Raw genomic sequence first — 72,089 nt, forward strand, 5'->3', positions numbered from 1 at the left:
TCAGATATGTGAACAGATGAAGTCAGATGTTGAGACAGAAGAAATGTATTACAAATGAATAAAATTATTGATGAACTTAATTTTTTTTAAATCTTTTGATACTACCGTTGATATAAAAAAATACTAGTGCATATCTATATAATAATACAATTATATGGAAAATCATCAAGTCATTCATCAAGTGTAGACGTCAGTCTCTCTTTTTCACTGTGTCCAAAGTATTTGACCTTAGCTGTCCCTCTGATACACATTTCTAACTGAGTCCCTCTTGTTCACTCCCCCCCAAAACCCTTAGCATCTTTAACTCTGTAACCTTCAGTTTTTGGGGGAGGGGAGGCAGTAGGGGAGCTGTAAGTGCTAGACTTCTCATGGAGATTAAATTAAAGCGGCACAGTCAGAAAGCACCAGTGTGGCATCGACTGTAAATATGAATATCAATAATCAGTGTGTGTCAGTGAATGCATCATGTGTGCTTCACAGCTCCATCTAGTAGACTGATAGTAGAAGTAGAGCAGCTGATGGCAGCTTCCTCTGCCTCACACTGCTGTCTGACTGCATTCAGCTGACACTGAGATGAAGCAGGAAAGAAGCAGCTGATATTTGGACAGCACACATGATGGAAAGGAGGATTTCAGTTGATGTGCACATGAATAATTTGTGTTTCCTCTGCAGGCGAAGGTAGAAAGTGTGTGTGAGCTGATGTGAATTGAGCAGCATGGATCAGTGTGAGGACAGAGAGGAGGGAGTCCCTCCCTCTAAAAGCGCTCTGTGTGGGGAACATGAGAGCCAGACCAAAGCTCAGAGGTGAGATGACCATCTCTAACTGTCCATGACTCTTCTCCATGTCACAGCTCAGCACTCACATCACTGCTCCATCATTATTCACAGGAGCCCACCTGGACCATGTCATGGAATTTTCTATTAGTATTTATTACTGCACACAGGAAAACGGACACACATATCAAAAAAATCACAGGTTCATAGTAATGAGCTTTCTAACCCTTGGGCATCACAGCGCCCCTGTTACAACAGGTTTCTGTCCCAAAGGCTGTTGCTGGGCAAAGAACAACTCCCACTATCTTTACCCAGGAAGCTCCAGGCACTGGTCAACAGTTAGCACATGCCATAGTGAAACATTGTTAAGCAAAACTAAGCAGTTTTTTTCTACCAGGTTATCCTGACATATACACATACTTCATCTAAGCATACAAAGGATATACAAAAATCATACAGTGAAGTTCTATCCATCTAAATCTAAATTTGAGGGTTAACTAGAATTTCCCCATTACAACTAATTTAATTTAACTTAACTGCTCGATGTTGTTGGATGCCTGTGTTCATGTTTTCTTCCATCAGTCATGGTGTGCTGTATGTTGTAGGAAGAGTATTATTATTTAAATCTAAAAGAGTGGAAACTTTTGAAGCTTCATTTTCACACATTTGACACTGTAACCCAAAGTACCTGACATAGATGTTCATGTTTTGCTTCTTTTTTTTTTATTCACAATGTTTTGTCGCTTTTCACTGTGGTCTCTGCACTTCAGCACTTTGCAGTGCTCACAGCTCCTGCTCTGCAGCTGGCTCTCTGCTACAGCAGCTCACTCCTCCTCTCTCGCCTGGCCGCTACTTAAACCAAGTCTATATCTCCCTGTTTCTGCATACAACTGAGTTTGTCCCAACAGTTAAAGTTTGTTGCAGTCAACCTAACCTAATGCAAACTCCACTTTTCAGGTAACGAGTAAAGTAAGGGATTACTATTGCAAAAACGGTAATTAGATTATTTACCATATTAGATGGTTTAATATGGTTTCATACGGAGGTCGGTGATGGCAGTGAACTGAGTACATCATACTCAGAGCTGTAGCTAATATACTGTCCATTTCTTGTTTTTGTGTTTTGTTGTTGGAAGGTCTTGCTTTTCAGACTCAGCTTGTTAGCTCAGGTATCTCTGATATGAATCTGGATACCTGGTTTCTAGGTTACATGACAGGTCAGAGGTCAGCGATAGTAACTCAGTTACTTCTGTTAATGTGAACTGTTTGTGGTTTACCTCTCAGACTCACTGAAGTCCTCAAGCAGATGATGATGGAGGAAGAGGAGGACAGAGTAGAGTCTACAGGATCCAGCTTTCCATCTGTGACCACTGACCGGTCCAAAGGTCAACCTCCAGACTTCAGTGATGAGCCAACGAGGTCAGAGAATTGTAATGAGCTCCCTTATGTTTATGTTTTCTTGGGTAAAAATGGGTAAAAATGGCCTGAAAATGTTTACAAAGAAACAATGAAAAAACAAAGATAAATATTAGACAGTCATTTTAATTTTAAGGACAGTGATGCTGTCCTGAAAAAGAAATTTGTCTTTATTCTGTCTTCCTTCTCTCACCCCAACCGGTCGCAGCAGATGGCCGCCCCTCCCTGAGCCTGGTTCTGCTTGAGGTTTCTTCCTGTTAAAAGGGAGTTTTTCCTTCCCACTGTCGCCAAAATGCTTGCTCATAGGGGGTCATATGATTGTTGGGTTTTTCTCTATTGTACGATCTACTGTACAATATAAAGCGCCTTGAGGCGACTGTTGTTGTGATTTGGCGCTATATAAATAAAACTGATTTGAATTGAAATTGATGGGGAATACTGCAATGAATGATCAAGTCAAATATTTTTGATTTAATTTTCTATTTTGTTTTGATAGACTTCCTGAATATGAATAAGTATATTATTGACCATCCATCACTGTTAGCTGTTTGTTTTGGGGTTTTTTTTTAACTGTGATGATTTTGAGTCCACCAGATCCCATTCAGTCTGATTCTGTACGAAATAGAGAGGGCACGATACCACTTTTTTATGTCCGATACTGATACCGATATCATAAATTTGGATATCTGCCGATACCGATATTAATCCGATATAGTGTGTTTTTTAATCATTAAAACTGTTTTTTTAATATCTTGCTGCATTTTGTATAAGTTCATACTCACGTTTAAGTAAACAACAACACTAAAGCTATTCTGTTATACCTGTATGTAAAAAATACACTGCACCCAAAATATTTCATAGTTCAGCAACACTGATCAATCTAATAAACTTAAACCTACTCCATCCTCCCTATTCTGGTATTTTAAAGAGTACTTAGCAGAAATATTAAGCAACCTAACTAATAGGGTTGCAAACTCCCAGCAAAAAAAAAATATGGAACCACCCCCCCCCACCCTCCTCCTCAGGATGCTTAATCGATGTAATCAACTTTAATTTGATGGAGTGTGAAAAAAAACTGCACAGAAATAAATTATTTTTCAAGAATAATTAAATAGATTCAACATCTTTCTTCTACAGAATTGCAGACTGCACAAATGGTACTTTCCCAAAGGAAAAAGTACTATAGCTTACTAGGGTATGTTAGACTTAATAGTTACTATATACAGTAATGGACTTCTATACATTTTACATCAGATTAAAACTCTGGGTGTAAGATTCAGATAATTATTTATTAAAAGCTAGATATTTTAAATGAGAATAAGAAAGAAAAGTATGTCTTTGTGCCCCCTTTTCCCTGTTCATGCCCTATCGGCCCCCCTGGCTAAACTTTGCTAGATCCGCCCCTGCACAGTTAACAGCCCTCAGCTGCGTAGAAAAGGATCCTGGTCTAGAAAGTAATATTAAATAAATTCTAACGACAGCTTATCAAGCTTAAACGTGCTGCTGTTGTTCCGCCGCTGGTTTCCTCTTTCTGGTGCAAAGTGGGCCAAAAACAAAGAAGAGAGATGGACTCGCGACAGAAAAGCCGATCAGCTGATCATTGATCAGTTTCACGATTGAAGTAGCAGGGAGAGAGAGAGAGGAGCACTTGCTCCATATATCGGTTGTTAAGCTTAACATGGGAACGCTTTACAAACATTCAGAGATGAACTTACACACTTGCTTTACCTCTCTCTGGGATAACTTCCTCGGAGATGAAATGCTGGTTTGCTAGCGAGGCCACAAATACACACAGCCGCTCTATCACGTGATTAGTGATGGTAAATTTGATTCTTTTTACTGAATCGAGTTTTAATGAGTGGGGATAGGTTAATTGGATAATCCAAATTGCCACTAGGTGTAAATGTGCGAGTGAATGTGAGTGCGAATGGTTGTCTGTCCCTGTGTGTTAGCCCTGCGACAGACTGGCGACCTGTCCAGGGCGTACCCCGCCTCTCGCCCTATGACAGCTGGGATAGGCTCCAGCGCCCCCCGCGACCCTGAAAAGGATAAGCAGAAGCGAATGGATGGATGGATGGAGTTTTAATGAGTCACTCACCAAAGTGAATCGGGTTTTTTGAGTCATTTGAGTCACTGAGTCAGTTGACCAGAGAGTGCAAAAAATGTACATTTTCACTCAAACTTAATTTGTTTTTCTTTTAATGTAAATCCTACTGCTAAGATGAGTGATTCTTAAAGAAAACAACTATTTTATATAGCAAAAAAGAGCAAAAGAATTTCTAAAGGGAACATTTATTTTGTTTATTTTTATTTTATTAGTATTTTCCTTACATGTGTCAAATACATATTTTCTCATCTAAATGTCCACTGAGCTGTGAGCCAGGGGGCGGTAGTGCGCCTTAACATTGGTTGCCAACCAAGAAGAAGAAGAAGTAGCTGCGAGCCAGGAGGGAGGGGGTGAGTGAGTCATGAGTGATTCGCGCGCTTTATGATTCAGCACAGGAGGGAGGGGGTGAGCGAGTCATGAGTGATTTGCTTACGCTATGATTCAGCACAGGAAGGGAGGGGGTGAGTAAGTCCTGAGTGATTTGCTTACGCTATGATTCAGCACAGGAGGGAGGGGGTTAGTGAGTCCTGAGTGATTTGCTTCCCCTACGATTCAGCGCAGGAAGGGAGGGGGTGAGTAGCTCAAATGTGCTGTTAGCATGTTAGCAGAGCGATGCTACTGTGAACCGAGGAGCTATTGTCTTGATGTGAGCTTCTACTCAGGGTTTTTTCTTCCAGTTCAGAGCAGAAATGTTTTTGTTAAGATACTGGATGTTGTGTTTTTCTTCACAATTTGAATTATAAGCTAGATATATTTCTACTAATGAAATTAGTTTGCTAACAGCAACAGGGATGAGTCAGTTGCGCTTGTGAATCATGATTCACGAGTCAGTAAAGGGATTCTCGAGTATTGAACGATTCGTTCATGATTCGCGCATCACTACACGTGATGCATGCTGCTCCGACCTGCTACAGTTATGAGGCGAGTTACGCCATGTCGCAAGTTTTGTGAGGTGCTTTTTTGATATTTAATGGATCGGATTACATTTTTTATTTCTCTCCGATATCCGATCCAGTAATTTACGTCAGTATCGGACCGATACCGATACCTAATATCGGATCGGTCCATCTCTAGTACGAAATAAATCTTAATCAATAAGTGAACCTTTCAAAGCAGGGAGATGTGATAGTGGGGAGCTGATACAGTCAGTCCAGCATCCACTTTTTTTTCTTGGTTGCACTTTTTATTTGGGCTCATTAATAAACAACAAATAACAGGTTACGTGAAACAAGAATGCAACTATGTTGTTATAACCACTTAATACATGATAGTTTTTGTGTAATAACCAGGAAACAGAGCTGCAAAATTTAAAACTGGGTGCTTCTATTCAATAGCATATGAATAACCATGTTAATAACATTTTAAAACAAACTTAAAGAATAGTCATACGTTTAAAAGAATATTACATATGAACACATTAGAATCACATATGAGTGTTGAGGATCATTTTTCACAGCATAGTTTATATCTAGATAACATTACATGATATGGTAAAAATCGGGTAGGAAAGAAAGTGTTAATGTAAGACATATTTAAAATATCCAGTCAAATCTAAAAGAGAACAACAATTAGAGCACAGGATTCCACAATAAAACACAGTTCTGGAGGACAACCAGGAGGTTGGCAGCACAGGCAAAATAGTTCATGAGGCCAACCCCGGGACCGACGGTGGCAACGGAGCACGTCTGACCCTCCAGTTGACACAGGGAAGTGCTAGCTAGGCTCTCCACTTCAAGTGTGATGTGGTAGTGGGCTCCTCATCCTCCAACTATAAGCCTGCCAGAAAGGTGATGGGTGACAAACAAGTAGGCTGAAGTGCCACACCACCACCACTCTGTATTTGTGGGCACAGCAACAGCTGAGGAAGAAATCCTGCACCAATGACTGTCAAGGCTGGATGGCTGGTGCGTGGAGTGGAACCAAGCATAGACAAAAATCAGGTATGAGAAAAAAAATTTATTTAAACCAAAAGAGAGCAGCTTTTTTAGGTCTGAAAAGAACACAGAAATGAAAAGACAAGAGGGAACTAAACTATAACAGTACTGGGAAAAACTAAACTAAACAATGAAAATAAATAAATAAATAAATAAATTAAACACAAGGAGGAGAGCACGTAAACTGGTTACTAGTTTGAAGTCTGCGTTTAATCACAAGTTGAAACACATCTTGTTGCTGTGTCATTTTAAATTGGTCATGTTAGTTTTGATGCGCCAGTGTGTCCGTTGGCCCGGGAGGGTTAAGAATTAAAAAGGTATTTACTTCTCTTGCAGTGCTACAGCAGTAGGTGGAATTTTGGTTTATTTTTTAAATGTATTTTTATAATCCATTGGTTTTTAGTCATGGATCTATGAGGCAAGCCAAAGAGGCAAATAGTTAGCCTTTGGCGCACTACTTCTTCTTTGTCCTTGATATGTTGTTAAATAGAAACAAGCAGTTGCATTTGCATTTTTCAGCTCTGTTTCCTTCTTTTTACACAAAAACTACTACAGGTAATTGAGTGGTAATTGCTTAGAAATTACCACATAATTATCTTCTTGTTTCTCATTGGAACCCTACTATTACCACTCTATTACCAAGCTGTAGCAACCCCCCCCCCCCCCCACAAAAAAAAACAAACAAAAAAACCCACCAAAAAACAAACAAAGGCTCTGGTGGACTCACTATCATGTTTCATCTTTCAGACTGCTTAGCTCAGAGCTGATTTAACAGGTTACCCCCCTTTTAATATCATTGTTTTCTTGTTTTCTTGCTAACCTGTGAATACTGAAGTTTGGAGGGTGTTTTCAGAAGTTTGCCCCCTGAAAAAAAAAAAAACCCCGATGGATGGTAGACATCATGTCATGAACTGGCTGTGAATCAGGCAGGATAGGACCCAGATGCAGACTTGCAGACAGGGCTTAAACTCAAAATACAGCTTCATTACTGAGATGGCAGAAATACAAAACTAACCTAAACTAAACACAGCCATGAGGGAGCTCAGGGTGCTGGACACAGGAAACAGAGTGCTTAAATACACAAGGAATGACAAGGGAACAGAAAACACATGGGGAAACAAAGCTAAGGCAAATTAGACATAGCGAGACAGAAGAAGCAAAACTAAACACACTGAACATGTGACACAAGACACAATAAAACAGGAAAAGATGGAATGCAAGACTGGCACATGAGCTTGACACTGGAGTGGAAGAAAGGGAGAAAGGTAACGACAGAGAGAGGGAACGAGACAGACATCACGGGCTGGGGAAACATGAATAAATATGATAGACACAAGGAGGGGAATTTGGAAACCGAAGAGGGAAACAAGACACAAGGATGCACACAAATACACAGAGAGGGACACAGAGGACAGAGACACAAAGGGAACCCAAAGGTCAAGAAATTAAAGTGATCACAAGTTAACTCAGAGACATAATAAAAATGAACTTACAACTAACCAGTTAAACTTAATATATAACAGACAACAAAACACAGAAGGTCAAAATGCTGGGTCAGCTGACCCAGAACCATGGCTTTCATGTCCAGCCTCCTGAGAAAGCAGGAAAAGTATCTTTCATGATTTATTTTTTAATTTTATTTTTATAATGTGTCTTCCAGCATAAGGTAGAGAAACCCACACTTCCATGTTCAGTTTGCTTCTTTTCTCTAGTCTTTGGATTATTTTCTCTTTTAAGCTGAAGTTTTTTTTCTTCTTCCAAGTCTTGTATTAGTTTAACTTTATTTTTTGTGATTAGGTAATCAAAAAACCCTTTTTGTACACCTTCTTGTTGTCTTCCCTTTCTGTTCCCGAAGAAGAGAAATTATGTGATATACAGTGAATAATCTAAATTATGGATATCATTTGATAAACTGATGCTGTGTCATTCCTCCAGCTACAAATATCTTTCAATGTGTTTATAGATTAAACATGGCAACGTACACAGATGACATAGATTGTAACAAGGTGAGTCACCATATAATTCTCATATCTGTTAACTGAGCTCTTGTCCTCAGCTTTTTGCAGTTAATATTAAATTAAAGCTAATTAAGGGCTATTTGTAACTGACTGCATTACAAAACAAAAATAAAATAAAGTTTGTTAAAGTGATCTGAAGACTTTCCTTTAAATTATATTTTCTTTCAGATTTACCCTGTGACTGAACATTCCATATCAAATCGCATCGCACTGCTGATCAATATTAGACATTTTTATGATCTGAAATCAAACCGACACGGTGCTGAGTATGACGCACAAGCCATGCTCAACCTGCTCTATAATCTGGGCTATGCAGTGGTATATTATCAAGACCTGACTGCACAGGTAAATTCTACAGACAGAAAGCATTATTTCACTTCCACTTAGCCGATTTTCAAACTGAGTAAAATATCAAATTTATGTTCAACTTTTCTGTTTACAGGAGATTGATGAGGCTCTAATTCGTTTCTCCAAGCATCGAAAGCTCTTTAACACAGACAGTGTGTTTGTGGTTCTCATGTCTCATGGCGACTTGGGAACTATCCGAGGATCTGACCTGAAGAACTTTGAAATTGATAAAATTTATGAGCGCTTAAACACGAAGAACTGCCCTGCACTAATGAACAAACCAAAGGTCATAATCATTCAGGCCTGTAGAGGAGGTGATTATCATCTAGCCTGACATGCACCAAAAAGATGCTGAACATTACTGTTACACATGTTTTTATTATTATTACCAGTTGTATTTGTAGTAGTGATGTTATGAAATAGTTAGTTTAGTTTGTCTCATTTAGGTCAGTGTCTCTTTTTAAAGAAACAAGAAAACCATGAGCAAAATTAATTACAGGCAAAGAAAATCCAAAACTTTTGAAATCTTTAAAAGAAATTGGAGAATGTAATGAAACTAATGGTTTACTAGATGTGATGATGTTAAATACACATGATGTAGTTTTTCTCACTTTTAGTATGACAACAGAGCACCTGAAGATGAACAAGTATAGTTGTTTGCACACATCTGTCTTGTTTCAGAGAATGAAGGAGTAGTTACAGTAGATGCAAGCAAACAATCCATGGGGACAGAAAACACTGGCCCTCCATCAAAAAACATTGCCAAAGTTGGAAAAGTACACATAGAAAAGGATTTCATTGGTTTTCATTCGAGCACACCTCGTAAGTTCTCCTGCTTCTTTTAACTATTATAATAATAGTGTATAATAACAAACACCATTAAATGCAGCAAATCATGTTTCTCTTTGTTTGTAGACACCTATTCATATAGAAACCCAGAATATGGTTCTAATTTTTTCCATTACATTTGTGATGTGATCCTCACGGGGTGTTGTCAAGATGATATTGAAGAACTATTCAAAAAGGTAAGTTTGCGAGTATTTTATCTCGTCATTAACCTGAATTTATTCCTAATTCTTTCTCTGCATGTTTAACTTTTCCAAATGTTTTGGCATTTTCCTTCTGGCTACTATTACTAGTCCATTTCATACCATATTGATCTCCCATGCTCGGAGTTGGCAATGGGGCTAGAATTCTGTAATGCCCTTTATTTGTTGTGACCTGAAACAAGGGAAAACAAGAGATGATCCTCCTGTCTCTAAACATGATGGAAACAATGTCTCCATGTATCTCTCTATGACTGCAATATATATTTTCTGTAATATGAGCTGCTGTGTCAGACATCACTCGAACTTTATTTCAATCTCAAAGGTCATGCAACAGTTTGAAGATTTCCCCTCTGAACAGAGGCAGATGCCAACCAAAGAGAGAGACACTCTGACAAAACACTTCTACCTATTTCCAGGTACGTACCACTGTTGGGTCTGTGCTTCGACAGGCCCGCGAATTCAGACTTACTCCCGTGAAGACAGCAAGTCCACAACTCAAAAGGTTTTTACATGCTAGCAAGGGGAGGATCTCAGAGTAGCATCTCTGCCCTCGCTCTCAGACCACTCCAAAAAACCAGCTTCCCCTGCAACCTTTCATTCTGTGACATACAGTTTACACAAATACTCATTGTAAACCCCCCCGCCTATGGTCCATCATAAAACTCAGGCACTGAGTGTGTATGTACCTGACGAGGAAGGATCACTAAGCTAGAGAGAGTCGGCTGTAAAGGAAGCAGTGGACTGTCTTATGAACTGTGTGCACAACAGAGATGGGCAGTAATGCGTTACTTGTAACGCGTTACTGTAATCTGATTACTTTTTTCAAGTAACGAGTAATGTAAGGGATTACCATTGCAAAAACGGTAATTAGATTACCGTTACTTTCCCGTAGGAACGCTGCGTTACTGCGTTACTAAAACCGTGATTTTTTGCCAGAATGTCTCATGACAGTGACGTAAGTGAGTGCGACGTTAGTGACAACAGCTGTCTGCAGATCAACAATGGATAATATATCGAGTGCGGGAGAGAGTATGAGCATGCAGCGTTTAAAGCGTGGAAGTACTGACCTTATTTTGAGTTTGATTCCATAAAAAGTGACAAAAACATTACTGTCCATTGTGCGTGGGAAGAAAACTTCTTTTTACAGCGAAAAAAACCCCTAAACTTCCAAGCAAGCAGCGAGTGCGCTACGACTGTAATGGGAAATTCACAGAGAAACTCGTGGATTCTTCCACTGACCGCTGTGGCACACCTGCACCAGGGTAAACCTTCGCCTAACCCAGTCCTGCTTTACAGGTGAAAATAGAGCAACAGGGCCGCTGAGTCTTTGATTTTATTTATTTTCTGCTGTGTTTTACTTGCATCTATTTGAAAGAGTGAGTGTAAACACAAAAAAATATTTTATTTTATGTGCTGGAATGTGCAGAAAATAGGTTTAAATGTTAAACAAATTTCTTCCAGTCAGAGAATGTTGCATATAATTAAGTTTTTGCTTGATGCATGAAGTTAAAAGATTTAACGTTTTAAAAAGAGACATTTCCATTTGATTACATTTTATATGATGGATTATGCAGAAAAAGTAGAATTGGGCTGAAAGATCTATCGCTTTATCACCTATTCAGGTTGTAAATTGTGTTTTTAAAAAGTAACTAAGTAACTAAGTAACTAAGTAATTAATTACTTTTGAAAATAAGTAATCAGTAAAGTAACGGGATTACTTTTTGGGGGAGGTAATCAGTAATTAGTAACTGATTACTTTTTTCAAGTAACTTGACCAACACTGGTGCACAAATAAAAAACGTGCACATGCAGGAAAAGCTGTGTGCTGGTCTGGGTCCTTCCTACGGTGGTAAAACCCGAAGTCAAGTCGTGACGGATACGCTGTCGTTCAGTAAGAAGAAGTGCTAGCCCGAATGGTGGCTGAACTGGCGGCCATGGACCAGAAGGCATGGGCACAGCGCCATATGCTAGATCAGCTGCAGGACCAGTCCAAATGTCTAACAAGGGTAATAGAATGTCTGGTTGCTCAGGCTGACTCCTTATGAAGCTGCCGGAACTCCCACCAGCCCCAGAGATGATGCTCCAGTGGATGAAGGAGAGGAAGGAACACTAGGCCTTCCTGTAAGTTTTTCATGCCACAGCAGAGCCATGCCAGTGGTCTGAGGAAGAATGGTTGCCGCTGTATCTGCTTCTGTTAGCCAGGGAGACTCAAAAGGCAGTGCTTAGCCTTCGAGTGACCCTGGACCGTCTGGAGCTCTCACCCAAACATCACCACCATTGATTCTGGGATGGGTGAATGGGGCTGAAGGATTGACCATTTGCTTGCATGAAGAGATCCCATGATGTGGCAGCAGCGGTGTGAAGAAGGTGGTATTTTGGACCCAAAATGCAGACTCTCTGACACAGAAACAGACACTGAATACACAAGGGAATAAGAACAAAGAGGAAGGAGAAGTTTAGGTCAGGAGACTATGGAGGGCAGGCTGTCTGGCGTAGCTCTCCATCACTCTCCTTTTTTGTTCAGATAGTCCTTACACAGCCTAGAGGTACGTTTGGGGTCATTGTCCTGTTGAAAAATAAATGACGGTCCAACTAAACGCAAACTACACGGCAGGTTGCTGCAGGATGCTGTGGTAGCCATGCGGGTTCAGTGTGCCTTCAATTTTAAATAAATCCCCAACAGTGTCATCAGCAAAGCACCACCACATCATCACACCTCTCACTTCATACACCAGATTTGTAGATATGAGAGCTGCTTCATCCCAAGTGGGATGGATGCCGTCTCTCCTAAAAAGACTAGATTTGTTCCCAGAAAGTTTCATAATTATCTGTGAAGTCTACCTCATTCTTTTTGGACACCACTCAGACAGCCAGCAATTTAAAAAAAAAGACCGTTTCCAATTGGGGAAGACACCAGAGAAAATTTCAGAGTCTAGTATTGTTTTAACAAAGTTACAAGTCAATCCAAATTAATTTTCATGACCTCCAATTGATGTAACCATATCTCATTACTAGTGACATGATTTTAATTTTACTTTTTTTGTAATTGCATTTAGCCTTAGTCAGCACTTTTAGATTTCCCTCAATGTCGACTCCTGGGGTCCCTGGAAGATAAATCATTATGGCTGCTAGGTTTCTAGCGTCACATGTTTCAAATTAGAATCCCCAATAACCAGAGTTTGTTCCTTGGTGAGTTTGTCACAGAGTGTGGAACTTCAATAATTACTCCATCCCAACCATCAACATGTTTTTTTTAGACCCCATTCCTACAAGACTGCTCAACGAAGTCCTACAATTAATTAATGCTTTATTTTTAAATATGACAAATCTATCCTTATTACTAAGATATGTGGCACAGGTGTTTAAAGTAAGTTTAAAGTGAAAGCGATTAAACAATTACTTAAAAAGCCATCACTTGACCCAGCCATCTTAGACGAATATAGACCAATCTCCAACCTTTGTTTTTATCTCAAAAACTAGAGTAAAAGAGTCCTTTAGTGTCATTTTACATGTATAACAAAGTTATGGCCATTTTTAAAGGGCAGCCATAAAACAACTAACTAATCAGCTGTAGAAGAATTATTCATTTAAAGAGTTTCAGTCTACTTTCAGAGCTCAACAGTGGACTGTGTTTGTCCTGTTAGGCCTAAGCGACTACAGCATGCTCAGCTGCTCAGCTCAGCTAGGTACTACAGGTACTACACTCCAATGATATGAATTTGATCTATCCAGGAGATTCCAATTTGGTCATCTACATGGGGAGCTTTACACACTACAAAGACTCTTTTGTCATCCCTCCCTCCCCTCACCCCGGCAAGCAAATGGCTACAAACCTTTTTTAAGGTTTCTACCTTATGAAAGGGAGTTTTTCCCTTCCACTGTCGACAGGTTTTCTCATATTGGGTCGTCTGATTGACAGGGTTAATTTTTTAGAATGAAACTGGATGACTAACTCGTGTTAGTAATATGTAGTCATGATGATGGCCAACACAATGATAGTCATTTGACAAAACAAAAATCACAGATAGAATTAGGTTAAGACTGCAACTGGCTAAAAAAAAAAGCAATGCTTGTGGGGGACCAGAGCCCTCATGCTGCTAAAGTAAAATGAGAAATTCACTTCCAAGTATTTGCAGCTGTTTGTCATGGTCCCTGGATTTGGGCACTCATTGTAACCATCTTTATTAAATACTGAAAAGGACAGACAGAAAAAGGGTATTTCTCCCTCTTTGGTGCAAATTCTGTCTTTTTTATACACTTGGTGGCCTTGCTACTATTTTTACACAATCAGTGTTTCAGGACAAATACCTTTGATTTGCTAGTTAGAACATTGTCCAATGTTCAATGGACCAATTATGATTTAAGATGCATTTGCAGGAATTAAGCACCGGTTCCCCGAAGAGAAGCAACTACACAAGAGACTGGAAGCTCTCAGGTATGCAAAAACCTCCTAAAAAAGGAGAAATTGTTAAAAACATTTCCTCTCTCCTTAACTTAGCCTTTTTGTTGATTCATGCAGAATATGAGTTCCATATCAAGATTTAGACATCCTGTGATATCTGGAGAAACACACAAACAGTATATGACAAGCAAACAGTTTAAATGTGGCTTAAAGATGTGTGCAACATGTGATGCCAGAAAAAGTTATGACAGGACCAGCAAGTTTATACTTAAAATTGTTCAGATGGTGTTCCTGGAAAGAACTGTTGAGGATAATAGATTTCTTACTGCACATCGGAGTACAGAAGACTGGAGTTTGGGATTGCTTGCAACGTTATAATATGGCAGTTGCCATATGTGCAGTGTGTTGGTATAGTTTTACACTGGCGTCCACAAAACAAACAGACTGGTTGGGCAAACTTCCATGCGCCCTCAAGTATCCGCAGTATCAAGAAAACCGCATTGTTTCTCCTGTATCCGAGGTTTGACTAACAGACAGACTCTCCTTTCTCGCACATTGGCATAGACTTTCCCAGGGAGGCTGAGGAGTGTGATCCCCTGTAGTTGGAACACATCCTCTGGTCTCCCTTCTTAAAAATGGGGACCACCGCCCTGGTCTGCCAGTCCAGGGGTTCTGCCCCTGATCTCCATGCAACATTGCAGAGGCGTGTCAGGCAGGACAGCCCTACAACATCCAGAGCCTCACCTCAGCCACACCAGCGGCTCTGCCACCAAGGAGTTGTTTAACTGCCTCTGTGACCTCATGCCCGGAGGTTGGGGGGTCATCCCCAGACTCTGCTTCCTCCACGGAAGACATGCCAGTGGAATTAAGGACGTCCTTGAAGTATCCCTTCCACCACCCGACAATTTTCTCAGTCGAAGTCAGCAGCAGTCCACCTATACACAGTGCAGGTAGAGCACTGATTTCCACTCCTGAGTCACTTGACGGTTTGCCAGAATCTTTTTGAAGCAGTCTGAAGGTCTTTTTCCATGGCCTCTCTGAGCTCCTCCCACATCCGTGTTTTTGTTTGAGCCACTGCTCACACCGCGTTCTGCTTGGCTTGTCATTACCTGGCAGTCGCCTCTGAAGTCCCACAGGCCAACCAAGCCTGAATGGACTCCTTCTTCACCTCTGGTGTCCACCATTTGGTTGGGGGGTTACCACCACGACAGGTGCCAAGCACCTGGCCGCAACTCAGTTCAGCAGCTTTGGCAATGGAGATGCTGACCATGGTCCATTTGGAGTATGGTAACTTGGGGATATAGTTCTTATCTTCCTACTTTCCTCCACACAAGTGGACAAGGCTGAAGCTGTACCATGTCCGAAAACACAAAATTCAGATATTAGCACAGGCCATTTTACTACTCAAACATTTCTCATGATGTTCAAACTTATCATTTAATTTATATTTCATTAAGAATGAAAAGGCTTTTTTATTAGGGTTACGGAAAACCACTTTTTTGGGACTTTAATCCTTTTTAATAACATAAGGCTTAACATTAAGACATATATTAAGACATTTTATCCCTTCACTTCGATCTCTCTTTATCCCAGTCACACAAATGTAGACAGATAGTTGATAATAGTTTCTAATGTGCTGATTGGAATATCATGACAGAGGCAGAAATTTCTCTGTGTGCATGTGGACAAATACAGCATGCACAGGTTTCAGGTAGTATTACAGTTTTTCTCAGTTGCTTTGGTGCATTTCTCACAACAGAATTGATCTCTGCACCACTACTAAGGCTTTTCTCAAAACAATTAGTGCAAACTGCAAAACATGGTGGATAACTTGCAAAAGTGAGTCACTTCATCAAAAAGAAAAGTCAGTTGTTCAAAAGCAAGTCAGTTGCTCAAAATAAGTAGTCAATGCTTCAAAAGCAAGTCCCTTAATCAAAACAGATAATATATTCATCAAAAGCAAGTACTTATATCAATCAAAGTGTCAGGGCTGTCACAATTACAAGTCAGTACACCAGCACCTTTGGTCACAAAATCAAATGGTTTGAACATGTTCTCATTGTGACGGATTTCTTTGTAGGTGCTTCCCAATGACATGTCAAGTCTGAAAACCATAAATTGTAAAGGAAACTCAAGACACTTCATATGCACTCTTGATAATATTCAATTGAAACTGTGCACAGCATTGTGCAACTGGGGAAATACAGTAAATCAAACATTTTACAGCAAACATAAACTCACTTAGACAGTAAACCTTACTGCAGTAGTTATGAAACAAAAAAACCCTGAAAAACAGACACTGCTGCATATCAATCATTGATATCTAGACGCTCCCGTCTGTCTGCCCACATATTTGCATCAACATCACAGCGAATGTCAGCTCTATCGATGCATCGGGGAAAGTATCGTCTGGAGTGTCGAATCCACCCTCTGCAGGACTCTGCTGTGATGTCATCACAAGCTTTTGTAGATTCAGTATGCACCTCATGCCAATCCTGTCTGTTGGTTTACATTATATATATACTTGTAGAGTAGGGGATACTGTAACGCGATTCACCTATGATTGGGTAGAAGAGGCTTTTCATTGGTTGCAAGTAAGAGTAACACACACCAATTTTCATTAGTGTGAGATAAGGTTCACCTGAGAAAAGTAATTTATGGAGATTTTCATGGAAACTCCTTAAAAATAGGGTTTTCAAAATGGGTGTACAAATTGTTTGACAAGATGTTCAACAATTTTGAGTGCACTGACACAAGCAATGAAATGAACACTATTAGTTGTATGGACAATGACTATTCAGCCGGTACAAGTATAAATAATTGTGACATTCATGATGAAAGCAAGGAGATAGTGACCATTCTTTAGATATTTGTACTTACTCAACTGCTTCATGTCCAAAGGCATTTGACTTTGGACGAAATGAACATGAAACCGCCACAAGGTTGTGCCAAAACGACTACATGTTGTGGAGGTTGAACTAACTGTTGTGCAAAGTGTAATTCTGTTGTGAGAAATGCACCAAAGCAACTGAGAAAAACTGTAAAACACATTAAAATGCTGCACTCACTCAAAGGTCAGAAGTCATCTACAGTAACCACACTGACACCAAGAGGAGAAAACAGCTGGCAGCAAAGGCAGGGAGGTGTCCTTTTCAGCTTAACAGAAAAGGAATATAAAGATAATGAAAATGTAGGACTGTTCCTTTATCAGTGTCTAAAAGTATATGTATGAGAGCGATGCAATGTCCATGTGTGCATGCTGAAAGAGGCTGTGCTGGTCTGACCCCCCTCCTCCTTTCAGGGTGGAGCCTGCTGGGGGGCAATGGTTGAGACCAGGTCTGAGGAAGTGTAAGTGTGTTTTTAATGTGATTCATGAAAACAAAGCAGCACACATTCAACCATCTTCAATCTGTCACATCACTCATTCACATCTCTGATGTCAAGAGTCATCATCAAAGTGTCAATCAATGAACAGATGATGGATCAATAACTGCAGCTGGATTGTGTTTGTTCTCTCCATCAGATTCCTGTCAACTCACAATTGACACAAACACAGTACACACAAACCTCCAACTGTCTGACAACAGCAGGAAGATGACATATGTGAAGGAGGTTCAGTCATATCCTGATCATCCAGAGAGATTTGATTTTTATCCTCAGCTGCTTTGTAGAAATGGTCTGACTGGCATCTGTTACTGGGAGGTCGAGTGGAGAGGACACATTTTTATATCAGTGAGTTACAGAAGAATCAGAAGGAAAGGAGGCAGTAAAGACTGTAGGTTTGGATGCAATGATCAGTCCTGGAGTCTGAGCTGCTCTGATGATGGTCCTCGTTCTGTCTGGTATAATGGAAAAAGAACATCCATCTCCTCCTCCTCCTCCTCTGTCTCTAACAGAGTAGCAGTGTATGTGGACTGTCCTGCTGGCACTCTGTCCTTCTACAGAGTCTCCTCTGACACTCTGATCCACCTCCACACCTTTAACACCACATTCACTGAAACTCTTTATCCTGGGTTTACACTCTGGCCTGATAGTCCTTGTTCCTCAGTGTCTCTGTGCTGAATTGAGTGTAAAAGTGTCCTCCTGTTAGAGAAACACTCTGACTGTTGAACAGATAGTTCAGTCTGTACATGTCTGTCTCTTTCACTCACAAACACGTTTTCAGATTCATGGATTCAATCAGTTGATGTTTTAAACTCTTCTAAATGATTCCTTGTAAACCTCTTCCTCTTCAGTCCTTTAAAGATGGAAGCTCCCATTATTCCAGGATCCACATGTTGTTTTTCTGTCTTTTTCCACTCAAAGCTTCACAGAAACAAAAGATCTTTCAAAAAAGGTACGACTTTGGTAAGCTATGAAGATGCACACCTTGATGAATTGTCGGAGCATTATGGCTACCGTAGTCAGGAGTCTCGAGGATCAATCCGGGTCCAAACTCTGCTTCCGGTCCTTAAGTTGAAAAAACACTGCAGCATCAATGAGAGTTCAAAACTGTCTAAATTCTTTCATGTTTAATAAAATGATCAGCGTCTCTGCTTTACCAGGTGCAACAACTAAGTTTAACTATCAGGCTGCCCCTCCCTCGGCCTGATACTGTTTTTTTCTGTTAAAAGAAAGTTTTTCCTTTTCACTGTCACCAAAGTGCTTGCTCATAGGGGGTAAAATGATTGTTGGGTTTTTCTTTACATGTATTATTGTAAGTCCTACTTTACAATTTGAAGTGACTGTTGTTGTGATTTGGCGCTGTATAGTTAAAATAAAATGAAATAAAATAAAATTGAATTAAAGACTGTTGTATTAATCATGCTTTTCAGTTTTAATGTAATAAACATGAGACTGTTTTATGTATTTGCAACTCTTTATTACAATTCTTTTCATATAAACACTAGACATTTGAAAACTCGTTAAACTATAACTGTGAATAACTGTTGTCCATTTTTTTCTAATCTATAATTGCCCGTTTTTCTAAAGATTCTCAACAATACACACACACACAAAAAAAATCTTTCTCTCACTATTCACACTATTTTCTATAATTTTTGTGTCACATTTTTGTGTCAACATAGAGACTTTCTCCACTTTCCAGGAGTACCTCCAGTTTGATGGACATGTCAGTAGTGGCCACACAGTACTGATATGGACCTGGGCCCTGTCCTCCTCTTTTGTCTGTCGATACATGACAAGTAATTATTTAGCCTTATAAGCGTTACTTTTTTCATCCACAAACAAGAAAAATATGTTAATCACGTTTTCCCACAATCACCTAGTCACAAATATGAAGACATTACATTATGTTATGTTATGTTATGTGCGTGTAACATTATATAATATATACAATATCATGACATATTGTCACCTAAAGTAACAGAGCATCTCTTTACATTTCAAATCGTACAATTCTAAATATTTAGTTAATCTCACATTTCTATTGCAGGTTGGCACCAACCAATGTTCCCTCTAATTTTTCATGTGTCTGAGCGAACACACAAACTCTCTGAGCGTCCCTTGGACCACTGTGAGCAACAGCAGACGTGTGCACTGTGGTCACGCCAGCATCGAATCCATACACGTTACATGGTTTATTAAAATAATCAAATTACACAATTTACATTTATGTTAGACTACTTTTAATTAACTGCTTTAGCCCACTTACAATGAAAAAAAAAATCTTGTTCATGACCTGTGTAGTATGTTAACACTATTGGAAGTAAAAACAACTTGAACTCCAATTTTGAAAACATAATTTTGTAAAAAAAAAATTTATAAAGCTCTGACTTGTATTATGAGTCTGTGGTCTGGGAGAGAGTCCTGTAACTCTGTCTGCAAAATACAGTGAATAATGACCAATGTTGGGCAATTAATTATATAGTTACTTCTTCAAAAAGTTTACTGAGTTTTGCAGACAACAAAGTTTTACGCAGCTGTTTACCTAAAATGCAGCCAAGGCATTTTTTTAAAACAAACATTTCAAACTATTTACAGAACAATCAGCTGTTCTGCATCAAATCTGATGCCACACAAATTATTTGTGCCACTCCAAAAAATAATTTCTGTCCACTATGAGATAAAGGAGAACAACAGCCTGATACCTGCAGGCCTGACAACAGGAGATGTATCACTCCTGTAACACCTGTAACATTCAGCAGTCGCCTCATTGTTCTGACACACACAACAAAACTATTGACTACACTACACACTAACTACACAAGATTTGCGCTAAACGTCGCAAATCTCTCACATCTCAAAACACCACCGTCACTCATAAAACTTCCCCCCGTTTCTTATCAACTAAATGCCTTTTTGCCATATAATTTTTTGGTTGGTTGACATGGTACATTTTTTGACCAATAGGAAAGAGTGGGTTTTTTTGTTTTTTTGTTTTTGCTCACAGCCGGAGAGTGCTTTCAAGCGTTTTCCTTATAAAACGCTGTTTTTACTGTTTCTTCCCGCAGTAAATATAAACAAGAATATCATTCAGGAAGAAAACCAAACATTGCACATATTTTTATCATAACTCTGGTCTTATGTGGCCTATCAACACAATTTAAAAACTGGTATAAACTCCACACTTTTCCCGTCAATTGTTCCGTCTGTCCTGCTCACATCTCCAATGGTTGTACACGTTGTCATTAATGTAGCTTCACTCCACATCATCCACACCGCTTTTCTAGCGGTGTCGGGACATTAGGACGCTGTCATAACGTTGACAGGCTATATACGAATGTGAATTGCATTATTGGCTGGACTATGGGATAAGTTGGCATCGTTCTAAGTGCCTTCTTTATACCTCAGTCTTTGTGAATGATGTCATGTGCAGCTGTAAGCAGAGTGATTCAGCTTCACATGGGAGACCTTTATGTGGTCTCCCATGTGAAAGTGGTGAATGGCTGCCTCCCTCCACAGGGACACTGCCATGGTTTAATCATCCTGAAATCACAAACATGATGAAAGATTTATTCATCAAGTAAAGCCACTCAATACCAAAATACAGCCCAGAACCTAATACAATGTGCTCCTCTACCACCAACCTTTAAATATACAAATGAATTTTACCACTTTCAGTATCCTACTACAGTTGCACCATTTCCTGCGTTAGCTGCAGATTTGTTATGGAAATTTCTTGTTTCCTTGACATCACCTTTCTAACTGCTGAACACCAAAAAGTCCATTAAAATATAAAGGGATTGTATACATCTGTCACAGGTCTTTCTTTCTTCACTCTGTTTATATTCTGTTGTTATTGGGTTTTTTTTTTTATGTATAATATATATATATATATCAGAATCTAGAGCTTGTATCAAAAATTTTAGACCTAGGTCCTTCCATTTCAGAATTATCACAGGTTTACTCATATGCTCACTGATCTACTAGGTGTGGAAGGATATTGGCAGTAGCAAACTCTGTATGAGTAAATAAGACCTCTGCCCACACAACACACAGGACCACAGATGTATGAAACAGAAAATTGGCTTTATGTAAATATTTTGTTCAGTACCATTTATTTTTGGTTTAAGTTAGGAGTACCTTAAAGTAAAATAAATATCTCAAGTATACCACAAAAATAATTGAAACTACCAAAATGGATATAAACAACGAAAAACAAAATATTTCGACACCCCCAAAGAAAAGGAAAAATAAGGAAATGTGGTACCCCTGCACTTTTTTACTGGTTGTCAACCTTCAATTCCTTATGACATCAGATTTACTAAGTTATCAGGTTATCTTGGTCCAAGAACAAAGAACAAGTCTCAGTTGGAGAAATGTACCAAAGCAATTAATAAGGTGGCTCTCAGGTGGACTTTTGTTTTTTGCTCCTACCGCCCTTCTGGTATAGTAAACATCCACATGTTGACGTCCTGACATGCAGAAGGCATCCTGGCACACGATGAGGCAGTTCCTCACATGGCACAGACAGAATTGTACCTCAACACCCCCCACCCTGGAAAAAAACAAAAACAGACAAACCAGTATAAAAAAACCCCAGTCTGCACACAAGTATGTAGAACATTAGACTTCCACAACTCTTAAACGTCTTTTTTTCTTAATGCCCTTGTTTCTCTTTAAATGATATAAAGTAGTATAATATAAACTAGTTGGCCGCATCACTTGCAGTTGCAGTTACAGCAACAGCCACTTAGTTGCCCGTAGCTGAATTAGCAGGCCGGGAAGAAACAACAAAGGGCTAAACACTCATAACAGCCAATATAAAATAGTGACATCATCGCAATACTATGAAAACACATCACAAGCATTATTGAACAACATTTTCAGACTATTCTGACTGGTTGTTTATTTTTCCAGTGCATCGAACTGCAATGATAGTCCTAATTGAGCTAAGCTAACTCACCAGAATAGTTGGAAAAGTTTGAGGTAGGTACTCGTTTCTGGTTCACCGTTATCGGTGTTAACATCTCTCACAAATATTCGTGGAAAACTCTCTTTTTCAGCAGACGCTTTACCGGTCCATCATGGTGAAGATGGAGCAAAGAGTAAAAGCAAAGCTCTCAATTTACCGGTCGATCGACATCCCTACCATCACCTATGGTCACAAGCTCTGACTTCTCTGTTTACGCTGCTGCCCCCATGACCCAGCCCTGGATAAGCAGCAGAAGATGGATTGATGGATACTGGCAGTGCCTCCAGCTTGCACCACTGTTGGCGCTATCTTTCAGACCACTTAGCTAGTTAGATCAAATTCAAATGCAATACATAATTCAATCAAATCATTTATAGAAACTAGAAGTTTTTCATTTAGTTAAGTTAAATCTAATTAGTCAGAATTTTCATAGATGCTGATCAATGCACAGATTTTACTGTGTAAAAACAGGTATTTGTTCTTTTAAATTTATTTGTTTGTGTGTTTGACTTTAAATGCTCCCTGTGCCTCCCCGGCCAGCCCAGTGTGGCTACAAGTGTTTGTTGTTTTGCTCTCTATGCTCTCCTCACCTTGCTCTCTCTCTCGCTTGCCTATCTGCCTCGGCGGAGCTCAGATTGGGCTCCCACCCTTGGCCTACTTACCTGCAGCTGATCACCGATGATTTGCAGTTGATCTCTGGGTCTTCTTAAGGCAGGGGCTCTGAGCTACTCGTTGCTGGAATATTGAGTAACTCTCGTTAGTATTGCCTGGCTCTATAACGATTCTGTTGTTCCGGTGCTTGCATTCGACTAACCCTCATCTCTGTAAATAGGTTTATCTGGATCTGCCCTTTTTGTGACTCCTGGACCCCGTGAGTGAAAGTGAGCTGCTTGTGTGGAGATTGATTGGACGAGGAGCGGAGCGAGTACAAAGACGTGTTTTCCCAACCTGTTGACCCCCGGGACCCTGGTGTTTCCCCCCCTTCACGTGTATATAGCGCACCAGTGTGATTAATAAAGAACTGTTTGAACCATGCTTTTCATTCCACCGCCATGACAGGTTTAGAGTAAAGTTCACTTTTTTACATGAAACATTAGCTGTGATGTGAACAGACTCATCCCAGCTCAGCTCTGACAAACCCAGACTGCTTGCTTTGTTTGGAGTAAGAACAATGCAAACATTCAAAGTCAGCATGTTTCTCTGTTTCCGGTCTATATATCCAGTCACACTTTCTACCTTCACCTGTGCAGTAAAGACTGAAAGCAGAGCTGAAACCAACCATCCAATCAGTGAGCAGCATCAACACCTGAACTTCATTCAAATGTGGTAAAAGCTGCAGGGGCAGTTTGCTCTCAGAGTAAACTGTCTAAGGGTGATGAACCTTTCCCAGCATGCTATCACTATAAAGCCTCACACACATCTTGCCAAAGCATCTCTGGTTGAAAGTATTGTGGACTTTTTGGACAACATGCAGGGCAGTCCTCATGTCAGCGGATGCAGAGTGTCTTGCTTAATAGAAAAATAGATTAATAGAAAAATTGAAAGTTCTGTTTAAATTACTATTTCCAAGCACTTCTTTTCACTGTAACTCATTAAATACAGTTCTTTATATCCTTAAACGTATGTTTCCATGCAATTACAACCTAGTACGCCATTTCCTCAAAAATTAGTAAATTAAACATTTTTAAAATAATCTGTTCCTAGTACACAACAACATTGATACGATTAATGTCAAATATTCTTTTATTCTCCTCAACTCAAACACCAAACAGTATACTCAGAGATGGGTAGTAATGAGTTACATTTACTCCGTTACATTTACTTGAGTAAGTTTTTGAAAAAAATATAAGGGAGAACGGGGATAGTTGTAACGTGGGTCAGTTGTAACACTTCCAATTTCTGCAGTCAGGGTTAAGTTTCAAGTGATGTGATTCATCCTGTACATGGCCAATTCAGTTCTTCTATCACATGTGAAAAGTTAGCACATTTTGGCAAACACAGACAATTTAAGAAGAAAAAAAGTAATTTGTATGCCAAAAAGTAAATTTTGTTTTTTTCAATTTCTAGTAGCATTATCTGCTTTGCAGGTAAACAAATCAAACTTAAATTATGTTATTTGTTCGTCTATGGGGATATATTCTGTTTAGGTCTTGTTTTAGCCATTGGCTGTAATCTTAGCTAGTTCATGGCTATAGGAGTCTGGGTCAGTTGTAACAGCAACAGTCTGGGTTAGTTTTAACAATAATTCAAATGTTACAACTTACCACACTATTACTTTAACTTATTAAACAAGTTGGGGCAACAACATCAGCAGAGAGAGGTTCACTGTTCACCTTTGTATATGCGGTTAATGCCATTGGTAATGCAATTCCTCCAATGTTTGTGTTCCCACACATACATTATGCAGACCACTTTGTCAGAGATGGGCAGTAGGAAGTATTGGTAGTGCATTTGTGAAGAAGAAACGGTACTTTTACTCTGCTACATTTGGCAACATGTGTGATTAATTTCACACATTAGATAATACTGCTAATAATGGATCATGCCGCCAGTGGGGTTTCCTGTCATGTGACTTCATGGCCACATCTGGCCCAAGCGTTTTAAAGTAGCGGACACACGGAAAGAAGAAACACATGAAAACATGGCAGCTGACTCTGCTAGAAATGAAGAGGACGAACACCTTTGGCCTCATATACAAAGATTGTTTCACTTGAAAGCAGTACAAAATAACAGCTATGTCTTCAGTGTCAGTTTCTTCAGTGCGAGCCAAAAGAAACCGAATTTTCAGCGTGAAAAAACTAAACTCATGTAACCTGAGGAAACGTGTTATGGTAAGTTTACTCTAAATATCTTTTTAGCTGTGGTTAGTTGGATGTCAGTCTTGTGTTACAGCAGCTGTGTCGAGCTCGAGCACTGAGTTTGATTAAACTAAACTAACTAATCATGTCATATTTTCGGCACTACGTTATATTGGGATACATTTGTGGGTGTTCCTCTCCATAGGTTGATTCTGTTCATCTGGACATAGCGTTTTTATCTGGACGTAGCATTTTCAGTGGGACGTAGAGTTTTCTCCCACTGAAAACGCTACGTCAAGATGAACAGAATCAACCTTTGGAGATTTACTAACCTGGATAATTGAGAATGCATCAAGACGTTTTAACCCACTTTGTGGGTGTTGTTTCTGCAGCTTTTAACTGCTCGCTGGTTAGCTAGCGTGAGCTATAAGTTAACAGCTAGCCTGGTTAATGAAGCTAGAGTTCCACGCACATGTAAACACAGCTCGTCTCTACTGCTTTAACTGTTAAATCAGAAGGCAATGCTGCGGGTGACAGGGTTTATTATGTGAAACGGCAGCTTGTTTAGTTTAAACAGTCTGCGTTAAACTGGGCATACACTGTGTGATTTTTTTCAGTCACGTTATTCAGCTCCTTCTCAAACTGTACGATTGAATCGCAGGGGTTAGAAGTCTGTAGGTCACGATGCAGGGTCTCACACCACCATGTAAACCTGAATTTTTATTGTATTGAATCTTTATTTTGAACTTGTTAAAATAGAATATGCGGTACATTCCCTTCCCACTGTCGCCAAAATGCTTGCCCATAGGGGGCCATATGATTGTTGGGTTTTTCTCTGTATCTATTATTGTACAATCTACTGTACAATATAAAGCGCCTTGAGGCGACTGTTGTTGTGATTTGGCGCTATATAAATAAAATTGAATTGAAAATTGAATTGAATTATACAGCCTGACGCGACCTAAGTGCTCACATTGTGCGTCCATAACATGAAGCTTTTCATAAAAATCTGTCTCTCGCTCTTCCTCTCTGTCTTTCACTCACACAGACACACATGAACACACACACACACACACCACCACCACCAACTTTGCTAAATTGCTAATGAAAAACATTGGCCAGGCAGCTGCAATTGAGCAGCAATACCCATCCAACTCTTTTCACGGTTGTTGTAGTCGTGATAATTTGGAGGCCACATTGAAAAGCCCTGGATACGGAAGCAAAGAGCTGCCACCCAGGCAAAAGAAAAATAGAGCTATGTCACATTATAACCTGAAAAGTTTATTGTTTTAACAACATACTTTTTATGTTTGTACAATATACTATCATGTTATTACAATATACATAATTATCACGTTCGTACTATATAATATTTATATTGTACGAACGTGAAAAGTTTTTTGTTATAATGTGATAATCATGTACATTGTAATAACGTGATAGTATATTGTACAAACATGAAAAGTATATTTGACTTACATGATAGTATATTGTTAAAACAATAAACTTTCTACATTATAATGTTATATACTTCTATTTTTCTTTTGCCTGGGTGGCAGCTCTATGCTTCCGTACTTGGATGAGCTTGCAAAAGTTCAACAGGTTGTGCGTCCATCGCTTGTGTCCAGCTGCATTTCTGTGTTTGTGCGTGAGTAGTGTGAGAGGTTGTGTTGACGCCCTCACGAGGGGCGACCAGATTTCAAACAGGTTTGATTTTTTTGCAACCATATGGTTGATGATCAGGAGCTGGTCGTGAGGTGTTAATCACTTCTTGTTACCCCATGTATACTACATGATTCACGACACACGATTAAGTCGAAACTCGGGCCATTCCTAAAACACTTGAACGACTGAAAATCTGTCTCAAAATGGGCCAAAAAATCGCACAGTGTATGCCCAGCTTTAGGAGGCTAGCTCCATCCAACTCCCTCCTCTGTGGTTGGAATGGGCGTGTTTCATCTTTTTGCAGCCAGGCAGACAGAGGTGTTTGCCTTCTCAGGACAGCCATGAAGAGATTAGAGGCTACATCGCAGCTCCAGTCACGGCTTTCATCACTGTTTTTCTCGTCTTTCCCCAGAGTAACAGCCAAACAGTGCAAGGAAGATCTATTGGCTAGCCAATAGATGACAAGATTTTGTTTTTCAACAAGAGTTAGCAAAAAACATCTCCAGTGTGATCAAATTTTCATGCCAAACATCCGCAGCTTGGGAGTTTATACAGCACTATAATGCCTAGGCCTGAATCTTATGAAAACCATACATCTTTCCACAGGTCTCAACTTCATCAGACATTACCTAGACACAGAGCTGGATGAGGCCAGCACAAACAGCAGCCTAACCGACGAAGATAATGGAGCCACTGGGTCAGGAAAGACAGAAGCAGGGGAGCTGGAGAGGTACCTTTCATGTCCATCTGCTGGAGGTGTGGATCTATTTTATGGCTTTCCTCACATCAAGAAGCGGTCGATCAAAATCAGTACAGCTCTTCCTGCATCTGGAGCCTGTGATGGACTTCTTAGTCAGGCAGGACTCCTGTTCACTGCTAAACAGTTACAGCTTCACAGCAGGAGCCTTGAGAGCAAACTGCTGCTGAAGAAATGGCACATTTTTGCTAAATATGCAGAAATAGACGCACACCCATAAAATTTAAACTGTAAACTGAGCTGCCTTGTATGTACATATGTTAAAGTCGCGTTGTTCTAATGTTTTCTCTGAGGCTGCTGTGCCATTTGGAGCAAAAATGAATATAAAGTTTACAGCATATCTTGTCACTGGAAGCGGTTTGCACTATTAATATATTTACATTATTTATTGTAGATATTGGTTAAATAGACTTTATGTTGTGAAAAACTGAAATGTCAAAATTTGAATTCTTTTGCCTTATTTTGTTGATGTTTTTACATATATTCTACTTGAAAATACTAAAAATTGTGTATAATTATATTTGTTTGTCTGATAGCATTTATTTAAAAAATAAATCGGACATTACAACCAGTTACTCACTACTTGAGTAGTTACCAACTACTTTTTTACTCTTACTTGAGTAACCTTTTTGATGACTACTTTTCACTTTTACTTGAGTAATAATATTTTAATGTAATGCTACTCTTACTTGAGTACAATTTTTGGATACTCGACCCACCTCTCACTATACTAAAATATACGGACAGTGTCCATTTATCATAAAACAACTAAACAGCTAATACATGAAGGAAATAACTCACAAACTTTCAAATTTGAGCATTTTTGTTTCCTTGAAATCAGTTTGCCCTTATGTAAATGTGTTTACATACATTCATTCAAGTAGTTCCCAAGTGTTTTCTTCAAACAGGACACATGATAGGCAAAACATATAATATTTAACGATATGTTCACATTTAATAATATCCAGAGTACCTTTAAGTTAGAATCACTGCCTTGTGGTTGTTTTGCCTCAGCCAAACAGTTAAGGTGTGGTTTATATCCATGTCTGTCCAATTATGATACAACATACATTACAATCATAGTTTAATATGTTTACATCACGTTGCATTGTGGGTTAAATATTGCTAGGCTACTAGCATTCACAGTCTACGCTGTAGGAATTTCAATTTGTAATTTTTAAAATTAATTAATTAATTTATTTTTTGCATTTTCTCTGCGTTTCTGCCAGGAACACAGGCAGGGCCACTCGCAGGTTGCTTCTGGGCCGCCATTTGAATAGGCTTGATCTACAGTATATATCAAATATATTCTGTATTCAAATATATTCAAAGATGTTTGAAAGCTTTTTCAGGTGAGTTTGATCCAGGAGGGTCTGAAGCCAGTGTCAGACAGCAACTGTGCAGAGAATGTAGAAGGACAGAGCAGCAGCAGAGCAGTCCAGATACACTGATGATCCTCTGTCAGATCCAGAGGGACACACAGGAATGATGCTGGGACTCTACATTGTGTCTGATCATCAAGACACAGCTCATCCTCTCTCAGCACACACACCGTCCTGTTTACCATCGGCTCCACCTGCAGAGAGAAGAAGGAAGAGCAGAGGAGATAAACGAGTGTTTCCAGAGACTCTTCATCAGCTGTCAGTCAGTGATGCAGCACATCCAGTATAAAGAGCAGCAGGGACTTCAGTGCTGGGCTGTACTAGTACTTGTTGTTGTTTAACTTTTTCTAATCTTTACTTTGGATTTTTATTAAAGTTCATGAAAATGTTTTTCACTCCTAGTTTTAGTTTGGAACACAGACTGTAGGTGAGGGAGAATTTAGTGAGACCAGATGTTTGGATGGAATTCCTCCAGTTAACAGCTGGAACCATTACATCTGGATTGTTGGGGTTGTTGTTGGGGTTCCTAAAGAGCTCAGAGTTGACAGACCAAGGTTATTCTCACTGCTTTAAACTTCAAAATGAAGGTAGTCGTTGCCTGCTTTGTTCAGAGAGCCGATTGGCTGTTGACAGTGTTTGATCAGAGCGTGTGAGCCGTTACTATGGTGACCATAAAGGTGACAAAAGGGCAGAAACAGGAAGTGTTTGTGTCCAGTCCTGAAACCTGTCGCCATTCTCCTCTCACAGCTTCACTGAGAAAGCTGCAGCTTTACAGGAAACACTGAATCTTTGTTTCATACTGACTGTTTTTAGTACAAGGCTGTCATGGTCCAGGGTCATTTGACCCAGCATTTTGTTTTTATTAATGTGATCTAGTGTTCTAGTGTATTCTGTCTATGTATTCGTGTTTAGACTTTTTAGTTCTTAGGGTTTTAGTTCCCTGCTTCCTCTGTTTTGTGTCTGCCCGTGTGTAACCTCCCTGTTCCCATGTCTGTTGTCTTGTGTTAGGCTTATGTCTGCGCATACCTGTTGTATACCTGTTTTACTTTGATAGTCCCTGTCCTGTGTGGAGTGTCTCTGTTTTTGCTTCCCCTTGTCTTGTCAGTTCTGATTTCTCCAAGCTCTGTTTCCCTCCTGTCTCCCATTCCCTGATTGTTCCCATGTGTTTTCTACTGCTTGTTGCTGGTTCGTCTGTGTTGTCTCCCCGTGTCTCCGTTTAAATAAAGCTCACTTCACAGCAGTGTCCACATCTTGGGTCCTTGTTAAATTCAACACGGCTTGTCCCGCTAGCCGTGACAAATACTGCTGATAGGACCACCTACTAACTCCAACACTCTACTGACCTCAGAGTCTTTAGTCTGTAGTCGGGACTCTCCATAAGATCAAACAGTAGCTTCACATCTGGATCCTTCAAGTTGTTTCCTCTCAGATCCAGCTTTCTCAAATTGGAGGGGTTGGACTTCAGTGCTGCTGCCAGATAATCACAGCTGATCTCTGACAAAACACAGCTCCCCAACCTGTATAAAAAATCAAATATGTAAGTTTATTAGATAAAGTGTGTGCTTGAAATAATTCAGTTTCATAATCTGTTCAGAGCTGAAGAAGGTTCGGAATGTAGAAGTTTAGAAAATGGAAATTCCAAACAGCTGAAGCCAACAGGAAGCAGCTTCAAACAGGAAACTGTGCTGAGTTTTCAGACTATATGCCCCGATGCAGTCAGTTTGATTTAGGAGATTTGAATCTCTGTTCTGTAAGCAAGCCCTTGAATCATTTCTTACAGTTAGTCCAACAAGACAGACTAAGTATTGGATCTGTGTTGTGGCTCCATTAGGGGAGCTTCTAAATGTGATGTGATGGCCCCTCTGGGTGTGTCAGATCACAGTACTGAAGAGAGCTCAAACTAAGCTGGAATTGGAACTCAGGTACTGCTTTGACTGCACCGGCTGGGACTTTTTCAAGGCTCATCTTCTCACTTAGATCACCTATTTCTGCTTGGGAAAAATGGGAATTACTTTGACAACAGGTACTAAAAGACTGAGGGACACAAATGTGTTCAAAGAAAGATAAAGCAGTTAAAATGCAGTCTAAAAATTAAGCAAAGAGGATTAGCTGAATAAAGGACACTCAAGGCTGGCTTGAAAAAGAATGAAGTCCATGGTGGGGATGCAGTACAAGGACAAAAGATGAATGTGATGCTGAATCAGCAGAAGAGTTAGACTCATTTGATTCCTCCTTTGATATCATTGATTTCAATGAAGAGTTTTGTGATTTTAGTGTGCTGTGAGGAACTGACTGGGATATTTTCACACATTTTCCAGTCCTTAGAACAACAGGAAGTTCCCACCATATGGAAACAAAGGTTAAGTGCCCTATGGCACTCAGTGATGATGGTCCTGTGGCCCCACCACCTCCACCTCTTTGTAAAGGAACTAACTGTAATCTGAAGCTTCAAATGGAACTAAGACTTCCTCCACTAGGATGCAGTGTCTGATGAGAAAGTGTTAGTGTAGCTGGCCTGTAGTCAGAAACAGGAAAATGCAGGATTTGGGCTGAAATTGGGAAAAGTGGTTAGCACGAGTGCCTTAGAGCAAGAAGGTTGTAGGTTGAAGCTTGTTGGTCAACCGGGCCTTTCTGTGGAGGCTGGATGTTGTCCCACAGTCCAGTGAAATGCTGCTTAGGTTCATTGGTTCTTCGAAATTGGCTATTGGTCTGTATGTGACAGAGTTTTTAATATAAAAATTACAACCTTTAATAGAAACCTATTGGTCAGCATCTTATTAGCCTGCTGTTAGCTTCATTACACAGAAAACTGATGGAATTTAATAGAGTTCATAAAGAATAAAAAAATGTGCTGATTTAAAGCCTTTGAAGTGCTTCAGATGATCTCTGTCCACTTATGTCCACTCATTCATTCATGTAAGCTTCTAATGCAGCTTTGATCTTCACAGTCTGCTTTATGAAACTCATTCTAACCCTGAATGTCAGAGTGTTCCTCCTCTTTTCCCATCGTTCATGCTGGCAGTGGAGGAGATTTGGATGTTGGACTGTGTTTTGTATGATGTGTGTATGTTTTGTGTTAGACTGCTGACTGTAAAGCAAATGGCCATTTTGGTTTAGATTTCAGTGTCAGACAGATGTTGAAGAGTTTTAGAATTTCACAGTGACTTATCTAGTGGATGATTTTTCTTCTTGTTTGAAGGTTTGAAATGTGAACATTGTTCTGCTACAGTCACTAGACTAAACCAGAGAAGAAGAAAACAGACTTCACCGTGAAGATCCTCTGTGTTGCTCAGTGTAATGTCAGCCTTAGTGACACTAAACTCTGCAGTTTAGTGTCAGCACAACTTTCACATCATATTCATCTCAGAACAACTAAACATGGTGACTGACCTCAGAGTTTCAAGTCCACATCCTGGACTCTCCAGAAAACCACACAGCTGCTTCACTCCTGAATCCTGCAGCTTGTTTTTATTCAGGTCCAGCTCTCTCAGATGGGAGGGGTTGGACTTCAGCGCTGCTGCCAGATAATCACAGCTGATCTCTGACAAACCACAGTCCTTCAGTCTATATAAAGAATGAAAAATGTAAGTTTGTCAGATAAAGTGTGTGCTTGAAATCATTCAGTTTCATAATCTGTTCAGAGCTGAAGAAGGTTGAGAATGTATTAGTTTAGAAAATGGAAACTGCAAACAGCTGAACCCAACAGGAAGCAGCTTCAAACAAACACAACAAGAGAAAAAACTCTGAATCTTTCATATCAAAGTTGCACTTGGATAAGTAAAAAAATATTGTTTAACATTTTTCAGTGTTTTATTTGTTCCTGAGAAAATTGGTTTGGCTGAGATTAAGGTTTAGTTTTCACACAGCTGAATAAACGTCAGACAAAAAACTGATTAACCCTCAGTCCAGAGTCTAACTGGCCGTTTTTGACTACTTTTGATTTGATCTCTATATTTCACCTTAAAAACTGTTCATCTTGCCTTGTTTCGTATCATTATTTTCAGCAGAACCTCAAATATCTGAATGTGGAGTTGTTTTTTCATTTTGACATACAATTGATCTAAATTCAGACAAACAACATAAAATCCAAGTAAAAAAAAAAATTGTTTACTGTAAAAACCACAAACAGGTTTCAAGAATAATTTTCATAACTTGAAATGCAAATAGAAATTGTACATTTTTCAAAAATAATGCACAAGTTTTGCAAACAACAAGGTTATATAGTAGTATTTACCTAAAAATGCAAGGTCTCAGGCGTTTTCTATATAACTATTTACAGAACAATCAGGTGTTCTGTATCAAATAAGAAGGCACACAAATTATTTATGCAACTCCAAAAATTTTTTATGTCCACTATAAGACAGAGGAGAACACCACAGTCCTAAACCCTCCAGGTTTGACAGCAGGAGGTGTATCACTCCTCCCATTTTTTAGCTGGAGACAGGGTTTACATTGCAGTATGTCTTTGGTGGCTTTTTTGCACCAAGATTGACATTCAGCAATATAACTGACACACAAAACAAAACAATGACTACACTACACACTAACTACAGCCTCCAAACACGCTAAACATCACATATGAAAACTCGCTCTCTCTCTTTCTTTCACTCGCCCGCTTTCTCTCGCAGGCGTCACTCCTAAATCTTCCCCCTCTTCCTAAACAACAAAATGCACCATGTTGCCTTATAATTTTTTGATTGGTTTGACATGGTACACTCTAACATCAATAGGGAAGGGAAGGGGTGTTTTTTTTTTCTTTTTTACTCGCAAGCAGAGAGTGTTTGCTAGCGCTATCCTGGTATATAGTTTGAAGTCCGGGCTTTCTAAACAAGTTGAAACTGAGACTCTGGGTCAAGCCGGCATCTTGTTGCTTTGCCGTCTTAAATGGGTCATGTGATTTTGACGCGCCGGAGCGTCTGTTGACCCCAGAGGGTTAAACAGAAGTGTGAGATGGTTGAGAATTTACTCCAATATCGTGGTATATATTAGTAAGCGAGGAGCATACGGATGAGTTTATTAAACTCCACTGAGACAGCTGGTGATGCAAATCTGAAGTTTAGAACAACCAATTACCGTATTTTCTGGACCATAAGCCGCTACTTTTTTCCTAGGTTTTGAGCCATGAGGCTTATACAAAGGTATATGGGCAAGAATTTCAGTCTCCAGATGTGCAAAGCTGGTAGAGACATACCCTAAAAGACTGGCAGCTGTAATTGCAGCAAAAGGTGGTTCTACAAAGTATTGACTCAGGGGGCTGAATAATTACACACACCCCACTTTTCAGTTATTTATTTGTAAAAAAATGTTTGGAATCATGTATGATTTTCGTTCCACTTCTCACGTGTACACCACTTTGTATTGGTCTTTCACGTGGAATTCCAATAAAATTGATTCATGTTTGTGGCTGTAATGCGACAAAATGTGGAAAAGTTGAAGGGGGTCGAATACTTTTGCAAGCCACTGTAGATGAAAAATCAATGCAAAGAAGAATACGCTACTTTTTCTTTAGCAGATAGAAGACGCACAACAAATTACCAACTGGTAATTATTTTCAAATCCTTGCCCCTTCATCATGGAAACCACACAAAGAAATTTGTTTGATGCAAGTTTTAAGTTGAAGGCCATCGATCTTGCTATCCAGGAGGGAAACCGCGCTGCTGCACGCAAGCTTAGTGTCAATGAGTCTATGGTGAGACGTTGGAGGCGGCAGCGGGAAGAGCTCATGCAATGCCAAAAGTCGAGAAAAGCTTTCAGAGGACATAAAAGCAGGTGGCCTGAACTTGAAAATGTCCTGGAGGAATGGGTGAACACACAGAGAGCAGGCAGCCGAGGTGTATCCACTGTACAGATCCGACTGAAAGCCAAAACAATCGCCTGCAGAATGAATATTGAAGATTTCAAAGGTGGGCCTTCATGGTGTTTCAGATTTATGAGACGTAAAAACCTGTCCATCAGGGCACGGACCACTCTCTGTCAGCAACTCCCCCCTGACTATCAGGAAAAAGTTGAAAACTTCCACAAATTCGTTGAAAAAAAGATACAAGAAAACTCCATCGGACCAGACAACATAATCAATATGGATGAAGTACCTTTAACGTTTGATCTGCCTCTGACCAGGACCGTTAACAAGACAGGTGCATCATCCGTGTTGTTGAAAACAACAGGCCACGAGAGGAAGCACTTCACCTGCGTTCTGGCATGCACGGCATCCAGACAAAAACTTCCACCAATGGTGATTTTTAAGCGCATAACTATGCCGAAAGAACAACTCCCGAAAGGCATAGTGGTCAAAGTTAACACCAAAGGGTGGATGATAGAAGACCTAATGAAGGAATGGTTAACGGAGTGCTATGGGAAGCGCCCGGGAGGATTTTTTCACCGGCAAAAAGCACTGCTTGTTTTGGATAGCATGAGGGCCCACATCACAGATTCTGTGAAAGCAGCGATCAAGAAAACAAACTCCATTCCAGCTGTGATTCCTGGAGGTACAACAAAGTATTTGCAGCCACTTGACATCACTGTAAATCGGGCATTTAAAGCTGTACTACGGGTTGAGTGGGAGACTTGGATGACAAGCGGTGAAAAGTCATTCACAAAAACTGGCCGCATGCGAAAAGCATCCTTTTCTGATGTCTGTCAGTGGATCCTAACAGCGTGGAGTGCTGTGAAAGAATCCACCATCACCAACAGGTTCCGAAAGGCTGGACTGCTGCGCGAAGAGAGCGGCGCACCTTCAGAGCCAACTTCACCGGAGGATGACAGTGACACGGAGAGCGAGACTGATGGAGACAGATGTGATGAAGCACTTCTGAACCTGCTCAACTCCAACACTGAAGAAGACGACTTCATGGGTTTCAGCGAAGATGATTAAAGTGACTTGTGGTTTAAAATACAGGAAAAATGAAGGTAAATAAATAGCGGTTATTTTCTCTTGGTTCTGTTCCGTTTTAATCAGCAAAGTTGCTGCCGTGTTAAAAGGCATTGTTCGGAAAGAATCTGTTCAAGTACATACATGTACATTTACAGTACAAAATCGTTCTGTACATGCAGTAAATATCTAATTTTTCATCATAGATATCTGCGGCTTATAGCCGGGTGCGGCTTGTATATCTTTTTTAAAAAATAGAGCGGATGCGGCTTATTTACAGGTGCGCTCTATTGTCCAGAAAGTACGGTAGACAAGCCTCGCACTTCCGGCCTTCTCGGACTTCGAAGGACCTTGCCCATGTCGACTGCGATGGCTGGGTCCTCCGAAGGATGCCGCCTAGGTTTTGGTTTACAGCTAAAGAGAGAACTGTGGCTTTTCAGTCACCATGGTAACAGGCACTTATTCTTCAGTAGTTTAATGGTTATCACCCTGAATGTTTGCTGTACTCTGTCAGGTTTGTTTCTACACCCCACCCCCACATTCCTCTGATTGGTCAGAAAATTCAGCAACAATAATAAACAAAGTTCAGGTTCACAGTGTGATGTTCGGTGGGAGACATACTAGACTGTGTACAAAACAAAAGTGCCAGAAATAAACAATTTTTAGCTTTTGAAACATTTAAAAGTATTTATTCATTAGCCATAGTCACTTAAAGACTGGGCTACACCATGGTTACTGGCTATGGATGACAAATGAATAACCTGGACCAATATCTGGGCAGACAGGAGAGCCTTTTATCTGTTTCAGTTCTGCTGTTATGAGGACAGATACAGAAAATATTTCCTTTTTTTAATATTTACATTTTAGGTTTATTAAACTCTCTTTATGTTGTTCTATTTAACTGATGTCTTGATATATACATTGTTTGTCATGGTCCTAGGTCGGTGACCCAGTGTTTTTGAGTTTTGTACTTTTAGTTTTTGATTCCATCATGGCGTATCACTCTAGTGTTTTGGTTTCTTTCTCAGTGTGTCTAGCTCCTTAGCCCTTTAGTATTTCTTGAGTTCTAGTTTTAGGTTTTGTTTAGGCTTCCCTGTGTTCTGTGTTTCCTGTTTTACTTTGAAGGTCCACGTCTTGTTATTTTTGTTGTTGTTTGTTTCCTCCTTGTCTCCTTTGTCAAGAAAGGGCAAACAGGAGGGAGATATGACTGAACCTAATTAAACATGATTTAGAATTTATTCTAAATACTTTTTGTCACTTTGCCAGCAATGTACAAAAACAACAACAAAAAAAAAACGTTCACTCGTATCACAGCCTTTGCTTGCATCTTGTGTCCTTCTTTCACAAATACCACAGGACTGCTGCCACAGCTGTGACAGAAATGTTGTTTTAGTAAGAACTTCTGGGACATATTAAATACTTCTCCTTGGAACACAACAACAGTTGATCAGTTTTGTTTTGTTGTGTTTTTGTTTTTTTTCAGTTGGCAATGCTATCTGACCTCTTGATAAATCTGAACAAGAAAATGACATAAATCAGAGTCTGATATATGAACAAACAGCCCTGTAAAAAAAATAGAGACAAGAAACTTAAACTTTCATGGAAATGCTGCAGACATAATTTTAAGAAATCAGACTTTAAAAATGTGCGCTCTAAAATTACAGATGATTTAATACAAATGAAAACCCAAATGAAAACCAAAACAAGCTACCAAATAAATGATTGTACTGGCAAATTTCTTTATTCTATGTATTAATCACATATTTTAATGATATCACTTTAGCAGTGGTAATATCACTTTGTCACCAGTTGCATGCACAAGTGGGCTTCATGTTTTCTTATATAGTAGTTAAATAAATAGCATAGACTATTTAACTATAACTATAGTTATATACAGGGTGGGCCATTTATATGGATACACCGTAATAACATGGGAATGGTTGGTGATATTAAAGTCCTGTTTGTGGGACATTAGTATATGTGAGGGGGCAAACTCCTCAAGATGGGTGGTGACCATGGTGGCCATTTAGAAGTCGGCCATCTTGGATACAGCTTTTGTTTTTTCAATAGGAAGAGGGCCATGTGACACATCAAACTTATTGGTAATGTCACAAGAAAAACAATGGTGTGCTTGGTTTCAACGTAACTTTATTCTTTCATGAGTTATTTACAAGTTTCTCTTTGTTCACAGCCATTGACATGTCGAAGAGGTTAACAGGTGAGGAGCGGATCGAAATTGTGTTGATATCTGGTGAACGCAGTAACCGGGTCATTGCAGCAGATTTCAATGCAAGACACCCTACGAGACCACCCATATCCCATGCTACCGTTAGCAAACTGCTTGCTAAGTTTCGTGAAACTGGTTCAGTGTTGTCAAAGGAGTTTGCAAAGAAAAGCGTGTGGACTTCTTTAAGTTGCTTGAAGACGTTTCACCTCTCATCCGAGAAGCTTCTTCAGTTCTAAGGTCAAATGGCCAAGAGTCCCAGATTTAAACCTAGTGGGAGTTTCCCCCCCAAAGAGGGACAAAGGACCCCCTGGTGATCCTCTAATCACATGAGCCAAGGTGTGAAAGCGGGTGTGGGACCTAATCAGCCAGGGTTTCGGGTGAGCTCATTGTGAAACCTGGCCCCACCTTGTCATGTGAATTCCTGAGGTCAGATGGCCCAGGATGTGAGTGGGCGTTAAGGCGTCTGGGGAGGGATCTCAAAACTGGATTATAGATAGCAGACAGTTGGTGTCGTAAACCACCGCCTCTGTTCAAAGATGGTCGCTCACAGTGGACATAGATGGCCTCTGGTTCAGTGTTGGATTTGCCAAAATGTGGACGCAAGAAAACTGTCACTAATGAAGAAACATCAGTGGCTGTCCAAGCTTCATTCAGCAAGAGCCCACAGCGTAGCACTCGCCGCATGTCACTGGAGAGTGGCATTAGTCGAACATCCCTTCGGCCGATATTAGCTACTCACAAACAGCACCCTTACAAATCTGGCTTACATATCTGGCTTCATGGACAGATAGAGTCGGGTGTCATCTGCATAGCAGTAAAAATGTATGCTATGTCTTCTAATGATACTGCCTAAGGGAAGCATGTATAATCTAAACAGAATTGGTCCTAGCACTCCCAAGTCATCCAAAGATAAAAGGCCACTTGCCAATTCTCAAAAGCTTGGTTGTTTATAGAATAATATCATTCAGACATTAAATGATCAGCAGTGGGAACATTTGGATCCTGACCTGAGAGTCTCCAGTAAACAACGTGGACTCTGCAGTGCAGCAGACAGAAGCTTCACTCCTGAATCCTGCAGGTTATTGTAACTCAGGTCCAGGTCTTTCAGACAAGAGGACTGGGAGTTTAGAATTGAGGAAAGAGCATCACAGCTTCTCCCTGAGAGTTTACAGCGACTCAGTCTGAAAAACAAACAAATAAATAAAAACAGTCAAATGAGACATTTTTTAAATGCCAGCATGCAATTCAATCAATGGTTAACTAAATAGCTTCATTAAAACACAACTGGCCTTCTACATCAGCACTTGTAAGCTCCACCTGCTCCACCTTCTAATTCAGAAGACATGAAGACAAACTGTAAATCTAGTAGAAACATAATTTCTGACTTATGATTGGAAATGTAGTCTTCTCAGATCCATTCATTTTAGAGCCTGAGACTGAAATAAAGCAGTGGACAGCATGGACATTCACAGCAGTAAAGATTACAGAAAACAACTCTGTTCAGTAAATATTACACTCGTGCTGTCAAGAAATACCAAAGGTAGGTAAGTAAGACATGATTTGTCAGTTTGTGCTGTAGTTTGGGACACCTGGTGGATGAGTTGTGAAGGATGATGAAACGAACACTTCGGTCCATGTTTTTCTTCTAAACTGGATGTAATTTTGGCAGTAACACTCTATCCCAGCTGCAAATCAGGCGGGAACACAACAAGTAAATAACTTTACCTTCTTGGATCCTTATCATTCAAGATTGTGAAAATATTCTCTACTCAGAGAATACTGATGATTTTAGATGAGAGAGATGATTTGGTAGATGATGAAGGGGAAGGGTTTTCAGAACTTGAGGCCTTTTGTATTCACTGCATAGTACAGAGAAGACAGGAAGCGAGGGAGAAGTGAGGAGAATGACACACAGGAAACGGTCATGGGGAAACTCAAATGCAGGCCCTGTAGTCATGACTCTAACCTTCAGTTGATGGTGACCTGCTCAGCCAGGTAAGCTATAGCAGCAATCAGCAGTCTGTGAGTCAGTTTGAAGACAATGATGAAAATGGCTATAAGTCAGGTAAAAAACAAAAAACAACTTATCATCAGCTAACAAGGGGGAAAAAACAGAGAGCTTGAATGGTCTTCTTGCCCAAGGAGTGAGCCAGCCTGCATGGCTATCAATGTGGTGCAACCAAGGCCATCATAAAAGACAGATATCATTATACAGGCCATCCAAGCCTATTTTTAACTTTTCATCCAAGATCCCACTTTAAAAATAATCTACAGTAGATTAGGGATATTGCCTGAACTGAATTATGTTCTAGATCCATACACAACAAAAACAGAGCTGTTGTGTGTGTGTCCAAGGTGAACAGGAAGAATATATACAGTTGTGGCAAAAAGTTTTGAGATTTACATAAATATTGGAAAATGGAAAAGTTGCTGCTTTTGTTTTTATAATAGCAATTTGCATATACTCCAGAATGTTATGAAGAGTGATCAGATGAATTGCATAGTCCTTCTTTGCCATGAAAGTTAACTTAATCCCCAAAAAACCTTTCCACTGCATTTCATTGCTGTCATTAAAGGACCTGCTGAGATTATTTCAGTAATCGTCTTGTTAACTCAGGTGAGAATGTTGACAAGAACAAGGCTGGAGATCATTATGTCAGGCTGATTGTGTTAGAATGGCAGACTTGACATGTTAAAAGGAGGGTGATGCTTGAAATCACTTTTCTTCCATTCTTAACCATGGTGACCTGCAAAGAAACGCATGCAGCCATCATTGCGTTGCATAAAAATGGCTTCACGGGCAAGGATATTGTGGCTACTAAGATTGCACCTAAATCAACAATTTATAGGATCATCAAGAACTTCAAAGAAAGAGGTTCAGTTCTTGTTAAGAAGGCTTCAGGGCGTCCAAGAAAGTCCAGCAAGTGCCAGGATCGTCTCCTAAAGAGGATTCAGCTGCAGGATCGGAGTGCCACCAGTGCAGAGCTTGCTCAGGAATGGCAGCAGGCAGATGTGAGCGCATCTGCACGCACAGTGAGGCGAAGACTTTTGGAAGATGGCCTGGTGTCAAGAAGGGCAGCAAAGAAGCCACTTCTCTCCAAAAAAAACCCATCAGCGACAGATCTTGTGCAGATGGTACGGTGAATGGACTGCTGAGGACTGGGGCAAAGTCATATTCTCCGATGAAGCCTCATTCCGATTGTTTGGGGTATCTGGAAAAAAGCTTGTCCGGAGAAGAAAACGTGAGCGCTACCATCAGTCCTGTGTCATGCCAACAGTAAAGCATCCTGAGACCATTCATGTGTGGGGTTGCTTCTAATCCAAGGGAGTGGGCTACCTCACAATTTTGCCCAAAAACACAGCCATGAATAAAGAATGGTACCAAAACACCCTCCAACAGCAACTTCTTCCAACAATCCAACAACAGTTTGGTGAAGAACAATGCATTTTCCAGCACGATGGAGCACCGTGCCATAAGGCAAAAGTGATAACTAAGTGGCTCGGGGACCAAAACGTTGAAATTTTGGGTCCATGGCCTGGAAACTCCCCAGATCTTAATCCCATTGAGAACTTGTGGTCAATCCTCAAGAGGCGGGTGGACAAACAAAAACCCACTAATTTTGACAAACTCCAAGAAGTGATTATGAAAGAATGGGTTGCTATCAGTCAGGATTTGGCCCAGAAGTTGATTGAGAGCATGCCCAGTCAAATTGCAGAGGTCCTGAAAAAGAAGGGCCAACACTGCAAATACTGACTCTTTGCAAAAATGTCATGTAATTGTTGATAAAAGCCTTTGAAACGTATGAAGCGCTTGTAATTATATTTCAGTACATCACAGAAACAACTGAAACAAAGATCTAAAAGCAGTTTAGCAGCAAACTTTGTGAGAACTAATATTTGTGTCATTCTCAAAACTTTTGGCCATGACTGTACATGCATAAAGTCCACAAAATAGATATGCAACACACAGAGGAATACTCTGCCCATCATGTGTTTTTTAGGCTGCTAGGAAAAAGTTCTTCTTTCAATGGTGCTGAACTACAGACTGACATGAATCAGTTTAACTTCTAGTTAAGCTCAATAAAGTAACTATTAATAGTGATGAGAAGGTTTGCTTTAGACTGTGGTGCAGTTTATCGTCAAAGACTGACAAAAAGGCACCATGCTGGCAATAAATGGCAAGAAGTCTGACTTGGGTTTTTCAGTCGTTGTTATTGATTTTTTTGTTTGTTGTTTTTTTAAAATGAAAATTACATTTTATGGCAACATTAGCACAGATGACCAAGGAAGGCGTGCTTAAAGGGGAAGTAGCTAAAACAGCCCGTTTCAGATTGAAGATGAACCGAGGTGCTGCACCAAAGTCTGTACCAACATTTTGACAACAGTGAGAAAGAAAAACTGGAAGAAAAGCAGGTTCAGGGAGGGACAACCATCTGCTACAACAAGTTTGGAGTGAGGGGAGACAGCAGGGCAAAATCAACAAAGAAAAAAAAAAACACATTGTGGAAGACTGACACAGAGTTTAATAATCAATTTAATTCACCAGTGGTGCATGAACACATGAAAAGGGGAGAGGTGGGTCAAGAAGTAATGCCCACTACATTCTGAGATGCGCCCATAAATCTAAGCTTGAAAAAGTGTAACTAAGAATGTTTTTGTTGCTGCAAAGATTCACTGAGTGATTCAAATAACTTGATTATTAAAAAATTCTCAATGCAAATGTTTTGTTTAATGCATTAGCCACCATGTATGTAAAAGCATGTGTTTAACCAACATTTGTGACTAAAAATAGACCTGAAGTAGAAATGTATCTAGGAGCATGCATGTGAATATAAAGTATCACAACATTAGGCACATGCAACCCCAGGTTTTAAACAAAAACTGATAACAGGCAGCAGTGGATACGGAAGAGGATTAGGGCCACCAGACAAAAAAAAGAGTGGGCAGATCTTTTTTTTAATCTTTTCCAGAATTCTGAGAAAGAAGTCAGAATTATTTTTTCTCAGAATTCAAGAAAAGAAGAAAAAAAATTGCCCACTCTTTTGTTTTTTCCAGTGGCCCTAATAACCTTCCATAAGTGGCAGCAATGATGATGATGCTGTCATTGTTTATTGTGGACTCAGCGTCTCTAGTACACTGAGTTTTTGATCCATCAAAGAGGTTACAGTTGTATTGTGAGAAATTCTAAAACTTTAGGATACAAATTCAAACAAAGATAGAAAGCCTGGTGAAATAAATTACTGACACAGATGTTAAATGTAAAGGATGATCGCAAATGTACTTACAGAGCTTTGTTGGAGGCTTTGACCACTGGCAGCAGCTTCAGAAGAGCCTCCTCTGATGCAGAGTATTTCTTCAGGTCAAACACATCCAGATCTTTTTCTGATGACAGTAAGATGAAGACCAGAGCTGACCACTGAGCAGGAGACAGTTCATCTGTGGAGAGACTTCCTGATCTCAGGGATTGTTGGATCTCCTCCACTAGAGAACGATCATTCAGTTCATTCAGACAGTGGAACAGATTGATGCTTTTCTCTGCAGACACATTCAAACTGATCTTCTCCTTGATGTACTGGATTGTTTCCTGAATGGTCTGCGAGCTACTTCCTGTCTGTGTCAGCAGACCTCGTAGGAGAGTCTGATTGGTCTGTAGTGAAAGACCCATGAGGAAGCGGAGGAACAAGTCCAGGTGTCCATTTGGACTCTGTAAGGCCTTTTCCACTGCACTCTGGTAGAAGTGTCTCTCTGCAAATTCTTTTGTTTCAGACATCTGGGAGGGTTTTTTTTCTTCTTCCAGCAGATTGAGTCCAGAGTTGATGAAGGTCATATGGACATGAAGAGCAGCCAAAAACTCCTGAACACTCAGATGGATGAAGCAGAACACCTTGTCCTGGTACAGTCCTCTCTCCTCTTTAAAGATCTGTGTGAACACTCCTGAGTACACTGAGGCTGCTCTGATATCGATGCCACACTCTGTCAGGTCTGATTCATAGAAGATCAGGTTTCCTTTCTGCAGCTGATCAAAAGCCAGTTTTCTCAGAGACTCGATCATCTCCCTGCTCTCTGGACTCCAGTGTGGATCTGTCTCAGCTCCTCCATCATACTTGACCTTCTTCACTTTGGCCTGAACCACAATGAAGTGGATGTACATGTCAGTCAGGGTCCTGGGCAGCTGTCCTCCCTCTCTGGTTTTCAGCACATCCTCCAGAACTGTAGCAGTGATCCAGCAGAAGACTGGGATGTGGCACATGATGTGGAGGCTTCGTGACGTCTTGATGTGGGAGATGATCCTGCTGGCCTGCCCCTCATCTCTGAATCTCTTCCTGAAGTACTCCTCCTTCTGTGGGTCAGTGAACCCTCTGACCTCAGTTACCATGTCAACACAGTAAGGAGGGATCTGATTGGCTGCTGCAGGTCGTGTGGTTATCCAGACGTGAGCAGAAGGAAGCAGTTTCCCCCTGATGAGGTTTATCAGCAGCACATCCACTGAGGTGGACTTTCTAGGGTCAGTTAGAATTGTAGTTTTGTGGAAGTCCAGAGGAAGTCGACACTCATCCAGACCATCAAAGATGAACACAACCTGGAAGTCTTCAAAGCTGCAGATTCCTGCTTCTTTGGTTTCAGTAAAGAAGTGATGAACAAGTTCCACCAAGCTGAACTTTTCCTCTTTCAGCACATTCAGCTCTCTGAAAGTGAATGGAAATATGAACTGGATGTGCTGGTTGGTTTTGTCTTCAGCCCAGTCCAGGGTGTATTTCTGTGTTAAGACTGTTTTCCCAATGCCAGCCACTCCCTTTGTCAGCACTGTTCTGATTGGTTCATCTCTTCCAGGTGAGGCTTTAAAAATGTCTTCTTGTCTGATTGTTGTTTCTGGTCTGTCTGTTTTCCTGGATGCTGTTTCAATCTGTCTGACCTCATGTTCATCATTGACCTCTGCAGTCCCTCCCTCTGTGATGTAGAGCTCTGTGTAGATCTGATTCAGAAGGGTTGGGTTTCCTTCTTTAGCGATCCCCTCAAACACACACTGGAACTTCTTCTTCAGTGCAAATTTAAGTTTCTGTTCACAAATTGCAGCTGGAAGTTCTGAGTAACAATAGTAAAAATATCTTGATGCGTGCTCAATCATCCAGGTAAGTAAATCCCAAAAGGTTGATTCTGTTCATCTGGACATAGCGTTTTGTGGGAGAAACGTTTCTTCACTCATCCAAGTGACTTCTTCAGTCTCAGTTTGCACTGCAGGTTTCCACAACCTTATAAACATTACATTTGCACAATGACTGAAACCAGCCCACTCAATGAACAATGGGCTGTGAAGTCAGTTCCTTGATCATTAATATGCAAATTGTCATGACCATTCATCAACAACTACTGATAAAAGTCCATTGTCCAATGGCAATGAGTACCATTAAAAGAGAGTTGGGGAATGGCTGCAATCACAGCATTTTAAGATGGTGAAAGATGTACCCTTAGGGACCCTCCTCAATGTTTCGGCCTGTCTCAGTAATGCAACCCCCCCCAGCATCCCATAACAGCATGGGGGAGAAGAAGGCACTCACATACCTTAGTAATGAAAATAACATTATCATCCTTCCAGCAGACAAGGTTAGGTGCAGAGTTTTTCTAAACCAGAAGGACTATCATGACAAAATTTGTCACTACTCACTGACAAAAATACTTATGAGGCCCTGAAACGAGACCCAGAAAGTGGTTACAGGAAGAGGGTGATAGATTGCCTAAAGCTATTAGAATAAGTGTACTGGCAGATTTCTTCATTCTATGTATTAATCACATATTGTAACTAGGGATGGGTATCGTTTAGGTTTTATCCGATACCGGTGCCAAACCGGTACTTTTGAAACGGTGCCGGTGCTTAAACGGTGCTCAAACCGGTGCTTAAAGAATGGAGAACACAAAATTGGTCCAAAAACCTCTCATGTTCAGCTGTTCTTTTTGTAAAAAGATAACAATGTTAGCCTTTTCTGCAGCTATAGGGCATATATGGTATCACTCTTGGCTGGAAGCAGTGCTTAATCAATGGAAAAAACACAAACTTTGTCCAAAAACCTCTCATGTTTAACTGTTTTCCACTTTTTCTTTGGTCATTTTAGTCTTTTTGTCCAGGGTGAAGGGAGTATCTGCCATCAAACAAGAAGACAGCCGCATGTAACTACGACGGTGTTTGCTAGTTCACCTTACATGCATTAATGTAATAATGTGGTTAGCGTACTCAACATTAATTACACATGAACAACATGAAGCTACTCACGCAGAGGAGAACAGCTGCTGCTGCCATCATCATCCGTCATCATTTCTGCTACACTGACAGGGCTAGGGGCCAGGACTCTACTCTTCCGGTTTTGGGGGGATGTTGCTAACTCCGGGTCCGATAACAGGCACCACACCCGCAGTAGATGTGCACGGTGTGAGGTCTCGCAGCAAGCTATCAAACACAGCGCATTTCTCGGCTTTTAAAAAAAACGCTATGCGTCGCCAGGTGTCTCATCAGATTTGAGGTGTTACCTCCTTTGACAGTATCACAGTATCAGCTTAAAGCACTTGTTGCAGGCTGCTGAGTTTGCATCTTTTGCTGTGAAGTACAGCCAGACTTTTGACCGCTTCGCCTTGGGCATTTTTAATCTGTAGCTCTGCTCTAAAAGAACGTACGTACCTGGCCCCGCCTACTATCCTCGGAAACCGTAAAATGATTGGCTAGAATTGGCTCAGGAAAAAAAAGCACCGAAATAAAGCACCGAAATGTGCGCTGCTTTTCGGTCTGGTTACTACTGTTTATGTCAGAACCGGTGCCATCATGGCACCGGACACCGGTACCCATCCCTAATTGTAACGATATTACTTTAGTAATAGTTGTATCACTTTCTCACTTAGGTTAGCTTCACGACTAGGCCTTATGCTCTGTCACACACATGCACAGTTGGGCCATTGTAAGTTCATGGGAGACATTAGGCAGATAGTGGGGCTCCTTCTTCTTATCAGGAATGTAAATCTCTAGGTGACGGCTAAGCAGGAAACAAGGCTGTAATTCTTCCTCTGAGAGGAGAAAGGTTGTAAGGATGGGACTGAAGGTATAGGCCCCCCATCGTAAGATGGGGCTGGCTTGTAAGAGCAGTGGAATGTTTTTTGTTTGAGAGTGTCGGTGTGTGTATAAAAGAGTTCAGGGCGGTGGCCGCTCAAAAAATGCTTGGGTGTTTGACCAGAGTGTCACATTGCAATGGGTTTTATTAAAACCACTTCAAATCATGCTCATGAGGTGTTTGCAGATTTTTTTTATACTTGACATTACACAAGACAATGCTATTGACCAGACCTCATACCACAGGGGAATCTACACCAAGTCTGTATGGTTTACCAAAGATACATAAACAGGCTGTACCTTCAAGACCAATTGTCTGTATGATCAACACGGTCACCTATAACATCTGAAAGTTTCTGGCTTTGATCCTCAACCATTGGTAAAATCAAATAAAATCAAACTTTATTTCTATAGCACATTTTAAAACAAAAGTGTTGATCAAAGTGCTTAACAATCAGCAAAAACATTAAAAAGCAAATACAGAAATTAACAAACAAACAACAAACAGACCAACAAACATCACAGGTGACAGACATAAAAAAAGCCAGATGATAGTCAAACTAGTTTGATTCAAAACCAAAGTAAAAAAGTGAGTTTTAAGATGAGTTTTAAAAGACTGAACAGACTAAGAACTACGTATAAAAACAGGGAGGTTCCAGAGTCCAGGTGCTGTCGATATTTACTTTCTGGTTTGGCAGCTCTGAACACCACATCCAGGGCACCTTGGATTTTGTTGAGAAGGTGAGAGATGTAATTATGGAGGCAAATAAAACAATGGTCTTGGACGACATGCATTCACTTGCATTCCAGTCCCTGAAGTGTTGGAGGTAGTTTATAAGAGATTACAGGATGACCCCAACCTCAGCAAAAGGGACCACTCTCAGCACTGACCAAGTGTGTTTTCTTTTGGAAGTGTGTCTTAATTCCTCCTATTTCACATACTAAGGTCAGTACTACAGACAGAAGCATGCATGTGCCATGGGTTCCTCAGCTTCACCCATTTTGGCCTACTTGTACATTGAAGTGTCATGGTCCTGGGTCGGTGACCCAGTGTTTTTGAGTTTTGTACTTTTAGTTTTTGGTTTCTTTCACTCTATGTCTAGCTCCTTAGCCCTTTAGTATTTCTTGAGTTCTAGTTTTAGGTTTTGTTATGTGGCTTCCCTGTGTTCTGTGTTTCCTGTTTTACTTTGAAGGTGTATATATAGCGTGTGGTTGCCTGTGCTCATTGTTGGTCCGTCTGTGTTAGTTGGTGTTCTTTGCATCGCTCTGCTTCTCATCCCATGTTTCTCCCTGCATGTTATAGTTTCAGGCATCGGCGTAACTTTGTGCTGAACATTGAGGGGGGGGGGTTTCAAGATCTCTGTCTAAATAAATACATACATAATAATAATGGATTGCATTCATATAGCACTTTTCTAGGCACCCAAAGTGCTTTACAATTCCACTATTCATTCGCTCTCACATTCACACACTGGTGGAGTCAAGCTACAGTTGTAGCCACAGCTGCCCTGGGGCAGACTGACAGAAGCGAGGCTGCTATATCGCGCCTTCTGCCCCTCTGGCCAACACCAGTAGGCGGTAGGGTAAAGTGTCTTGCCCAAGGACACAACGACCAGGAAAGAGAGCAGGGGGATCGAACCGGCAACCTTCCGGTTACAAATGAGCTTCCCAACCCCCATCTGATTCCCAGATGATTAAACATGCTACTATTTTGCTGGTAATACCTGAAACTAGTAAAGAAAATCAACAGCCTATTTATGCAAGATAATATTCATAATTTAATTAGGGGGGTAATATTGGTTGGATCTGATTATTGGGGGAGGTCATAACCCCCCTGGAAATTACACCCCTGGTTTCAGATTTGTTTACTATTTTACTCAGTTCAGGTTATTTCTTAGTTCTGTCCTCGCCATCCTTGCTTTTGTTTGTCATCACCCACTGTTAATAAAACTCACTTGCAGCACAGCCTTTGCTTGCATTTTGGGTCCTCCTTCACAAACACCACACGACTGCCGCTGCAGCTGTGACAGGAAAAAGTGGAAAAGAGGGCTTTGTTATCCTACCCTGGAACACCACCAAGTCATTGGTTCAGGTATGTGGATGGCACCTTGGTGAAAATTAAATCTCAGGACATACCACAATTCACTGTGTAGTGAAGTAGATTTTGGGTTGGGATGTTACATGATGTCCCTAAACGCACCACTGACATCCACACCTTTCAGCCGACAATTACCTGGCTATAAGAAACAGCTGCGCTTCACTACTGAGAGAAGGCATTTGGCAGTTGTGGCAATCCAAGGTGGCTGCGAGCATTAGGCAGTCGAACACTGCATATCTCTTAAGGAAAGCTACTTAGAATTGCCCCTTAGAGAGTGGTAAGTGCGACCTTTGTGCTTATCATACTGTGGCATAGTAGGGTGGACTCTGACTACTGTTTCCCTCTCTTGTTGCAGGTGTATATTATACTGCTGCTGTCTTGTCAGATGCCGTTTTGTTTGTTATGCACTACTTTTATAACGTATAGTGATTTGGGATGTGTTGGTTTTATGTAGATCTTTTATTGATTGTTTAACATTTTATCTTTTCTTTTATTGCTTTAGTGGAGGTGCGGCCGCTTGTTCAGAGGCTAGGCACGTGAGGTGGAATCCCCTCCCCGATGCATGCGAGTGTACACACCGGGCATAGGCAGATTACACCATTTAGAGTTTAGTGTGAGTGAGGTTTGCTGTGAAATCACACGGGTGAGTAATTGGTGGCACCCTTGGGCACTCCTCCCTGTAGGTTGCCTCCTCAAGTGGCCGGTCTCCACCATTTTGTTTAGTTGCTTCTTTTTAATATATTGTGCTTGTTTTAGGGTAGCATTGTGGCAGGGAGTATGTTTTAATTATCGTTTGGTAATAAAGGGTTTTAATTTATTATTTTACTCTCACCCCTGCTACCCTAGGTGCCTTTTAATCTTATAGTTATGTTTTAGTAGTTTTTCTTAATAAACTTTGGAATTATAAACTTCCTTTGTCTCCCCTCTGCCTTTAAATAACGAGTCTGTGGGCTTTGGTAGCCAGTGCAGTCCTCTCATTGGCTAGAGAAATCTTTCCTGGGGTTGTAGCGCCCTCCCCCAGGTGGCGTTGTCACTACTTTAGTAACCGTCCCCGGTTATCTCATTTTCGCGACACCACAATCGTTAACATTAACTTGGTGGACCAACACATCAAATTCACCAGGTAGGATAGGAAAAGTGGCAGGTTAGCGTTCACAGACTGTAACATTTCCATTGGACTTGAGTTGATGTGTACCGTTAAACCTATGCATGCAGATCAGTATTTAAGGTTTAAGGAAAGGTGCATTGGTGGCTTTTCATCCACACCCACCCACCTTATATTTAGGGTCCCTCAAGGATCTAGCCTTGGCTCAATACTTTTTTTAGTCCATTTACATGAAAAGAGAAAGACCATCTCTGAATTGAGGAGGGTCCCTAAGGGTACATCTGTCACCATCTTACAATGCTGTGATTGCAGCCATTCCCCAACTCTCTGTGAATGGTACTCATGGCCATTGATCAGTGGTCTTAGATCAATGATCTTAGATCAATGGGGTTTGATCAGTGGTTGTTGATCAATGGTCATGACAATTTGCATATTAATGATCAAGGGACTGACCTCACAGCCCATTGTTTATTGAGTGGGCTGGTTTCAGTTATTTTGCAAATGTACTGTTTATAAGGTTTATAAGGTGAAACCTGCAGTCAGCTGAGACTGAAGAAGTCACCTGGATGAGTGACGAAATGTTTCTCCTAGAACAGAATCAACCTTTTGGGAATAATAAAAATACAACATTGACAGTCAGGTCATGTTGTTTACAAAATGCTCATTACAAAAATTCATCCTAAAAAATGACTGAACAGATGTTGCCCTTTCTCTAGAGACGTTAATAAATGTTTTATTAATCACTAGCAGCTTAAATCTTTAGAGAAATCTTCTTACTGCTCTGCAGACGGTTAGCCAGGTCCTGCTGCTTCATTCTCCTCATGAAGTCCAGAGTGATCTTCACAAATGCCTCTCTACTGCTGTTCCTCTGACTCTCTAAGCATTCTGGGTAATCTGGACTCAGAGCCTTCTGGATCCTCTTCAGCTCGTTCTTCACAAAAGCAATGATGTTGTCCTCCAGCAGCTGGAACAGAATATTTTATGCATGACCCAATCAGACTGAAATCATGGAGTCAAACATCAGATCCATGTTGGACACAGTGATCTACAAAAAGCAGCATGGAGATGACTGTGAACAGAATAGATGTAAAAGCAGTTGTTGTACATGTACAGACCATAAATATGGAGTCCAGGTGTGTTTGATGCTGCTGGGCAGACTGACCACTGGGACCCTCTGAGCTCTCCTGGTCCACTCTGTGGAGGAACCATGAAGAATTAGTTTAAGCACAGCGTAAAGATCCAGTAGTTTTCTGCTCAAATAAGTTCATCTGAATCAGGTTTGTCAAGCTTTAAAGTCTCAGATTCTGAAAATATTGAGCAATTTGGTCTGCTTGCATCTGCATTACTATTGGGCTTTGAGCTGTGTGCTGTACCTGCTCTTCACTCTTTTCAGCAGCTTCCGTCCTGTGTAAAGGGTTTTTTTTTTTTTTTTTTTTTTTTTTTGCAGTTGCAGTGTAATCCAAAACAACAGCATGAGATTGTGATTATTTAAAATACAGAACAGAGTCCTACTGCGGGACTGAACTCTTTCTGATATCAACCAACATTTACATGGGAAAGCCCTGCCATGGCAAAAAAATGTTGTTCAGTGTTATCCTGATGGCGGTGGTCTCTCACTCACCACAGCTTTACCATACCACACCATACCATACCATACCATACCACCTTTATGTATAAAGCACTTTAAAATAAACTAGGGTTCACAAAGTGCTGTACATATACAAATGGCACAAACAGAAAATACAATCAAACATGTTAAAAATAAAGAATTAGAGAAAATAAAGTCAACCCCATAAAATGTGCCAAAGGCTTCAGCGAATAAATCTGTTTTAAGAAGAGCCTTAAACTCAGAAAGAGAAGAGGTCTGCCTAATGTGCAAGGGCAGATCATTCCACAGCTTTGGAGCAGCTACAGCAAACGCATGCACACCTCCAAGTTTATGCTTGGTTTTTGGCACCCTAAGGAGCTGCTGATTGGCTGACCTGGCCTTCAAGTTTAAGATCTGCATCCATTCTAACTCCCAGATTAGTGATGATAATTTTTAACATACTGTGTCAAGGAACCAAGATCCAAAGAAGCACTCAGATCAGATCTCAGAAGTGCCACCAAAAATCATAATTTCCATTTTTTAAGAGGGAAATAAATCTTGCAGTCACTGGCATAACAGTGGAAAGAAATCCCGTGTTTCCTGAAAATAGAGCCAATGGGTAGCAGGTATAGGGAGAAAAGAAAGCGGGTCCAAAACTGAACCTTGTGGGACCCCACATTGAAGACAGACAACAGAGGATACAAATTCACCAAGTTTCACAGAGAAAGTTTGCTCTGAAAAAAAAAGAAAAGATTTTAGTTGCTTAGACATTAACCTGGGTCTCTTTGTGACCTCTCAGAGTGTTTAACTATTTTAAATGCACTTCAAAACAACAAAGCAACACTACACATGAGCGGGCGGAAGGAGGTAAGTGGCTGATGCCCTCAGGTGTCGATGCGTCAGTGGTTCTTGGTGTCTGGGGCTGGGCGCTCACTCCTGGTGGCTGCATGGCAGGGCCTGGCACCCGTGGCTTGGTGAGGCCCCTTCCGGGGGGGTAGGGGGACCTTGGGCCTCTGATCCTGTGACTCGGTTCACTCTGGTGCAGCTGGCTGCCAGCAGAGCCCGCGGGCACGTCACTGAAGCCCTTCTGGCTTCTGCTCCGTGGCTGCTAGGTGACCCCTCGTCTGGGGCTCTCCTCAGCTCTTCTCGGGAGGGTGGCACAGATGCCCCTCCGTTGGTCCTCCTTGGGCTCTCGCACTCTGGGGCCTCTCAATGTCTGGGGCCTGGATCTCCTTCACGCCTGCTTCATGCCCTGGGGGACAGAGCTATGGCCCTCCACACCCTCTGGCAGATCGTTACAAGGAGAAACCTTTTGAATAAAAGCGCGCTGATCCACAAAGGTGTGCACACGGGTGTTCACTGTTCACACAAACTACACCTTTCTTGACTGCTTCCTCAAAGCACATTGTGCGCTGTCTGTCCTGCATGCTGCACAACAACATTCAATACTCAGTATTTACTGTTATTTACACTTAGCTAGATTAATACGATGATGTTGTGGTTATTATGCTGCTCTCTTATTTTTGCTTGTTTTCTCTTTTTTTTTTCTTAACAAGTGATCCAGGAGAGTTTTTCTTTTTCTATAAGTGCCCTTTCTCACTGTCCCTCTTCCACTCTGTTTTTCTTTTCCTTCCTCTCTTTCTTTCTCCCTTTCCTATCCCCCAGCCATGTCTGTCCCATCTGTAACAACTGAAAATAAAATAAAATAAAATAAAACAACAAAGGTCGATCAAATGGACCAATATAGCAAGGCCGTGATGATCCACTTGGTAGAGTAAATCCGTTGGGTATCTTTGTTGGCCTTCAGGCAACAATTCTGATGGCTAAGGAACCAAACACGACAGGCAAAAAAAAGCCCCCGAAAAACAAATCAGACACAAAGACATGAAAATCAATGACAGAGCCGCTCTTTTCTTTAAAGACAAACATGGAACCCACTCAGTAGATCCCTTCCTCACAGGTATGAGCATCACTGTCCTGAAACAGCAAATGACCAAGTCTAATATTTTTATCTTTTTAATGAATCTTTGTAAAATTTTTAGGATTTTTTATGTCATATTTATCCAGGAAAATACAAACATCTAAAGGAGCTCATCACAGGTCTCTGACCTCCTTGGTCCAGGTTCATCACTGCAGAGTGGAGGTGAATCTTTAGATTCATCATTCTTCATAGGCGGACAGCTTGATCCTGGAGACTGTGACTTCTGACCTCTGCAGACACAAACATGTTTTATTCAATAGTAAATTCTCTAATGAAAGTTCTTGAAGCAGCTTTTATAACACAGAGTTCAGATCATGCAGCTGTTTTCTCTCAGTAACAGTCCTCTTAGATTAGAACTAATGCTGCTCTCTGAACACTTTTCTGAAGAGGAGCTGCACAAACCTTTTGTTTGCTTTCTAGAGCAGGTTATCATCCTCACAGAGCACAGCTGGCATGTTTCTGTTAGCTTAGCCACTAGGCTAAAGTCAAACTACCCACTGCTAGCAGCATAGTTTAGGATCCAGATGTGTGATGTCTAACTTTACACCTGTGATTAAAATAAATAGTTAAAAACAGCCAATTCTGACCAAATGTGTCTTAAAACCAGATAAAATGACAGTTACACCTGAGCCTGTGTGTCCTTTGAGACACTGCTCTCCTACAAAGATGCATTTTAGAAACCAGGAAACATGAAAATCATTTAAATCAGACACCAAACTGACATCAGTCCATGTTACTAACAGCTCACCTCTCTGCAGCAGAGACTTTAAAATTAATGTGGCCATCTTTAGACCGGTCACTCTTTAAGGAGACACAGCTGGGTGGAGGTCCACGTTTGAGTCTCTGATGGGTCCTAAAAAAAGTTAAAATGTTCATTAAAAGCCTCATCAGATCTTAACTGATAAAATTTGATTCCCTTTAACAGTGACATTAGCTTACATTTTTTCCTTCTGTATTACATTTTCAAATTTCTTAATTACGACCTTCACTTCCTTGCTCTTATAACTGGGTGGAGGTCCAGGTGGGTTCCTGTGAATAATGATGGAGCAGTGATGTGAGTGCTGAGCTGTGACATGGAGAAGAGTCATGGACAGTTAGAGATGGTCATCTCACCCCTGATCTTTGGTCTGGCTCTCATGTTCCCCACACAGAGTGCTTTTAGAGGGAGGGACTCCCTCCTCTCTGTCCTCACACTGATCCATGCTGCTCAATTCACATCAGCTCACACACACTTTCTACCTTCACCTGCAGAGGAAACACAAATCATTCATGTGCACATCAACTGAAAACTGCAAAGCTCTGCCTGATGTGTTGAGTGTAATGAAGAAAGGCTGCCAGCAGGTCAGACACCATGTCAGGAAGTGATCCACACTTTAAATTCAGTCATGCTTCAGAATAACTATTCAGATAAGCACCCAGAGGGGTTTCAAGATGGCATACAAGCTCTTGGACTTGCCATTTATGTGTTGAGGTTATTAAAAAGCCACCGCTCAAACCAAAGGCCTTCTAAAAACAACTTTCTAGTCAAAATTGTCTCTGTGCAGTTTGGGAGGTAAATGTTGAAATGTGATTTCATGTGTGAGCTGTCATTATCAGCAGTCTGACTCTGAAATCACAGCATTCAAACTCTTTAAACACACAAAGTTTACTGCTGACGGCTTCCATCTGAAACTAGAAGATCAAACAGATCTGATGAAGGAAAAGTGCCAGATGAAGAAATGTTGCTGCACAAATGACACTGAGCTGGAAATGAAAAAATATAAGCGTAGTTGTGTAGCTGTGAGGGAATAACTACAGCGGGACTGCAGCCAAGCCTCCATTAATCTATCCTACAGCATCATTGGGGACCAACAGCAGCACTCAGAGGGGAACCTGATAAATATTCTCCATGAATCCTAGAGAATATTTAACAGACAAACATGAACTCTGATCCTTTATAAAACAACTTCAGAGTCAAACTGGAGTCCAGCACCTGAAGCAGTTTCTCATATCAGGACTCCAGTTTGATAGTTTGACTGTGAACCTGTTCAGAGTTCACATAAAAACTGAGTGTGACTAAACATCACAGCACAGTCACACTTCCTCCGTTAAAGAGGATCAAACAGTGGCAGATGTGTGAGGAACGTTTCATGATGTTGGTACCGACATGCAGCAGTCTGATGAAGACGCCCACATACAGTTAGTCTGATGTGATGTGAGTAGAACAAATGTCTACCTGCAAACTCTATTTGAAAGGCTCTGAGCTGGAAGTTGGAGACTTTGTTGTTGTTTTTAGTCTTTATCCAAACGTCAGTGATGAAATGAGTCTGTGTGTGTTCTCGGCAGAAACACGCTGACAAACAAAGAGCAGCTGCTCTGTGATGAAGAGGAAACCTCAGAGACTGGAATGAATCAAAGTTGCACTTACTCAGCTTCTTCACATGAACTTCTTCACTCTGCAACTCTCTGCTGTTTGGACCAGGTCTGTGTAGAAACAGAGAAAATCCTCTTCTTCTTCTCCGTCATCAGTCCTCTGTGTCTGCAGGCACATTAAACACTTCACACCATCAAAAAGTCTGAAGGTCTACCTCACAGATCAAAGATCAGATGCAATGCTCTGATATAACACCCACACTGTAGATAGCAACTTGCTATTACATTTCAAAACTGTATAGCCTGACTGTGGACATCTGCAGCTCACAGGTCAAAGCTCAGCTGCTAAACCCTGATATCAGTTTAAATAAATCATTAATCATTATCTTTTTCCTGAAGGCATGTTTGACTTGTCCTTGGTGTGCTCTGACATGTTGACATGCAGTATGATGCTGATGTAATGATAAGGTTGACCAGCAGGGGCACTGTATTTAAGAAAGCTCATGGATGGCAATGGGAGCACATAAAAGAAGTCTGGCCTATGGTGTTGTATAATAAAATATTTGGAGCAGTAGCTCACAAGCCATAAGTGGAGGCTGTATTGTTTTTACCAAGCACTACGAGGACAACACATGGTACAAGGAGTAAAAGTTAAAAAGTGAAAGCGTTAGCAGTTCAAAGTTCTGTTTGAGAAGGAAGCCACCGGAAGGACTGAAACTGGTGGGGAATGTAGACAGCAACTGGCGGTGTTTTAAGCAGCAGTTTGAGCTGTATATGGCTGCCATGGGACTGGACTCCAAACCTGATGCCAGGAAAATATAATTGCTGCTCACAGTAGCTGGCCCTCAAGCCGTTGAAGTCTTCAACGCATTTGAGTTCGAGGAAGTTGGTGAAAGGAATAAGTATGACAAAGAGGTTGAAAAGTTTGATGCACACTGCTCACCAAAGAAGAACACAGTATATGAAAGGTATGTTTTCTCGGATACAGCAACCAGAAGAGACTTTTGATCGCTTTGTGACTGATTTAAAAGCTAAAGGCACAATCATGTGATTTTGGAGAGCTAAAAGGTTCTATGGTCCGTAATCAAATTTTGTATGGTATCCATGACAAACAGACTAGAGAATGGCTGCTCAGAGATGCTAACTAACTAACTCTGAAGGAAGCAGATAGACTGTAACATGGAAGTGAGTTAGCCCTGCAACATGCAAAGATATTTAATGAAACAAGTGTCAGTGCAGTATATGAGAGTGTGAATATAGCTGTGGTTAAAAAGAAAATGAGGAAGAATATGTCACAAAATTCCAGCAAAGATGATTCAAAGTACTTCTGTAAGTGATGTGGTGGCAGACATGAACCCAGACAGCGTCCTGCTTATGGCACAAGATGCTTAAAATATAATGGAAAAAATAATTTTGCCAAACAATGTCAGCGCATTTATTTGAAGAGACTGACTTAAGTGAGACTTTCTTTGTGGGGATAGTGTCACATTGGGGTTGTAAAAACTGAGCACAATGAAGCACAAGAAAGTTAGAGGCGCTCAGATTATGAAGACACGTGGATTGTTTCACTGCCAATACTGCCAATACAAGGAACTTTGGTGACACTTGATACAGGTGCACAAATTAGCATGACAAAGATTAATGCTAGGAAGCAAAAGCCTAAAAAAGTAATGAAAGAGTACCTCAGGAAGACTATAATGGGAAGAACATTGAAAGCAGTGGTCAATGCAGACTTAAATTGAAGATAAAAAACAAAGATTATGATGTATTTAATGTTGTACCAGAGAGCTGCGAATCACTGCTAGGTGGTGTGACATCCAAGAAACCTAAAGTATGCATCAGCAGCAGAATGGAGCTAAAAATAAATGTCCATGTTTGTTTCAGTTACATGAAGCTTTGAGTACTTTGGATTAGTAGCACTGCTGTGTTTGTTGCATCATATTGCTGTAATTGTTTATATGCTTTATATATTCTGAGGTAAGTTGATCTATAGTGTTACATCATATTCTATAAGGATGTTATGTGTTTGTATACTTTCTGCCCAGTTTGTCCCATTTAGCAGAAGTCAGCCTGTTAAAGGCTCTGATATCTATTCTGTGTGACTTAAAGCAGTTATGACATGCTCTGATTTTCTCACCCAATAAAGGAATATTTAATATATCAGTCTGATCTTCATTCTATCAGAAACAGTTATCACAGCTCGTACATTTTCTTTCTACACATATATGTAAGCATTGAGCCAAATTTAGTAATGCCAACATATTAAACGGACAATATTTGTCTCTTATATATAATACATCTATATATACACTGTCAAAGATACTTGTCTTTGAGTGAAGATTTAAGGTTCACTGCTGTAATAACTAATAATGATTAATATAATAACTTTAATATTGGCCATGCTTTGGGCCCATGATGTGTGTGAGAGGGAGGAGAGACAAGCTACTGCTAGCGGACATTTGAGTCCATAGGCGAGCAACACGCTGTTAGTTTCACGGGTGACGACCAGTTACCTGAAGTGTGGAGCTGTTGCAACCTACCAAGAGGTAATTCTGAGAGTCTTCTTCCAAAATGGTGGCTGTTAACCTTTAAAGTGTGCCGATATCGCAAACTGCAATTAGCCTAGCGTTCTACATGGATGTATTCAACTAATGCTAGCTATTGCTGAGACAAAGTGAAACAGCAAATGAGTTGTATTCAGCTGGTTTATTTAATTCACCAGTGTGTGAATGTGTGTGTGAATGGGTGGATGACTGGATATGTAAAAGCGCTTTGGGGTCCTTAGGGACTAGTCAGTGCGCCCCAGGATGGCTGTGGCTACAACGTAGCTTGCCATCACTAGTGTGTGAATGTGTGCGTGAATGGGTGAATGACTGGATATGTAAAGCGCTTTGGGGTCCTTAGGGACCATAAAAGCGCTATATAAATACAGGCCATTTACCATTTACCATTTAATTCAGGAGGAGGAGATGGACGTCTTGCTGGTGTCATAGAGGCAAAGCTCTAGCGGTCCTTCTGCTCATGTGAGCTGTTGGTTCTGCGTTTCCACAGGCCCTGGTAGTTTAGAAACGTATTCTCGTTAACGAAAGAAACAAGACAATCATCGATCGATCAATTTTACTTGCGCAAGGGAGGCGCCGGTCGGTGTCTCAGAAAAGCACTCTGTATCCAACCGCAGACTGACTTAGACTTAGGGCTCCGCTTGCCACTTTTTATTGAAAACAGTTAGAGTACACACAAGCACCTCCCATTGTAAACCCCCCCTGTGGTTACAAAATATAAGGCACTGTGTGTGTATGTGTGTGCACGTGTAAGCACGTGTGTGTATGTGTGTGTGTGTGTGTATGTGCGAGAATGTGTGTGTGTGTGTATGTGCGAGAATGTGTGTGTGTGTATGTGCGAGAATGTGTGTGTGTGTGTATGTATGTGAGGGCGAGAATGTGTTTGGGGTGTGTTTGTGTGACCTGCTGCTCACCAAAAGGATAATAAAAGCAGGAAGCTTACTACACAAGAAAACAGGACCTACAGATAGGATGTCCCTATAATAAAACACTTCAGCCTCCCCCACCAACAAACTGGCTGGAGAGGTGGTCAGAGACAAAGGAATGTCTTTGATTATGCTGGTTGAACTAAGACTTACAAATTTAAGTAACACAATGACAACAATTTGACTCCAACATGAGCTGTCAGTTTTGTGTGACCCGGTGGACTGTGTGTGCCATGCCCTGCTGGCGGCCTTGACCCCTCTTCTCCCACCTGTCCCTTTGAACTATCAGGAGCCGTGAGTACCAATATTGCACATGCCTTCAAACAATCAGTAAATAAATTCAGAAATGAGACTGACGCCATTTATCAATGCATGTGCTTGTGCGTACTTGTGTTCTCGTGGACTTGTGAATGCAATCAGTCGCAGTATTATTCCAATTCAAAGTACACATCAAGCCAAGTACGCTCAAGTACCATTCAGTTTTTTGATTAAAACAGAAAATTATAGATTTATTGTTCTCACATGGTATCGAACAGGATTATTTTAAGGAACGAAGGACATTTTGCCTGATAATTATATCCTAATTTGTTTCTGTAACTTTACTGTATAGAGCATTAAAACATCCAAAGTTTCAGGAGTAGTTGGTTGTTATAAGAAGTGTTTGTGAACTAAAAGTCAAGAATGTGGGATACTGTGTGTCCGCGATTTAGACAGGGGAAATAAATCGTTGCAGGATCAGTCTGATATTATTTGTATCCGACTATGACTTCACTGTAGTGATGTGCGAGTCATGAACGAATCGTTCAATACTCGAAAATCACTTTACTGACTCCTGAATCATGATTCACAATCCCAGCTGACTCATTCACTGACTCATCCCTGTTTAGCAAACTAATTTCATTAGTAGAAATAGATCTAGCTAAATTGTGGAACAAAATAACAGCCAGTTTCTTAACAAAAACATTTCTGTTCTAGACTGGAAGAAAAAACTCTGAGTAGAAAGCTCACATCAAGACAATAGCAGAGTGATGCTACTGTGAACTGATGAGCTAACAGCACATTTGGGTTACTTACCTCCTCCCTTCCTGAGAGCTAATGTCCAGTGCGGAATAAATGAATGAATCACTCAGTTCAGAGGTGGGTAGTAACAAGTTACATTTATTCCGTTGCATTTACTTGAGTATGTTTTTGAAAAAAATGTATTTTTAAAATACCTTTCTTTGCACAGTACTTTTTACTTTTACTTGAGTACATTTGTGAATAAGAAATGGTACTTTTACTCCGCTACATTTGGCAATATTCGACTCGTTACTTAAAATTAAAAAAGATTAATTTCACACATTAGATAATACTGCTAATAATGGATCATACCGCCAGTGGAGTTTCCTGTAACTCTTTTACCAAGTAGATATGGCCATGCAGTCACATGACCAGTTTGAAACTGTGGTGGGCAGAGCAGCCCAAGCGTTTTAAAGTAGCGGACACACGGAAAGAAGAAACACATGAAAACATGGCAGAGTCAGCTGTTTCCGCTAGAACTGAAGAGGATGAACACCCTTGGCCTCATATACAAAGCTTGTTTCGCTTAAAAGCAGTACAAAAGAACAGCTATGTCTCGTTTCTTCAGTGTGAGCCAAAAGAAACGGACTTTTGAGCGTGAAAAAACTCAACTCATGTAACCTGAGGAAACATGTTGTGGTAAGTCAAATAAAATAAATGTTTTTTTACCTGTGGTTAGTTGGATGTCAGTCTTATGTTAAACCAGCTGTGTCAAGCTCGAGCCCTGAGTTTGATTAAACTAGAATCACGTCATATTTTTGACGCTACGTTGTAGTGAGATAAGTTTGTGGGTGTTGTTTCCACAGCTTTTAACTGCTCGCTGGTTAGCTAGCGTGAGCTATAAGTTAACAGCTAGCCTTGTTAATGAAGCTAGAGTTCCACGCACATGCAAACAGCTCGTCTCTACTGCTTTAACTGTTAAATCAAAAGGCAACACTGCGGTTAAATGGGTGTATTATGTGAAACAGCAGCTTGTTTAGTTTAGTCTGCATTAAGCTGGGCATACACTGTGCAATTTTTCAGTCATGTTATTCCGCTCCTGCTCAAACTCCACAATTGAATCTCAGGGGTTAGAAGTTCATAGGTCACGATGCAGGGTCTCACACTATACGGCCCGATGCTCTGATGCGACCTGAGTGCTCACACTGTGCGTCCATAACATGAAGGTTATAACACAAAATCTGTCTCTCACTCTCCCTCTCTGTCTTTCACTCACACAGACACACCGAAACACAACAACCATCAACTTTGCTAAATTACTAATGAAAAACATTGGCCATGCAGCTGCAGTTGAGCAGCAATGTCCATCCAACTCTTTTCATGGTTGTTGTAGTCGTGAAAATTTTGTGGGACCACACTGAAAAGCCTCGGATACGGAAGCGTAGAGCTCCCACCTGGGCAAAAGAAAAATAGAGCTATGTCACTTTATAACGTGAAACGTTTATTGTTCTAACAATATACTTTTCATGTTTGTACAATGTACAATCGTCTCAAAATGGGCCAAAGAATCGCACAGTGCATGCCCAGCTTTAGGAGGCTAGCTCCATCCAACTCCCTCCCCTGTGGTTGGAAGGGGCGTGTTTCATCTTTTTGCAGCCAGGCAGACAGAGGCGTTTGCCTTCTCAGGAAAGCCATGAAGAGATTAGAGGCTACATCGCAGCTCCAGTCACGGCTTTCATCACTGTCTTTCTCGTCTTTCCCCAGAGTAACAGCCAAACAGTGCGAGGAAGATCTATTGACTAGCACTGCTTAGCCTTGCACATGTTCTTATTTTGAACTTAAACTGGAATTCAGTGCAAATTGTTTGTGTGGGATATGAAGGACAAGATTTTGTTTTTCAACAAGAGTTAGTAAGAAACATCTCCAGTGTGATCAAATTTTCATGCCAAGCATCCACAGCTTGGCAGTCTATACTGTCATGGTCCGGGTGAGTGCTGGTTTTTCCTGCGTGCCAGTGAATCCATCACTGGGCACAGTCACCACACCCCCTCTTGGTGGCACCTGTGTGTAATCAGCTGGCAGACTCTTAAGACCAGCGTTCTCAAACATTCCTTACCTGAACATCAACTAACCCACCTTCACTGAGGTTTGGAACTCGCTGTCATTTACCACCCAACTCCCGTTGCTGGTTTCCTTTCCTGTACTTAGCGCTACACACCTGCCTGCCTCCCTACCCAGCACCTCACTGTGAGTGAACGTGAACTGTTTTAGCATCACCCAGACCTCTATTCTCCCCCCAAGCCTCACCTTCCATCCTGACAAAGACTCTGAGAGCGTAGCCCTGTACCTTGTGTGCCTGCTCCGGAGTAATTCCTAGTGTCGAGCCCAGGCCGTGATTTCCCCAACTAACTAAGGACTCTACCGCCGCACATGCGGTGTGATTTTTGTGTTCACGCTGGACCTTTATTTTTGTGGAGACTGCCCTAGCCAAGCCGAGTGCTTCATAGCTTTGTTTTCATTCTCTGCATTACTAGTAGTAGTTTAGTCTCTTAGTTCTTACCTGTCACAGTGTGAATTCAGTTATAAGTTCTTAGTGCTTAAATCGTAAGTTCTGGCGTTAGTAGATTTAATTCAGAGGCCAAGTGTTTCCCTCTCGTCCTTTGTTCGTGTGTAGTGTTTTATTTTTGTTTTCCACCTTCACCATGTGCTACTTGTAGTGCCCAAATAAATCATTTGTTTTCACTGTACCTTCCGACCTCCGTGTGGTGTCTGCATTTGAGTCCACTTCCCTGCTTTTTACCGCCCGGTCGTGACACTATACAGCACTATAATGCCTAGACCTGAATCTTTTGAAAACCATACATCTTTCCACCGGTCTCAACTTCATCAGACAGCACCTAGACACAGAGCTGGATGAGGCCAGCACAAACAGCAGCCTACACACTATGCACAATACTCTGTCACTTTCTAGAATCGCCTGCACTGATAGTTAAGTTATTTATTCTCCAGGATATGGAGGACCACAAGAGCCATGCGCATCGAAATAAAAAATTCTGTGCTTAATTTTAATAAACTGATTTTTAAAATGCTTTTCCAGTCTTCATTTCAAAAAACATTTTCGAATTGCACTTTAATAAACTGCATTTCAAAAAACATTTTCGAATTGCACTTTAATAAACTGCATTTCAAAATCCATTTCCCTTTCCTGTTCGCTCAGGGATTAACATGTGGATTAGCAGTTGGATTAGCAGTTGGATTAACAACTTCATTTTAAAAATCCTGCTGCTATTCAAATTAGCCACACCGTGGGATGTAAGGAGCTCTCTGATTGGTTGGACAGACACGGGCTGTCTGCCTGGATTTTTCTAGCTCATAGCTTCGCCCTGCTACGAAGCGTGTGTGCTTGTACAAAGGCCGTTCAGCCTCGGGATTTACACTGGGCTCGACACGGATATGTGAAGAATGAAGGGACCCTGCAGCGAAACGGAGAGCTCAGCCTCTGACTGAGTGCCTGTTTACTCAGTCTGACCACCTGTTGAAGGTAACGTGCTAACGTGGCTAACGCTAGCATCACCTCACGTAGCCCCGTTATTTTAAGGTCATTTTAGCTTATGAAAATTTTACGTCGCAGCTGTATGAGCTAGCTACGTGTTTTGTAAGCTGCTGTGCTCTTCACAAATAAAGCTGGAAGCAGCTCAGACTATTAGAACCAGCACTGAGGCCTGTTACATTTATACAGTGTTAGAGCAATGGCTGCAACCTACAGCCTTTAAACTAGCGATTAAAATGCTGACAGTAAACTCGTCAGGGCCACCACATTTACTCAGGGCCTTCTTGATGTGCTGTTCTTCTGCCTCCCTGGCCGCTGTGTCAGTGGGGATGGTGTTCGCTCTGTGTTGTAGCGTCCTGATGACACCCAGTTTGTGCTCCAGTGGATGATGAGAGTCAAACCTTAGATACTGATCCGTATGCGTAGGTTTACGGTACACGTCAGCTTTTAGATGTCCCCCATTACTGATGGAAATCTCACAGTCTAAGAAGGCTAACCTGCCACTTTTCATATCCTCCCTGGTGAATTTGATGTGTTGGTCCACCGAGTTAATGTGATCCGTGAAATGGATTCTCCCACAAAATGCTACGTCCAGATGAACAGATTCAACTTTTGGAGATTTACTTTCCTGGATGATTGAGAATGCATCATTCTGTCTTTAATGTTTTGTACACTGAGTACCATTGGATTTTCACTTCAGCCATGATGGAATAATTACATTAAGAAAGAGAAATCAAACATTTGGATTTATTTTAATGAGCTCAGACTTGTTGAAAATGCAGAGGAGCTGGTTGTGAACTGAGTTTGGTCACGGACTGCGCTGGCAGACCATGGGGATGTGGGGAAATAGAATAGAATAGAATAATCCTTTAATTGTCCCACAAGGGGAAATTTGGTTGTAACAGCAGCCAGAAAGACACATATACAAACAAACAGTACACAGGACACAGAACAAAAACATACACATTTTTTTCCTACATATTTACAATGGACAATGGTTACTATAAACAGAGTACTGTACAGTTATTAAATTAAATATAAATAGCTACAGATAAGAGGCAAACCAGGTTGTAGTGCGAATCGGTTGATTAACTTATTGCAGTTACAGCGCAGATGTAAACATCTATGATTGTTGGGAGCAGTTCTGATTGTACAGTCTGACAGCTGCAGGGAGGAAGGACCTGCGGAAACACTCCTTCATGCATCTAGGATGCAGCAATCTCTCACTGAAGGAGCTCTGCAGTTCAGCAACATTTCCATGCATGGGGTGGGAGACTCTGTCCATCAGAGATGTTATTTTGGCCAGAGTCCTTCTGTCTCCCACCACCTGCACTGGGTCCAGGGTGCATCCCAGAACAGAGCTGGCCTTCCTGATGAGTTTATCCAACCTCTTCCTCTCAGCTGCCGATAAACTGCTGCTCCAACATACCACACTGTAAAAAATGACAGATGCCACCACAGAATCATAGAAGGTCTTTAAAAGCGCACCCTGTACTCCAAATGACCTCAGCCGCCTCAGCAGGTAGAGTCTGCTCTGACCCTTCCTGTAAAGAGCATCAGTGTTGTGGCTCCAGTCCAGTTTATTATTCAGGTGAACACCCAGGTACCTATAAGAGTCCACTATCTCAATGTCCACTCCCTGGATGTTCACCGGTGTCAGTGTGGTGTGTCTGCGTCTCCGGAAATCCACCACCAACTCCTTGGTTTTCCCGGCGTTGATCAGCAGGTGGTTCTGCTGACACCAGTCTACAAAGTCCAGAGTCCACTGTCTGTACTCTGAGTCGTCCTCACCTGTGATGAGGCCGACTATGGCAGAGTCATCAGAGAACTTCTGTAGGTGGCAGCGTGGGGAGTTGATGGAGAAGTCTGCAGTGTAGAGGGTGAAGAGGAACGGTGCCAGCACAGTTCCCTGTGGGGCCCCCGTACTGCAGACCAGTGTATCAGAGACACAGCCCTGTGACCTCACATACTGTGGACGTTCTGTGAGGTAGTCCAGTATCCACTGGGACATGTGGTGGTCCACTCCCGATAGCTCCAGCTTGTCTCTCAGAAGTCGTGGCTGGATGGTGTTGAAAGCACTGGAGAAATCAAAGAACATGATCCTCACAGTGCTTCCAGGCTTCTCCAAGTGAGTCAGAGCTCGGTGCAGGAGGTAGATGATGGCGTCCTCCACCCGAATGCCAGGCTGGTAAGCAAACTGTAGTGGATCCAGTAGTGGACCAATAGGACCAAAACACAGGAGTCTTCAATGCAGATAGTACATTTATTTACAGGGTGGAAAATAATACACAACAATAAATCCCTGTGCATCCCTGACTCCCATGCAATGTCTTCTTTCGGTGTGAATGCTCTGTGTCTCTGCTCCTTAGTGTCCATGTACCCCGTGCTCGCTGCCCTCTCGTTCCCACAATACTCCTGGGAAAATTACAGAGGCAGCTTGTTAGTATGTGACAGTGACAAGCATACACTCACTGACTAACTTGCTTGGAAACTGACGGGAAGTCTTACAAAATGATCCAGCGTCGGAGAGAGCGCTACCACACTTCTAAGTAGCTCCCTCGAGGAGGGTTGATCAGCTGTAGGTATGTGTGATCATCTTCCTCAGGTGTGGCCAGCTTCCCAGCTGAACACAACCATTGGGCCTGATGATGCCTTTAAACCGGTGGTCCACACACACATAAGGAAAACAAGGGCAGGACAGCAACACCAAATATACACATATGTCCATAAACTATTCAAGAACCTTGGGTCCCCAGGCCCAGGTCCTTGACAAATTCAGAGAAACACAACATACTGACATTTACTCTGAAGCTTTGAGTGGAAAAAGACAGAAAAACAACATGTGGATCCTGGAATAATCGTAGCTTCCATTTTTAACCTCCTAGGACCTGGCGTCCACATATGTGGACATCACATTTTGGGTTATTTAGACCAAAATACTCAATTTTGCTCTACAAGGGCCTGATATCCACTTACAAGGACAGGGCTCTAGAGTGCGACCAAATTTTTCAGTGGTGCGTGTTAAGAGATTTTCAAATGTTTCAAGTATTATTCCCACTTGCATTTGTACGTTATTGAAAGTTTATCTTTAATTTCAGTGTTAATAGTTGTTTACCCATTTATTCTTTCCATTTAATCGTATTTTATGATTTTACTGTTTCACTGAAGTGAAGCTTAAATGAAAGACAAAAGCATAGTGTTCTCAGATATGATTCACCCAGCGCATCTCCTCTGTACCTGGCTCTCTACGAGCCGTTTCACTCCCAGGAAGGGGAGAGCAGGACGTTCTTATCTATACACTCCCAAATACCAAGAGGGGCCCATTCTTCAGAATCACACACACACACTCTGAGATCATAAACTTCACACACACACACTCTGAAACGCTATAAATAAAGAACTGCCGCATACGCTGGTTGTGAGCCTGAGACAGCAGCGCTCACCCAGCGTGCGCACGTTGTTACCATCTAAACTGTCTTGAGTGTCTTTATTTCGCCTGAAGAATGTCTTGTTTAAATATTTACTCCTTACATTTATTTGGTCCTTCGAGCCGGATTCTGGACATTGAATTTTAACTAATTTTGTGCTCCAACAGAGTGACCTCGTCGTTTCCTGGATTCATGAACCCACGCTGCAAAGTCTGTCAGCCTGTTTCTAGTGAAACAGTAAAGACCAACTACGTGAATTCGCCGTTGGCCAGCGTTTTTAGCAAGAGGTCCACGATCCCAGGGAGCGAGGAGGATTCTCTCTGACCGGCATTTTCATTCAAACCAGGTGAATATAAACACTCAAGAACACATTGCGGCTACAGTCGGTTTTTAGGTTGACACGGTTCTTAAAAGACTCGTCCTTTAAGGACTGGAAGTCGGGAAGAGACTCGTCCTTTAAGGACTGGAAGTCGGGAAAAGACTCGTCCTTTAAGGACTGGAAGTCGGGAAAAGACTCGTCCTTTAAGGACTGGAAGTCGGGTATTAAGACTCGCCTGTAAGACGGAACTGGCAGTCCCCTGGGAGACTCGTTCCGCAATTAAAAGGCTGGAAGTCAGGGATCTCACTCTAAGAGTGAATGGTAAATAAAGAACGTGTCAATTAAAATAGGATTATAGTACCGCGTGTGAAGCTTATGTGTTGTTGAAGAGTGAGTGACCTTTTGAATAGAAACAACAGGTTTCTGCACCACTCTTACTGTTTCCTGTGTTGACCGATGTACTGGTGAGAAGGGGTCAAAGGTTGCGCATCAACGCATAAAATTAAGGCCGCCCTGGGTCTAGACCAGGGTAGAAGGCTGCCTTAATAACCTCCCGACTCTAATATCAGCGAAGGTCACACAGAGTGTATGTTGGCAGTATTAATAAATAAAAGCAAAACAAGGTGTTTCCAAATACAATAAATCAAAATAAAATATAGGAAAAATAAAATTATAAGCAATTTACAATAAAATATTATTGATAACTCTAAGCCCCCCAAAAAATAGGCAAATATTTTAACTAATGACGTGCATAGAGGCACTTGACCTGTTTGAAAACTGTCATCTTATTATGAGCCATTGTTGAGATATAGAGTACGCCTATGAAAACAACTATTATGCTGAACCCTGTGTGAAGCAGCTGAAAACTACATGATGGAGAAGCTGAGTTGCTGTCTCTTCTGAGCTGATGAGCAAGCTACACATTATCAGATCAGGAGCTGGCTGAGAACTGATCAAAGAAAGGGGAAGAGAACTATGATAACTCGAGTATGTAGCGTATCCGTGAGTTCAGCTTCTTCTTTCAGATGCGCAGCAGTTTTCCTGGATCTTGATTCATGTGTGTAGAGTGTTCATAGCATCAACATCATGTTGTTGTTTATTTGTTTTGTTGGGTTGAAAAATAATTAAATAAAACTTGTGATCATACTTATGGATCACCATGGCACATATCATCAGCCATATGTTTTATTTATGCAGATGAAAAAAGTGAGTGTGAATGTGTCTGACGTCGCAGTGTGTGTGTGCGTTGTGTAAACGTAATTGTCTCCAATTGTGAGAGCGGTGATTCTGCAGGTCACCAGCTAGTGTAAAGGAAAAAAGAGTAAAAAAGAGACAGAATCTACATTGTAGATGAAAAATCATAGGAAAAAGGTTTTGTGTTTATTAGCCAAGAACAGCTACAATCTCATTTTCTGCTTTCAAGAAAGGAGAGCACAAAAAACAGAGAGAGAGTTCTGTGTGTCGGTTAAGTAATGAGAATAATAATGGAAATGTCCTAGTTTTGTCACTTTCAGATGAAACGCAGACCTGGATCAATTTTCCACATGCAGCAGTCGGAAGAAAGTTATAGTTTAACACCATTGGAAATGTTCAGGCCAATTTCTGGCTGACTTATTTACAGCTCCATGTGTGCCTCATCCTCACAAGTGAGCTCTCACTCCTCCCTGAAGACAAGGAATGCAGTTCCAAAGAGCAATAACATGGCAGATAAAGAGACAGCAGCGAAGTCCTGAGCAAAGAGACCCAGCAAGCAGCAGCAGTGTGGACAAACAGCAGTGGAGAAGAAGAGCAAACCATCATCCTGACTGACTGGATGAATGACACTGTGTTTCCAACAAGCTGCAAATTCACTGTGCTTGTGAAAAGAACGTTTGAGGAGAACTGAGGAGACTGTTGGAGTTTGATATTTGCCACTTTCGGAGCAAGATGGCAAGAAGAGACAGTGGAACATAGGACAAAGCTGAAGGAGAACTGCCGGCTATTGGACTGTTGAAGTGGGAGAGGACAACAGAGTGAGAGCAGTAGGTGAGAACACAGAGGAATTGCTGTTGTTTAATGTGGGAAATCAAAATTTGGGTTAGCAAACCTGGGGAAAGGAAAACTGACTGCTTAAGTGGAAAATTGTGAAGGAATCTGAAACACTGCAAAAAGAAACATATACAAAATCACACACACAAGCAGAACATGCATTAACCCTACTAACACAAACAAAAGAGAGCTCATGAAGATTAGACAGGATCTTAAGCATGTGAGTCTGTTTATCATTTTGTCCAAGTCACTTAGTGTGATGCAAAGATCAGTGGACTCATAGCACATTAGTTGAAAATGATGATCAAATAATAGCAGAAAAGTGTGTAGGAAAGGCAGCTTTAAGAACATGCCCTGCTGGAGATGCAGCTCAGACACATTGATTAAACCTGCCTAATAACACAAACACACATGCAATGAAAATCAGCTTGTTATCTCTCATCAGTGTTAAAATAGTGTAAATTTAACAGACACTTGTTATCAAATGCTGAATTTATCCAATGCTGACAGTTAACTAACGATGTTGCAGGACAACAGTTTAACTTTTGTGAGAAAAAACAAAGATTCTGGTTTGACCAACCAGTGATCGGACAATAAATTTAGTTGTTAATATAGTAAATTGGGAGATGCTTTCTGCCTGACTGATGCAGCACAAGTAATTTACTGTATGAGGGAAATTCTATTTTTGTGATAATATTTTGAACATGCATTTCTGTTGTCCTGTCAACTTAGTGGGGTAATAGCTGATATGCAAATTAGTTGATGGTTCTTAGATTAATGAAAGGTGACTGAATTCTAGTACGAGTGAATGGGATGTGTTGGAATGGAGACTCTAAAACACTGAGGTTCCTGTTGTGATGTGCGAGTGAATCCTGCACCCAGATACCAAACTCTGAATACATAACAAACGTCTTTTGTGAAATGCATGACAACATGTCACATGTTTTATGATGACGGGGAAAAAGGAAAAACTAAATAAAATCTGTGGCCTAAATGAGTAAAAAGTACAGTCCTGGGGATTAAAATTCATAGCTAATGAGACATGAGACTTATGTTGTGTGTTGTGCGGCTGATGGTTGGTTTTGAATGAATCTAGCTGATGATTTTTCTTTTGTTGTGAAGTCGATCCTGCCAATTAGTATAGTGGCTAATGGTATGATTTACCCTCCTGAGATGAGGAGCGTGTGTCATGACTTAACGAGGCCTTTTTATTTTGATACTTTCACAGTGCACTGAAAGTTTTATTGATAATCTCTGTTTGAGCAGATCTGCACGATTAGAATGGAAGCGCTATACAACGCGTCGTCGAGAAAATTGTTGCAAGTGAGTTTCTCCAAAAGATTACAATGGGCTCTGGGGAAAGCCACTTATATGGGACAATTAGAAAATAGGTCCCTACCCAAAAAAGGATTAAGCGAGATAATCCCATATAAAGTTCTTCTTTTCTTTTTGAAATGACGTCATTTTGCTGAGAAGTGGAAATGAAAATGCGACAATAATTTCCACTGTCAGCAAAGAAAGAATGAATGAATGCATGAATGAATGACTGAGAGAAAATAAAACTGACTGACTGGTAAAAGCGGACAGAAGCTGACAGACTGACTGACATCACTGTGTGAAGTTAACCCCCACCTGACAAAGGTGCAGATGAATCTATGTGTGTTTCTTTTTATTGGAGCAGAAAGATGACAGCAACATTCGAGGTTGCGTGACGATTTAGCCTTTTAAATGCCACTCTCTGTGTCTGTGCATCTACCAGGGGTGTTATTCACTACCTTGTGTTGTTCACAGAGGTAACTGTGAGAAAGTGTGTATACACCTGCGCAGCGCTAACATTTCTACAGCATTACAGTTCTTCATGTGATTTGATCATGTGATTTATACCAGGATAGCTGGTTGATGTTTTCTACTACAGGATTTCTGGGTTTATGTGTGAAGAAAACTGCGTTTACAGGTTATGAGT

At 40.9% G+C, this 72,089-nt stretch overlaps 1 protein-coding gene and 1 long non-coding RNA gene across 2 annotated transcripts; one reads left to right on the forward strand and one right to left on the reverse strand.

Moving 5' to 3' along the window:
- Positions 1–748: 748 nt before the first annotated feature.
- Positions 749–18,829, forward strand: LOC116324462 (caspase-12-like). Its single transcript, XM_039609034.1, has 11 exons — positions 749–804; positions 2,058–2,192; positions 8,194–8,236; positions 8,417–8,593; positions 8,691–8,910; positions 9,278–9,418; positions 9,512–9,621; positions 9,968–10,061; positions 14,023–14,080; positions 17,349–17,395; positions 17,571–18,829. Exons 2-11 carry the CDS (start codon positions 2,080–2,082, stop codon positions 18,107–18,109), a joined length of 1,542 nt encoding a protein of 513 aa, XP_039464968.1. The 5' UTR covers positions 749–804; positions 2,058–2,079; the 3' UTR covers positions 18,110–18,829.
- A 35,262-nt stretch (positions 18,830–54,091) lies between these two features.
- On the reverse strand, positions 54,092–55,137 carry LOC120438719. Its single transcript, XR_005612078.1, has 4 exons — positions 55,077–55,137; positions 54,903–54,992; positions 54,712–54,816; positions 54,092–54,193 (listed from the first exon to the last, which is right to left on the reverse strand). It is a non-coding gene; the product is annotated as an uncharacterized LOC120438719 (long non-coding RNA).
- Positions 55,138–72,089: the final 16,952 nt, after the last annotated feature.

The sequence above is a fragment of the Oreochromis aureus genome, linkage group 3 (assembly GCF_013358895.1).
Source record: "Oreochromis aureus strain Israel breed Guangdong linkage group 3, ZZ_aureus, whole genome shotgun sequence".
Lineage (NCBI taxonomy): Eukaryota > Metazoa > Chordata > Actinopteri > Cichliformes > Cichlidae > Oreochromis > Oreochromis aureus.

Coding starts and splice junctions, on each gene's coding strand:
- LOC116324462 (XM_039609034.1), top strand. CDS start 2,080: ATGATGATGGAGGAAGAGGAGGACAGAGTAGAGTCTACAGGATCCAGC. Junction 2,193..8,193: donor TTCAGTGATGAGCCAACGAG/GTCAGAGAATTG, acceptor ATGTGTTTATAG/ATTAAACATGGCAACGTACA. Junction 9,622..9,967: donor TTGAAGAACTATTCAAAAAG/GTAAGTTTGCGA, acceptor TCAATCTCAAAG/GTCATGCAACAGTTTGAAGA.